This window comes from Malania oleifera, chromosome 2, assembly GCF_029873635.1.
Source record: "Malania oleifera isolate guangnan ecotype guangnan chromosome 2, ASM2987363v1, whole genome shotgun sequence".
In the NCBI taxonomy this organism is placed as follows: Eukaryota; Viridiplantae; Streptophyta; class Magnoliopsida; order Santalales; family Ximeniaceae; genus Malania; species Malania oleifera.
The window spans coordinates 54,123,206-54,195,294 of NC_080418.1; the positions used below are offsets into that span (position 1 = coordinate 54,123,206).

Below are 72,089 nucleotides of genomic sequence, written 5' to 3' on the forward strand. Positions count from 1 at the left end.
AATATTCGTGTAATCATGGTACTAAGATTCATAAAATCATGGTACTAAAATCCATAAAATCACGGTACTAAAATATTGTAAAATCAGGATACCGAAATATCGTAAAACTTATATTCGTACTATATTCATATTCAAAAGCCACATGATACTGTAATACATAATTTTCATCATTAAATAAACTATATAATATTTTAAAAATACCTAGCAAAGTATATTTCCTTTACTTGACTACTGGAAAGCCTTTATGGAATACTAGCCTAATACCTGCAGGGCCTCCTACAAAACACCCTGAAACCAACATATGCTAGAACAAAATATCAGTATTTTTCTGCCTATATAATTTCCTATAATTGTCATAAGGCCAAAAATAGGCTAAAAGGTCTTACCCTAAATTTGGGATGAAATCCAACTTCGATTCCCCAACAATCCACTCTGGCAGACTTGCAAAGAACTTCGCCAGGAGCGTCGTGGTAGCTTCAGATCTTCGATCCGGCGACCAACGAGGCCAGAAACAAAGAGAGAATGGAGAAAGTGACCAAGGGAGAGAGAGGAGAGAGAGAGGAGTGTTAAAATGTGATAAAAATCCGATTTTTATCTATTTATAGGGCCAGATTTATCGACGAGACACGTCACTTCGTCGACAAATCTTTCAGTAAATTCGTCTACGAAGCCCTATATTCGTCGACAAAATTCAGAGCAACCCAAACCGTCTCTCGGTATTTTCTCGTTAACGAAGCCTTGTATTCGTTGACGAAATTCTTCATACCTTTGTCGACGAAACCCTGTGTTCGTCGACGAAGCTTGGCAGTTTCCTTAAAATTATTTTATTCTCCAAAATGCAATGTCGTCAATGAATACTAGTCTACGGCCTCCTTCTATTTTTGTTTTATTTCTCTCCCTCTTATTATTAAAATACTTAATATTTTTAGGGTTACTACAAAGCGTGCTTGCCTTGGAGCAATATTGGGATGGGTGACCTCCTGGAAAGTTTTCTCAGCAAGTGTGTGAGTGAGGAGAAAACACATTGAAAAAGACACGTGTTGATCTATGGGGCTAGTCATTAGTACGATAAGGCCCACCCCTTGTTGTTTGGTCCAGGTGGAGGAGGAGAGATGCAATGCTCCCTAGTAGACCCAGGTTGGGGCGTTACAACTAGTGCATACTATTTCAGGGGATTCTATTGAAATGGCGAAGGCGGTTATTACCTTGAGAAGCAGAAAATAATTTTCCCGTCCTGAAATGCCCATTGATCAACAAACAGTTGCTCCAACACCTGAAGAGGCAGCTGAGATAGACGAGGGAAATGAAAAATTAGACGAAGCAAGCTTAGATTCAAAGAAGTTAGATAATAAGGAGGATGAGACTGTTAAGAAGTATCAACTTGTGGTACCCTATCCTCAGAGGTTGACATCTGGTCAGAAGAATAAGTATCACACTGAGATTCAAGAAATCTTCAAACATGTGAAGATCAACATTCCTCTTCTGGATGCCATACAACAAGTTCCTGCATATGCAGAATTTCTGTAGGATCTGTGCACAATAAAAAGGAAATTGAACGTGAAGAAGAAAGCTTTCTTGACCAAGCAAGTTAGTGTGTTGATATTGATTCAGACTCCTCAGAAGCTCAGAGATCCTAGTTCCTCCACTATTTCTATCATGATTGGTAAATCTTGTATTAGGAGAACCTTACTTGATTTGGGGAGTAGTGTGAACTTGCTCCCATTTTCAATATACAACCAGTTGGGTTTAGGTGAGCTGAAGAAAATACCCATGATGCTACAGTTGGCAGATAGATCACTAAAAGCTCCATGAGGTGTTATTGAATATGTGTTAGTACAAGATGACAAATTTTATTACCTAGTGGACTTTGTGGTTTTGGATATGCAGCAGCCTGTCTCCAACATCTACCAGGAACCTGTTATTTTTAGGCAACCATTCCTTACTACTTCTAATGCCTTGATTAATTGTCGAAGCGGAATACTTAAGCTCATGTTTGGAAATATGACATTGATGATGAACGTGTTTAATAAGACGTCGACTAGGTGTGATGATTCAGAGGTACACACAATAGATGTGGTAGATGACTTGGATATGTAAGAACATTTGTCGGCATTTGGTTCTGATGGTGCATTTGAGAATGAAGCTCCCGAGCAACCTGAGGTATTTTATGAAAAAGTTCCCTTGATTAGAGAGTTACTTTAATCAGAGGGGCAATCCACAAAGATAGATACAATACTAGTCTGTGATGCGCGATGGAGACTGAACCCAACCATGACGGAGGTGGTAAAGGAAGAAGTGCTGAAGATGTTAGATGCTGACATCATCTATCCTATCAGTGACATGTCATGCAGCCCTTGGTTTGATGATATTGTGAACTACCTTGCCACCGATCGAACGCCAGAACATGGGGTAACACAGGATAAGCGTCAATTCTTTGCAGAGATCAAGATCATACTTAAGAATACAGGTTGTCCTAATCAAAAGGCCTGGTTCGAGAAACTGGTTGATGCACTCTATCCCTACCAAACTACATTTAAGACAAACTTGGGGGTGTCTCCCTACAGGTTGGTTTATGGTAAGGCATGTCATGTACCTGTTAAGATTTATTATTCTGCGTTATAGGTTATAAAATAGATTAACTTTTCACTTGATAATGCCATAGGTTTGAGAAAGTTGCAGGTGTGTGAACTTAAAGAACCCAAGAGGAAAGTTTATGACAAGGCTTGCTTAGCGAAGAAGTGGATGGAGCTGCTGCATAAAATCAAGGATAAACAACTTTTCCCAAATCAACAAGATTTTCTTTGCAACTCTAGATTACATCTGCTTCCCAAGAAACTGAGGTCCCGATGGGGTGGCTCGTATATCGTTGAACACGATCATTCCCATGACGTAGTAGAAATTGTCGATCCAACGAATGGTAATAGATTCATGGTCAATGGATAGCAGCTCAAGCCTCTTATGACTCCCTTCGATCCAAACAAAGAGGTTTTTCTTTTGCAAGACCCTAGAGGAGTTTTCTGACCTCTCTCTCTCTCTCTCTCTCTCTCTCTCATTACTTTTCTTTTTATTTTTCTTTTATTTGTTTTCTTTATTTGCATTTCCCTTTTCTTTTTCTGTTATATTAGTTGGTAGTGATTTTATGTATTTTTTTTCTATTAGTTTGTTCACCCGTGCACAATTTTTCTATATCCCCTATGCATTCACATTGAGGACAATGTTCCACTTTAGTTGGGGGGGGTGAGAATTTGCATGTGACACTGTGCACGTCTATTTGCTGAGTTTTGTATTAATAAAAAAAAAGAAAAAAGAAAAAAGAAAGAAAGAAAGAAAGAAAGAAAGAGTATTGAAGATAGATGATTATGCCATGATTAACACTGACTTATACCCTTCACATACTTGCATATAACCTAAGAATTACACACTCGAGTCATTTATGGGTAGTTTCTCTTTATATGACTTTGTAACTCTATGAAGGTTGATTAGTAGTTCATTTGTGTTAATTTAGCTATATAAACTATTGTATTTATATGGTATCTCATGAGACTGAATAGACACATTCACATGATTTATTGCACTTAGGGTTCCTTGTGAGCACTGAGAGAAGACCTGTGACAACTATGACACCTTGTGAGGTATCCTTGAGCTATTTATCGCCATTTTGAGTGTTAACATCAAATCAAAGTTCAAGAAACTCGGTTCTCTTTTCTTCTGGATGATTCTTTGTACATTAGTCGATTGTTTTTAACTTGCTAGCTTAGAGGTGGCATCAAGTGGGGAGATAGAAACTTAGGTCTTGTAGCCTACTCAAGATGTGAAGGCTGAACCACCCCTAGAGATAGACTTATTTCATGGACTATTGTTCGAGCTTAATTCCCATTGGTGGTATGAAGACAATAAAATAAGTGTAATGATTGTCTTAATTGACAATAAAAAGGCAGAAATGGAAGAATGAGTAGAAGAAAGAATAAGAAAAATAGAAATGCAAATGAAGTGAAAGGTTAATACATGCTCCACATAAATACCACACAAAGTCAGGGACACGACACATGTTCTCCACATATGAAAACTCTTCAACCGCTTAATGCCTCAAATGTATTCACGCCCAGTTTGTGAATAAGTTGATCTAGGCTGACCTTCGTTGGATATGGCGAGTAGGTGAGAAGATGTTAGGGTGAAGGACTCGACACCTCACAAATAGGCTGGATCCTTTTTAGACTAGTCCACTCCATATATTTAGCATTTCTTCCTTACAATATGTGGGATGTTTGATTGCGACACTCCCCCTTAGATATGACGAGTGAACCCATATTTTTGAGTATTTTTTAGGGTATACCAGGTAGACCGAGTCAAAACAACCGTTCTGTAGGTGTCCACTGGTATCCTAGGTGTGACAAGTCATACACGTTACACTTACCTCAAGATTTCATTTGTTTATACTCAGATTTATATAACTACATTAACTCTGAATTGTATTGTTGATTAACTTCATGTGAGTATACTATTATTAACGGCCATATAACAATGAGACTTGCAGAGTTGTGTGCATTGTATATGATGAGCTTGTGTGAAATTTGGTTATATTCATGTACGTGAAACAGTATGAATGTGTCGCATGTGCATTCGTTTCATGTTTGTTGGAATTAGTATTTGTGGGTACCGCCCTGGAATTCATTCACGTTATTTACTAGAGACTATCAAAATGTTAGTTGGGGGGTGTGATTACGCGCCTAAATTGCATAATTAGGTGTCTTAATTCATGCATTATGAATTATAATTTTAATTAAATGCCTAATTACACTCAATATTTTAACATTGTACTTCCTTAATAATATTTGGGTTTTATTGAATAATCTACGAATTTTTGATACTTTATTGCAGGGCAATTATAGAAAGCTAAAATCGGCACTATTTCGTAATATAGGCGTAACTTTCTTGTCTGAGCTCCGATCGAGATGATTCAAAATTATAGGAAAATATGAGGAAGTCCTTTTTGGTCTCTTGCGTTGGGTAGGGCTCAACTCTCCTCTCTCCCTTTATATATTTTTTCTTCTTCTCTTCCAGTAACACTCAGCCCCCTCTCCCACCCTCTCAAACTCTCCTCTCTTCACTCTCCCTATTCTCTTCTCTCGTTATTCTCTTCTCTCGGCTTCACACTCTGGTAGCCTCTCTGAACTAACTTGTTGACCTTATTGGTCATGCCCGGTTTTGATTATGACAAATACTCATTGTATCTAATGAGCGTTTGAGGTTTTGTGCAGGAATCAAGAATGATAAGATCAAGATGTGCACAAAGCAAGAAAAGCTGGAAGACCAAATCATATTCTTTGTAATATATCTATATTGGTCTATAATAGTAATTAGGGCATTTGGTTTGTAATAAGCTCACACACATCACACATATGATTTACTACGTAAGCTCAAATCGAACCATGAATGAGAAAGGACAGTAGAAAGACCTTAGGGTGCACCTTTGGTCGACCTTCAGTCGACCGACACCGAACTTTTTCGGTGTCTTCAAATTGGACCCCAAGTGACCTTAGGACACACACATATTTCACATATGTTTATTAGGCACTTGAGTAAGACTTGTTTGGGACAATACGGGACCAAAATGCACACTTGATGCACTTTCGGTCGACCGGCCAACTTAGTTCAAAAGGTCCTGGTCGACCGAACCGCCCTAGGTCAACAGTTTGACCAAGGCCCGGTCGACCGTGCCCTTATAGTTCATTTGACCCCGGTCGACCGAACCACTTGGGAGTCAACATTTTGACCTCCCGGTCGATCGACCAAATTTGTACTCCAACAACCTGGTCGACCGAAGGGTCTCGGGAGAATTCCCAGCGGTTTGGTCGACCGAACCACACAATTCAAAAATGGCCCGATCGACCGAACCTCAGAAGCTTGAAAAATCGCCCTGCCTCGGTCGACCGACCACTCAGTTCAAAATAGCCCTGGTCGACCGAGTTATTTGAGTCCTGGTCGACCGAACCATTTCTGGTCGACTGGACCTCTCGGGTTGCCCTGATTTTTTACCGCAGTTAACAATTTTTAAACAGGGTTAAAATACCTTAAACGTCATTAAACTTTTCTAATAATACCCAAAAGGTCCCCAACGGTCATATTTCCTTCCATGACTATATATATGTGTTCATTTGCAAAGATTAAGAGAGATTAGCCACCTTGATTAGGGAAAAATTCTCTGAAAAATAAAAACCCTATACTACTCATTTTATTACTCAAACCACTCATACTTGTCTTCTATCATTGCCTACATATTTTGTAAGTTGATTGAGTGTTTTGCTTAATAGGTTTGCTCTCCTTATGCTACTTGTTTGACATAATTTTCTTGAGAGCCAAACCTAAGGATTCTTAGGAGGCTTTTGCTAATAAGCATTTCCTAAGAAAACCTTGTTAGATCTTCTAAGCTTGCACCTTCATTGCAAGATCTTGAGAAGAGTGTATTTGTTTTTATTTGCAAAAACTTTTCAAACACTTCCAAATATCTATTATACTTTTATATTGCAAAATATTTTGAAGAGATATTTGTTTGTGTGATTGTGATCTTTGTTGCAATATTCTTTCACTCATATATTATTTGCTGAATGCAAAGATTACACGTCTTTTGCAAATCAAGCATATACATTGTTTAATACTTATATGCTTGAGATATCTTAATGATTGAAATACATAAGACTTGACATCTTTGTGTGAATCTATTTGTTGAATATCTTGTGATACAAAGATTGTTTGTTTGACACTCTCACGTACGCTTTACACCGATAGAAAATACCTTTGAGAGTTGAATTATCTAGACCACATTGAGCTTACAAATTATTTCATATTTGTGGTGTATATTATTGCGTGAATTTGGGTACATATCTGCTTTACTTGAAAGCACAATCACTGTACCATTTCATTGTAATACACTTTGATTGTATTTCCAGGCACAGGCCTGAAGAGGGAGACTAGCCCTGGAATAGTCCCGGATTGGCTTAGACCCGGTTAGGAAAGCTAGGTGCGTCTTCCTATTAAGGCGTGTAGGTTGAGGTCAGCCCCTCTAATTGACCTGGTTAAGGTTGAGGTCAGCCCTGTGATAATTTGACCTGGTTGTAAACGGTGTTGCTCCGCCCTTAAGTGAGCTACTAGTGGAATCCTCAAGCTTGCGAGCTTGAGGCGGGGACGTAGGCACAGTTGGCCAAATCCTGATAACATATCGTGTGTTTGCTTACATTTCCGCACTTTACATTTACCGCACATGTATGTTATGGGTGAATGATGCGTATAACTTAATTTTCATATTATATTTATCTACGCATTTGGAAATTGTATAGACAGGCCTTAGGTTGTGCATATACTGTTGTTGAATACATTAACCTAGGAGAAAAAGTTTAAAATTCCAATTCACCCCCCCTCTTGGGAATACACAAATTCTAACATAACTTAACTCTCCCTCTCTCCCCTTATCTCTCTCCTTATCCTCTCTCTCTCTCTCTCTCTCTCTCTCTCTCTCTCTCTCTCTCTCTCTCTCTCTCTCTCTCTCTCTCTCTCTCTTTCTCTCTCTCTCTTGGCTTCTCTTCCTTTTTCCTCTTCTCTCTTCTATCTTGCTGTTACTACCATCCAAGAACCCGAGAGACTCCCTTTGTTGCTGCTGCCTCTGCTCCTTCGTGCTGCTGTGTTGCTGACGGAGCCCAACCCGAGAGACTCCCTTTGCTGCTGCTTGAGACCTCACACCATTGCCGAGATGTTGCTTCTTCTTCTTCTTCCTACTGCTATCATGAACCCGAGGTGCCTAAGCTCCCTTGCTAGCTACTGCTCTTCAACCCGAAACCACCATGACCGTTGCTACTTGCTACGGCCTGCCAGATTTTATCTCTTTTCCTCTTTCTTTCTTTTTTTCTTCAGTTTTTGTTCCTGCTATTAAATAATTGGATAATTTTTATATTTTGTTTAGCAAAATTTAAATTAAAGTTTTATTTTTTAATTCTTGTTTGGTTATTATTATATAAATCAAGTTATTTTCTTTCTCGTCTTATTTTACATTATCATTAGGATTAACGTTGCTTGGGTTATTTTTTTTTTATTGATAAAGTTAGGTTTAGTTTCTTGAGAGAAAAAAAGAATAAATTACAAAAATAAAAAAAAGTATCTTTTTTAGGATTTAAATTTGTTTTTTTTTTAATTTTAGAATAAAATTGAGTTGGGTTCTCTTTAAGTTAAGTGCAGTTTAGTTAATGTTTGAATTTTTATCGTGTTTCCAGTTATCGTTAATTGTTAGAGAGTTAATTTTCGTTCTTGGTTGTGTTAAAGGTTGTTTCTTTTTGTGTTGATCGAGGTTGTTAGAATTGCATGCTTAGGTTCTAGCTTAAAGTTATCATTTTTAATCTTTTTTCAAAGTTCAACGCGTGTTTCAATTCTTACCTAGCTATTAAACGTAGGATTTCCGTTTCTCATTGTTAAAATTAGTTTGTATTAGGATTTAGAATTTAAATTTCACGTTATTTTAATTCGTTAAAAAAATCTCAACAAACTAGAAAACCCGGATTTGAACTATTTTCAGTGACATTTTTGTTTCTTATTTTCTGATTGAAATTATGTAAAATCTGAGATTAAACTGCATTTCCTAAGGAGACGATCTAGCCCTTGGGTTAAATATTATACGATTGAACTCCTATACTTGGGATAACTTCTAAGCTACTCATTTTTCGAGTGAGTCAATGCAAATACAAGCAAGAACTACAACTGTATGCTGGTTTAGTGCTACATCTTGTTGTCTGCCAGATGACATTCTTGTTGATATGACTTCAATAATTTTTTTGGATTTGCATTTAGTGTGAAACTCAATACATTTTTCTTAGATTTTCCAAAATGGACACCAATTCTATAGTTGAATTCAGGTCCAACAAGCATCTTACGATAGTTTTTTCCATAAAAGAAAAAGAGGGCTAGCAACTTACCACAATGATGTGAGCCAATTTGCCTCCTAAGGTTCGTTATGATTGGGTCCTGTATTTAGTGTTTTAAAAATAGAAGAATATTTTAGTAGAACTAATTAGGAATAATTAGAATAATTATCCATTATCTTTTTATGAGAAAAAAAGAATAGAAATCATTAATGGATATAAACTCTACAAGATATTACCTCAACGCTTAGTGCTCCCAAAAGAAGATGCACATACGAGGAGATTCTAAATTACCACTACAACCTATGTCTTGAACTAATATTAATAACAAATAATAGTATTTTCATAAACCAATAAACATACAACAATAAAGAACTATTGAAAGTATTGCATCAAGTAAGAAGAATCCATATAAAAATAAAATAAAATAAAGTTACACTAAACTTGTGTAGCTCGATAGTTGTTTTGATTGGAGAACACCATCTTCACCTACGACCATCTCTCTCTCTCTCTCTTACCTTACTTAAATTTAATGTTTGTTTGACTTATTTCATTGTTGAGTTTAGTTTGCTTTCATTTAAAGTTATTGTTGAAATTAAATGTTTATTTAAGTTAATTAGTGTGTTTAGTTTATTTCATTGTTGAAGAATTTTTTAATAGATTTATTTTTGTTTAAGTTCTCACTCTCTCTCTCTCTCTCTCTCTCTCTCTCTCTCTCTCTCTCTAATTGATTATTATGTTTAAACTTCAATGTCATTTTAATATTTAATGGAACTCATTATTTTTGGATTGATTTTCATGTAAGCTCATTTTAATGTGGATTTAAATTGTTTAGCATTTGATTGAGTTTAAGACCTTGTTTGAGTTAGTTTATTTTTGTTTAAGATTTTATTTAAGAGTAGCTTATTTTTGTTTAGGCCTTTGTTTAAGCATAGTTTATTTTTGTTTAAGACATTGTGGAGTAGGATTATTTAATTGTTGAATGCCTTCATGAGATTAATGAAGTCTTCTTTCTTAGTTCATTATTTGAATGTTTAAAGAGTTGGTTATTTTGCTTGTTTAATTTCATATTGTTTATTTGAATGGTTGAATGAGTCGTTGAATGGATTATACCGGGTTGGCATAGTTGGTTGGTTTGTTTAATCTTATGGTAGTTATTTTATTGTTTAAACATGTTATGTCTCTAGTTTAGGACTCGCTTTGTTTTAATTTCATCACAAACTCACAAAACCCCCAAGAAATTGAATCTGAACCGTGTTCAATAAATTATTTTTTTTAAAATTTTTTTATTTTTATTTTCTCCTTGTTGTTTTAATGCAAATTTGAAGTTAATCTACATTCCTTGAGGAGACGATGTGACCTTTTGGGCTAATTATTACGCAACAGAACTTCTATACTTGGGATAGTTTTTGTACTGCTCATTTTTAGAGTGAGTCAATATTTCTCTAGAAAATGTTTTGCAAGATATATGAGAGTATTGGAAAATGATTTTCTCAAGATTGACCTTTCAAATATCAAAAGTGAGAAACCTTTTAAACAAGTATATATAAATAAATATATTGTTGGAATCTGTGTGATCCCAAGAGGAGGGTGAATTGAGTTTTAAAAACTTTTGGTTAAATTAAGCATTTATATCGATTCATCACATATCATATCTCATTCAATGTACACGCGTGTATGTAAAAATGATGAAACTATACGTTCAAATATACAGATGCGACATATCTCATTTAACTCAAATGTGTACATGCAAATAATTATAACTATAAATGAAAGTATACACATGCGAAAATTGAAGTACGGAAATCAAATAAGATAGAAAGAGAGTGACACACAGATTTGTTATCGAGGTTCGGCCAAACCAGCCTACGTCCTCGCCTTGGGCATATCCCCCAAGGATTCCACTATCTTTGCTCACTTAAAAAGGTAGAGCAGAAGCCGTTACAGCCTCTCCTTACGAGGCGAGTTAAACCACAGCTCAATTATAAGGCTGAGCCCAACTTGTCTCTCTTACGAGGCGAAAACTCCCTGGTTCAATTTTTCGGACTGAACCCAATTAGTCTCACTTACGGAGTTGAGATTTCCCAGTTCAATTTCGGGATGAACCCAACCGATACATGAAAAATATTTTTGTACATATTACATGCTTCAAACAATAAGTTTGGATGTACCCATTTAAACTCATATACAAGCACTCTCTTATGATATAATATAAGCTCAGTAAAGTAAGGGTGTTTATCTAAATAATTAATGCACAAATAAAACATATAAGATTATTAAAATGATTATCATGTTCTTTAACAAAGATTTTTGCTAATAAAAATGTTTGGAAAATTTGGGGTTTAAGCTCAAGAAAAAATATTTGTGCAATAAAGGATTTCTTCCAAAAAGATTTATTAAGAAAAAAATAATTAGAAGAAATCTTAAGGCTACTCTAAAAAATGATTTAAATAAATGAAAATGCAAATGTGAGTAAATGTAAATGAATATAAATTAAATGCCCAAAATGAATATGCTCTCCTTCAAAATAAAATTTGAAATAAATAAACGTAAAAAGAGTAGAAAAGATTTGATAAAAAAATATGCCCCAAAGAAATGATTTTATTAATAAAAATTGGTTTGGGGGAACTTTGATTAACAAAGAATTTAGAGAGAATTTGAAGTTAAACAAAGTTACTAATCTGAGTTATGGAGGGGGTATTTATAGATTTTTAGGAAAATATGACCGTGGACACGCTCGGTATTATTAGAAAAGTTTAATTAATTTTAAACGTATTTTTAACATTCAAAAATGTTGGAACTTGGGAGGTTCAATTGACCAAGGCAAGGTTCGGTTGACCGTATTAGGCAAGCTCGGTTGACCAATACGTTCGGTTGGCCGAGCTCTCACAATGATTTGAATTTTAAACAGCTCAATTGACCAATGGGAAGGCCGATCGATTGACTGAGAGGCGATTCGAAACCCTTCGTGGGTTTGGTCTACCTAGGGGTAAGAACGGTCGATCATTCAACAGGTTCAATCGACCATCGATGTTTTGAATTATGAGTTCGGTCGACCAAGTTGGTGGAAAAGTGAAATTCTCAGGGGACGATCGACCGAGGAAGGTTAGTTCAAAAGTGGATCGGTCGGTCGAGCAAGTCAAACTTTTGATTTAAAATTGGTTCGGTCAACCAAGCTGATCTGAACTAAAAAGGTTTTGTCGACCGAGACTTTTGAATTAAGCCTAAAAACCCAATGTCAGTTGACCGAAGTCTGTTTTTGCCCCAACTTTGATCCTAATTTATTTCTAAACCTTTTGTATGATTTTAGTCTTTTAGGAAAATGTTTTCTGTGAAGTGTGTTGGTCCTTAGGGTCTGTCTAAGATCATTCTGAGCATTTTATCTATATCATGCAGATGCATGCACTATTATAGACCAGAGACGTATAAAAACTAAAATGCATATACAAATTAAATCAAATGTCTTCTTTTTGTTCTTTTGCTCTTATGGTTTTTCATGGAATGCGCGCGGACAATTTTTTCTTTTAAGTCTTTCGGGCTTCCATTTATCTTTTACCTCATATGTGTGCTGAATCATAAACTTGTTCAAAAATACTAAATATACACATGAGATACGAGTGCTTTGTTGCCTTCAAAACAGGGATCAGACTCAAAAAGTCAATATATTTGCTCAAAGCTCTTTTGAATAACCCAAATGATTTTTTCCAAAAAAATATTTTCAAAAAGAAAGTAGGAGAAATTTCATTTTGATCTTTTTGAAATATTACTAGAGTAAGGAAACTTTTAAGTAATATATATGAGTGTAAATATAAGCTCAAGCCTCAAGAAACCCTTAAAAGATTTTCTCCAAAAAGTATATTCTAAAGAAGAATAGGAGAAGTATGATCTTTGATCTTCAAAAAGAGTATAAAATATAAGTAAGAATCAAAGAATATTCAAATATAATTTCAATATAGATCTCTAACCTTCTCCAAGTGAAATGAGTTGGTTTTATAACCAAATTTGAAATATGATCGTTGGGTATTATAATAATAATATATTTCAAACTTTATGGCCGTTTGGAGCTCAAAATAGCCTGAACCCGAGAAGTCTGGTCGATCGGCCAAAGGGCAATTTCCCTTTTAGTGCGGTTTGGTCGGCTAGGTTCATAATCCAATTTGTCGGATCAACCTTGTATGAGGTCCGATCAACTGAGCTTAATGATTCGGTCGACTGGCCCCTTTGTAAAAATGAGTTTTGGCTAGTTTTTTTTTTTTAAATTTCAAAACAATTTCAAACCTTTTGGTATAAGTTTAACATTTTAAATAAAAGGTTTTTATGAGAATTGGAGTTCCTAAGGTCAATCTAATGTCAGTGTTGAGCTTCAATTCAAATCAAAAGATCATGTATACACAATTGAAACGTAATTACAATACAACTGAAAAACATAAGGTCTTCAAACTTTACTCTTTACAAATCCATGGAATACGCCAGAAGATGTGTTCGATTAAGTATTTCAAGGCTTCTATTTTGCATAAGATATTTGTGCATATAGAAAAATAAACTTGTTCGTACATTTAGCGCACAAATAAGATGCTGTTATTTGTCATTATCAAAATAGGATATAACTAAAAAAGTCAATAACATGTTTCCACTTCATATGACGAGTATTTGCTTACAAGTAGTCCAAAGTAATTTATGAATACTTTCCATGAAGTACTTATTTTATTAAAAAATATTTCAAAAAATAATTTTCACCATAAGAAATTATTTGTATGCAAATTAAATATTATATCTTTACATAATTTTTATTTTAAATATTTTTGTAATAAATGTTTATTTTTTAAATAATTCCAAACGGGGTTAGTAGGAGAAATGTGTTAGGGATTATTCACTAGACCAATCTCCCGAAGTCCCAAACGGCAGAAGAGAAAAATCTTGAAGAGTGAAGGCTGACAAGTTGACCATTACAAGCAAGACACGTACACCGTTCCTCAACCACAGCCGTTCACTCTATAAGCACACCAACGTCCGCTCGCTCTTTCCTCCACGGCTGCCTCGCTCGAAGCCAAACAAAGAACGCATTGATCTGTGGCCATTGCTGCCATAATCGCTTCATTCATTTCAGGTACATCCGCTTCTTTTGATTTAATTCCCCCATTGCCGAGTTTCTATTCTGAATGGTCTTTGAATGGTAATCCGATAGTTTTTTTATTAGATTACTCGAGTCGGTTCATAGGTGATGTTGGCACTCTGATTTCAAAGTTCATTTCTTATTGATTTGGAGCTCTATCTTCAGTTGGTTGATTTAATTTCTGCTCTAACGTTGAATATTTGCTTAGAACTGTTTATATCTTAGAGAAAACCTAAAATAGTGCAGCTAGTCTTTCTGTTGCAGTTGAATTGCAATGGAATTTTAAGTCCTTTTTTGTTCAAGTCGGAGTTTTGCTCTCTCTCTCTCTCTGCCCTCCCTTCCCCCCAGTCCTCTTCTTTCAATTCTTCACGTGTTGGATTTCTATGCCATCCTCTTTACGAGCTTATGAGCAAGCTAAAAATGCTAACCATTCTTTATTGATGCTGCTCAAGACGCTCTTGAGCTTGGTAATTTTCATTGGTAAAATTTTCAAAATTGGGCTTAAGTTGAATGCCTTTGCTTTAGTTGGTACCACCTATCCTTGTTTCAGTACTGAAGTATATTACTTTTATTTTGATCAAGTTCTTTACCTTACAATTTTTGTTCTCCATTATCAGTTTTTTTTAAAAATTATATTAGTACTTATTCGATACTTTTTCTGTTCTGGGCTCTAAAGTTATTTTGTGTTTCACATTTATCAAAAGAAAATCAAATGACACTAGGAAGACAATAGGTATTTGGTTATGTTAAACAATGGTGTCTGTGGATAATTCTCATAATATATAGATACATTTACATCCTATAAAGCAGGAAACAATCCTATTCTAAGGGAATTTAAATATTCCTATATTTAATACACCAGATTGGTCAACTAACCAGATTCCTAGGATTAATCAATCTAATAATTACACCACAAATACAGCTTATGTTGACACTCATCCTCAAGTTGGAACTTAGATATCTATCATACCCAACTTGTCAATCACACTAGGGAAACCTTTCCTGAAACAACTTTTGTGAACATATTAGCTAACTAGCTTTCGAACTGGACAAATGGAAATTGTATAATCTTTTGATCGAGGTTCTCCTTGATGAAATGACGATCAACTTCAACATGTTTGATGCGGTCATGTTGTACACGATTATGTGCAATCTCAATGGCTGCCTTATTATCACCATGAAGATTCATAGGTTTTGCATAGTCAATCCCCAAATCTTTTAGTACACTCCTAGTCCACATCAATTTGCATATACCACGAGCCATAATTTGGAATTCAGCTTCTGCAATCGATCTTGCCAGGACCCCCTACTTCTTGCTTCTCCAAGTGACAAGATTACCTTCCATGAAAGTAAAATAACCAGACGTGGACCTTCTGGTTGTTTAATTACTTGCCCAATTAGAATCCGTGTATCCTTTAATGTTAGAGACACCATTTTTCTAGAACAACAATCATTTTCCCGGAGCACTCTTCAAGTATCTTAAGATTCAATATACTGCATTCATATGCTCTTCACTTGGTGCACGCATGAATTGGCTTACGATGCTCACAACATAAGCTATATCCAGCCTTGTGTGTGACAAATAGTTTTATCTCCCAACCAACCGTTGATAACAATCCTTGTCTGTTGGAACTTGATCTAGAAAAATTCCCAGCTTATGATTCATTTTTATGGGCATTTCTACTGGTTTGCAAGCAAGCATTCCAATTTCCGTTAAAAGATCTAACACATATTTCCACTGCGAAAGGAAAATCCCCTATTTTAATCTTGCTACCTCAATACCCAAAAAATATTTAAGTTGCCCCAGATTCTTCATTTCGAATTTAGTAGCCAAATATTCTTGTAACGCTTTCATTTCACATGGATCATCTCCTGTCAAGACCATATCATCAACATACACGATTAAAGTTGTTACCTTCCCTTCTTCGTGTTGTATAAGTGTCACGGTCCGACTATTTTCACACCTTTGTGAAGGGCCGTGCGGTACTAGCTAAAGCACTCTTGCTTAACTAGTCAGCCTGTCGTATACCAACATTTATCCACGAAACACTTTCATTAGTATTCATTCAAATAGCAGTGGAAACAGTAATCAATTCATGAAAGCCGTGGCAAGCAAGCAGCAAACATTGAAGCAAACATAATTCATTAACAACACCTCCGTTGACATTGTGTGCTTAGAGAGGGAGGCAAGTAGGCTAAATACGTTGACAATAGTTAGTGAGTTTTACAATGACTGATGAACACTCACCCTCCCCTAAAAAGCCTTCTAGGCCATTCCCACTCTAACACTAGGAAACATCAAAGTGACCGAGGAGTCGTACTGACTTATTTGGCATACAAAGACACTACTAGCAGAAAATAATCTTACACTAGTATTTACATGATGAAAACCCATCCCAAGCACACGAGATAAGTGGTCACAGGCAAGCATAATGCCCTGAACAAGTTTAGCTCGTGACATTCTCCCCCACTTATGGGATTAACGTCCTCGTAGACTTTGGTGGTAGGTACACGTCAAGTTTGTCCACGAACAGTTGAATATCTTCCGCATAAATCCAGCTGATTTCTTTGTCATCAAGGCATTTCCACTTCACTAGGAACTTTTGTTGCTTCTTCCTTGAGGATGTAAACTTTATGTCTGCAAGGATCTCTTCAACTTCACATTTGTCAGGTTGCACTGTCTTCAACTTTGCTTAGTTGGATTGACTTCTGCTCAGCTCATTGGTGTTGGCGTTGGCTTGAGGCAACTGACATGAAACTGTGGTCTTCTCCCCTGATTTACCCACTTTTTCATCTGCTTAGAAGCTTTCTCCAGATAGGCTTGGGCAAACTCTGCATTCTGTCTCCATTCTCTGGTAAAGATATATGCTCTGGGACTCTTTCGTCTTTACGGATCGCCCATTGTGTGAGGTAACAATGGTAGTTGGCCTGTAACAAGCTCAAAAGGGCTCTTGTTGGTTGTTGAGCTCCCTTGGGCATTGCCATAGAACGGAGCCACATCAAGTAGTTGCACGCCATTTTTCTAGTTGTCGTTGACAAAATGGCGCAAGTACTCTTTCAGTAGCTCTCTGAATCTCTTCATCTGTCCGTTTGTCTGTCGGTGATAATTCGAAGAGACGTCAATATGTGACCTGAATATCCTGAAAAATTTTGTCATGAAGTTGTCAGTGAATATTAAGTCTCGGTCACGAAAAATAACTTGGGGAATATCCCATGGTTTCACAACAGTCATAAGGAACAATTGTGTCATCTCCTTTACCGAACAGTACTTTGGTGCGGTCATGAAAGTACCATACTTCTTCCGCTCCCCTTTGTCTTGTTGGCAAGTGAGACAAGTTTTGGTATAATCAACCACATCCTCCCGTGTGTACGGCCAACGATACCTCCCCAGTAGTTTTGTCATTGGAGTCATTCTCCATGAATACCCCTCAACGAACTTTCTGCAATATATAGTAAGGCCAAGAAAGGAACGCAACTCCTTCACTGTCGTGGGGATCTTTTGTTCTTGAATCATCCTTACCTTCTCCATACCCCTCAAGATACGACATTGTTCAACCACATGACCAAGGAATTTGTTGCTCCACTGAGCAAAAGAGAACTTCCCTTTCTTCACATACAGACTGTTTCCCCTCAGCCTGTTGAACACCTTCCGCAAATGCTCTTTGTGTTTCATCTGAAATGACACCGATGCTCCCAACGGTGCTTTGGAAGGGCGAACACATCTCGCTTTCAATTCATCAAGTTGTTTCCCCAACTCTACTATTTCTGGAGGCGCAATCCGACATGGCCCTTTAGCAGGTGGTTTCACTTCTGATAACAACTCAATCTTATGCTCCACAGTCCGTCATGAAGGCAAATTGTGAGGTAGCTTTTCTGGCAACACCTCCTTATCCTCATCCAACACCACTTGGATGGTCATATGCTTCAGCTCTTGGCCTACTTCTTTGTCTACCACCACCGTGGTTAGATGTGTCTGCTCACCCTGACTCCATTCCTCATTGAGTTGTATGGCTGAAAGGGACTTCCCGTCGTCTCCTTTCATTGCAACGACTTACACCATGCACGAGTGATCTCCCATTAGACACAGGGAACCAGTCGAAGGCATCAGCACTGCCCTCGTCCCCCTAAGGAACTCTATTCCTAGAATGACTGGAAAGTCATCCAGTGGCACCGCTGTGAAATTCGCATGACCTTCCCACTGTCCAAGCTTCACACTCACTTGCTTGGCTACTCCTAGAGTAGGCTGGGCTATAGAATTAACTGCTTTCATGCGTCTTGTATCATTCTCTAAGGATAAGTTAAGTCTCCATGTTTCCAATTGCGAAACAAAATTATAAGTAGCCCCCGTATCCACCATAACACGGGTACTCTTCCCATTTATCCTCAAGTCTAAAAACATTAACCCTTTTGCTCGTGTAACTTTTGATGCTTTTGCCTGCTTTTCCAATGCCTTTACAAACAGCACTGAACCTACCCTCGGGGCATCATCCTCTTCCTCCTCGCTTTCCACCACTTTTCCTGAAGTGGAAGCTTGTAAGGCATTGAGTAATCCCTTGTGTTGACACTCACTCACTCAGTGAGATCCACCACACAAGTAGCAAGAAATTTTACTCTTCCCCTTTCCATTGGGTGTGTTGAACCCTTGAGACGATGAAGTTTCCTTTGAGGTTGATGATTTTTACTCGCCCCCCCCCCCCCCCAACTCTTGGGTTTGCCTTTCTTGAAAGACTTTCCACTGTTCCCCTCTTCGCCAAACCGTTTGGATGAAGCAGTGTCATCGCCAGTGTAGTCAATCAAGCGTTCTGCAGCAGCTTGTGCATTTAACAAGTCTTGAACCCTTTGCCTATGAAGTTCTGTTCTTGCCCACGGTTTCATCCCCTTAAGAAAATAGAACAACTTGTCCTTCTCCGACATATCCCGAATATCCAACATCAAAGCAGAAAATTGTTTCACATATTCCCTGATCGACCCCGTATGCTTGAGATCTCTCAGTTTTCTCCTAGCATTATACTCAACATTTTAAGGAAAGAATTGGGCCTTGAGCTCTCTCTTCAAGTCTGCCCAACTATTGATTACACAACTTCCATTTTCAATTTCTTTGTACTTGGTACGCCACCATAGTTTGACATCACCAACTAAGTACATGGTCGCAGTATTCACCTTTGCCCGTTTTGAGGCCATCCTCAGAGCGTAAAAGTACTACTCCACGTCAAACAAGAAGTTCTCTAACTCCTTGGCATCACGGGCACCCCCATACATCTTGGGTTCTGGTACCTTGGAAATTACATAGATTGACCCTAGGTTGTGTATATACTGTTGTTGGATAAAGCAACCTAGGAGAAAAAGTTTTAATTTCCAATTCACCCCCCCTCTTGGGAATACACCTTTTCTAACATCATATCTATAGCAAAAAATCGGGATTGGCCTCTGCAACAATTTGATGTTAAAAATGCTTTTCTCAATGGAGATTTAGAGGAAGAGGTCTACATGGAGTTGCCACCCGGAGTTAAACGTAGTTCTCTGTGTAGAAGTGAAGTTTGTAAATTGAAGAATCATTGTATGAGCTAAAACAATCACCTAAAGTTTGGTTTGGGAGGTTCTCTTCTACAATGAAAGCATTTGATTATAAGCAAAGTAATCTAGACCATGCATTGCTTATTGTCACGAGCTAAGCTTGTTCAAGGCATTATGCTTGCCTGTGACCGTTTATCTCGTACACTTGGGATGGGTTTTCATCATGTAAATACTAGTGTAGGGCTATTTTCTGCTGGTAGTGTCTTTGTATGCCAAATAAGGCAGTATAACTCCTCAGTCACTTTGATGTTTCCTAGTGCTAAAGTGGGAATGGCCTAGAAAGCTCTTTAGGGGAGGGTGAGTGTTCATCAGTCATTATAAAACTCACTAACTATTGTCAACGTGTTTAGCCTACTTGCCTCCCTCGTTAAGCACACAATGTCAACAGAGGTGTTGTTAATGAATTACGTTTGCTTCAATGTTTACTGCTTGCTTGCCACGGCTTTCATGAATTGATTACTGTTTCCGCTGCTACTTGAATGAATGCTAATGAAAGTGTTTCATAGATAAATGTTGGTAAACGATAGGCTGATTAGTTAAGCAAGAATGTTTTAGCTAGCGCCGCACGGCCCTTCACAAGGGTGTGAAAATAGTCAGACCATGACACTTGGTATCAGAGCCAAGATTGAGTTGCTACGTGAATTCAATTGCCTTCGTTGTGGGATTTGGAAAGCTTTGGTAAGTGACCATGGCACCAAACAATGCTAAGAGGATTAGCGTGCTAGAAGCACAGGATGAGGTAACAACCAATACTATGGCTGCGGAGGTGGCCCAGATGAGAGAACTTGTTGATGAAGTGATGGGATCACAAAAACATTAAGCAAGTTTGATAGGCGACATGTCAGAGGACTTTCGCCATACAATTGAAACTTTAAAGTCGCGGATGGATGATTTGGATGCAAAGGTGAATCTGATGGTTCTTGCTATGGGGAACTCCAACACAACCTAGGGTCAATCTATGTAATTTCCAAATACGCCGATAAATATAATATATGGAAATTCAAATCAAGCGCATCATTTACATAACAACATACACGTGCGATAAATATAAAGTGCAGAAATGTAAACAAACACGCGATATGTTATCGGGGTTCGGCCAATTGTGCCTATGTCCCTGCCTTTAACTCGCAAGCCAAAGGATTCCACTAAAGGCTCACTTAAGGGTGGAGCGACACCGTTTACAATCAGGTCAAATTAACACAGGGCTGACCTCAACTTACACTAGGTCAATTAGCGGGGCTGACCTCAACCTACACGCTTTAACAGGATGACGCACCTAGCTTTCCTAATCAGGTCTAAGCCAATCCAGGACTATTCCAAGGCTAGTCTCCCTCTTCAGGCCCGTGCCTGGAAATACAACCAAAGTGTATTACAATCAAATGGTACATTGATTGTGCTTTCGTGTAAAACAGATATGTACCCAGATGCGCGCAATAACATACACCACAATATGATTCAATATATAAGCTCGATGTGGTCTAAATGGTTCAACTCTCAAAGGTATTTTCGGTATGTGTAATGAGTACGTGAGAGTAGCAAACAAGCAATCTTTGTATCACACGATATTCAACAAATAAATTCACACAAAGATGTCAAGTCTCTAGTCTTTTAATCAGCAAGATAACTCAAGCATGTAAGTATTAAATGATGTATATGTTTGGTTTGTAAAGATGTGTAATCTTTGTATTCAGCAAATAATATATGAGTGAATGAATATTGCTACAAAACCACTATCAAACAAATAAATATCTCTTCAAATGTATTTATTCAATATAAAACACATTAGATATTTGAAGATGATTTTGAAAAGATTTGGCAAACAAAATACTATACGATCTTCTCAGGATATTGTGATGAAGGTGCAAGCTAGGAAGATCTAACAAAGTCTTCTTAGGATAGACTTATCAACAAAGTCCCCTAAGAATCCTTAGGTTTTGCTCTCAAATAAAATTATGTCAAGCAAATAAAACAAGGAGAGCAAACCTTACCAAACACACACTCAATCCACTTACAAATGATGTAGATGATAATAGAAGGTAAGCTTGAGTGAATGAGGCCCAAAAATGAATATAAGGTTTTTATTTTTCAGAGAATTCTTCCCTAATCAAAGTGACTAATCACCCTTAATTTTCTCAAATGAACTCATATATATAGACATGGGAGAAAATATGACCGTTGGGGACCTATTGGGTATTATTAAGAAAGTTTAATGATGTTTAAAGCATTTTAACCCTGTTTAAAAATATTAACTGCGGTAAAAAAATCAGGGCAACCCGAGAGGTCCGGTCGACCAGAAATGTTTCGGTCGACCAGGACTCAAGTAGTACGGTTGACCAGGGGTATTTTGAACTGAGTGGTCGGTCGACTGGGGCAAGGCGATTTTCCAAATTTTAGAGATTCGGTCAACTAGGCCATTTTGAACTGGCTGGTTCGGTCGACCGGACCGCTGAGAATTCTCCTGAGGACCCTCCGGTCGACCAGGTAGTTGGAGTACAAAAGTGGTCGGTCGACCGGGAGGTCAAAATGTTGACTCCCAGGTGGTTCGGTCAACCGGGGTCAAATGAACTGTAAGGGCTTGGTTGACTAGGGCCTTGGTTAACAGTTGACCCGGACCGGTTTCGGTCGACCAGGCCAAAATGAACTGGCTTGGCTGGTCGACCGAAAGTGCATTGTGTGTGCATTTCGGTCCCGTATCAAAACAAACAAGTCCTATTCAAGTGCCTAACAGATATATGTGAAAGTGTGTGTGTCCTAGGGGCCCTTGGGTTCCAATTTGAAGACACCGAAAAATTCCGGTGTCGGTCGATCGAAGGGAAAACCCTAAGGTCTTTCTATGGTCATTTTCTCATTCATGGTTTGTTTGAGCTTACGTAGTAAATCATACATGTGATGTGTGTGAGCTTATTACAAACCAAATACCTACTTACTATTACAGACTAATATAAATGTATTACAATGCTGAATTATAAATTAGTCTTCAAGCATTTCTTGCTTTGTGCACATCTTGATCTTATCATTCTTAGTTCCTGCACAAAACCTCAAACACTTATTAGATATAATGAGTATTTGTCATAATCAAAACCGTGCGTGACTAATAAGGTCAATATATGAGAATGCGAATTATATTGATCTTGACTACTGGTGCAAAAGTCTCTTGATAATGCACCCCATATTTTTGCGTATACCCCTTTGCAACTAGCTTTGCTTTATATCTATCAATACTGCCATCTGCTTTGAGTTTCGCTGTGAACACCCATCTACATCCAATCGTCTTCTTTCCTTCAGATAATGGAACAAGTTCAAAGTGGCATTCTTTTGCAGAGCCTCCATTTTTCTTTCATCGCCTTTGTCCATTTCGGATCTGTCATTTCATCTTGCACACTACTAGGAATAGATACATTGGATAGTTGATTAATAGTGAGTGCATACGATTCAAACAATCTATGGGAGGACACATAGTTGCTAATTGGGTATTTGATCTTGGCTTTAGTATCAAGTTCATATTGTTTCTTTGGGATTCCCTCATTCGATCTTTGGGGATATTTAGGAGCTATATTTTCTGCAGGAACGTGTTTCATGGGACTCATCAGACATGAGATTCGAGATTACCTGAGGAAGAACATTTTGGGTTGATTCTTTAGTTAATGGTGTAGACATAGGCAATTCTAAGGGCATCAGTGATTCTGATATGTTAGGAGCACCTGTTTCATTTTTGGGATGAACTAACAACTCACTCTCAATTTCAGGAATACTATCACAACTTCGTTGAATACTTCTCCCAAAATGTTCCTTCACTTTTTCTAACTCTATAAGATCATCTCCTCCACCACCTTCTTGTAACACATTCTCTTCACTGGAGCTCTCCCCATGAAGAGAAGGTCCAAAGACTCCCCCTAAATAATAAGGCTCTAATTCATGAAAAGAAGCATCCAAGGTCATATGTTATTTTCGAGTTTCAGGGTTATAGCACCTATATTCTTTCTAAAAATCAGAATAGCCAATACAAATGCATCGTTTTGCACATGGATCAAATTTAGTTCGTAGATTTTTGGGGATGTGAACATATACAGTACAACCAAAGACTCGTGGTTCAAGATTTGGGAGATGGGGAACTGAAAGTAAGGATTGCATCTTTTGTTGGGGGGTTTGAAAGTCTATCACTAAAGAAGGTATTCGATTAATGAGGTAAGCAACGGATTTCATAGCTTCTCCCCAATAGAACCGAGGTATGTTCATGCCAAAGAGAGATGCACGAACCACCTGCAATAGTTGTCTATTCTTCCTCTCCGCTAATCCATTTTTCTGTGGAGTATGGGTGCAAGAGGTCTAATGACGAATCCCATGTTGACTAAGAAACTTGCGAAATGATGCATCTACAAACTCAGTCCTGTTGTCAGATTGCAGAACATGAATATGCTTCTGGTACTGATTGCCCACCATATTATGAAATTCCTGCAATGCTGTACATACCTCACTCTTTTTGTGAAGTAGAGACACCCAATTCATTCTACTGCATTCATCAATAAATGTAACAAAGTAACGAGAATTAGAAATAGAAGGGATTTTTACAGGATCCCAAATATCAGAGTGAATAACCACAAAAGGTTCTGAACTTTTATTCAAACTTGGTAAATAAGAAATACGATGGCTCTTAGCTAGTTCACAAATGTCACAATGAAAATCCAAAGCATTCAAAACTGAAAAAAGATGTGGTTGTAATTTTCTAAGATAACCAAAAGAAAGACGTCCAAGTCTTCGGTGCCATAACCATATAGTTGCTCAAGCTTCGTCTTTGCTACTAGTTTGATTTGCCTGACTGAATTTTAGTTCCCCATTTTCTGTCAACTCCAAGTAGTAGAGTTTGCCTCGCCTAACACCATAACCAAGAATCTTCTGAGTTAGAATGTCCTGAAAAACACAAAATGAGGGCCAAAATATTACAGTGCAAGCAAAAGTGGAGGTAATTTGGCTAACAGACAGAAGGTTATATTCAAGGGATGGAATGACAAGGATTGTATCTAATGTGAGAGTATTAGATAAGATGACAGATCCCTCTCTAGTAATGGGAGAGGTGCTACCATTAGATGTGGAGATAATAGATTGAGGAGAAGGGAGATCATATTGTAACTGACCGGAGTCCCTAGTCATATGATCTGATGCACCTGTATCAATCATCCAAGTACTATTCTTAGAAGTTGCAGAGAATACAAATGACAATACCTAGGTGGGCAAAGTTTGTTGTAGGCTGCCTGTGATTGGTCTTCCTCTGCAGATGTAACCATTGCTTACCCTGCAATCTTCTTTCTAGGTTTCTTTGTGAAGTCCCACCACTCAGGATAGCTAATGATTTCATAACATTGCTGTTTTGAATGCCCTGTTTCATCACAATGAGTACATACCAGGCAGCTAGACTTTCTAGTTGATTGATTGTTTCAATTCTTTGACAGCCAGATGATGGTCCTTGCCGAGTTTGGTTGGCCAGCATAGCTGAGCTCTTAGCGATTGGACGAGAGCCTCCCATTGTCTGTCTTTATTGATATTCTCTCTTGACATATGCATATGTGCTCTCCAAATCAAGTTTTGGGCCTTTTCGTAAGATTTCTCCACGGACCTGATCAAAATCAGAGACAAATCCATTCAGAAAAATATGAACTCGAAGCCCAGCCATCGCAGAATGCAACTAGAGAGTGCATCTCCATGAGTTGAGACCATAATGAGAAATTGGTCTTATCCAGTGTGATACTGGTAGGAAACACAGAACTGTCTTGGTGGACAATAATTGGTAGTGTTGGGTTGTTTGGTATGGTTGGAATAATGGGATTGGGATCCACCATGTAGTTTCAAATGAGCAAGAAGAAAGGGAAAAAAATATTTGATGGTAATTTTTGGGTATGGGCTTCGGAATACGAGATTTGGTTCATGTTAGAGAGTTCTCTTAAGATTAGAACTGCTCTGATACCATGTTAAACAATGGTGTCTGGATAATTCTCATACTATATAGATACAATTGGAGGCAATATATAGATACAATTGCATCCTACAAAGCAGGAAACAATCCTATTCTAAGAGAACCGAAATATTCCTATATTTAATACACAAGATTGGTCAACTAACCAGATTCCTAGGATCAATTGCAAAATCAAGCTAATAATTACACCACACATACAGCTCATGCTGACAGGTTCTGCTGATTTTTTGTCCATGCCACTGGTGCAAACCCCCATTCAAGCATATATTTCTCTTGCTTCTTGAAGTTAGCTGTCATAGTTCTTATTCTTTTAGTCTAACATGAATCAAGAAATTTTCTGATGAAAGAGTTTGGTTTAGTCACTAGTGTCAATGAGGATTTTGATACCTAGTAGGACTATTATCACTTTTATGAGTATTATGTTAATTTGAAACCTCAAGAAGCAAATAGGATCTAGTTTGTCTTTACATTTGATTTCAATTGATGCATAAGTATCAGCATGATTGGAGTTTGATGGTTGACACTTATAAGTTGCTGGAGTGAGCATGGAGAAAATTAAGTAGGATTTTGGGGCTTTGAGGATTGGGGGAGCTGGGGAAGCAAGAATTAAGCAGGAGGGGGGAAGAAGTACTGGAGGAAGCAGAAGTAATCAGGAAAACGAGAAATGAGTTATATAATCATATGAGGAAGCAATAAAGCAAAGTTCTAAGAATGATGTCTCTCTCTTTGGAAATAATGCTTCTAAAATATGATGAATAATCTAACTAATAAAGGTGAGCTTTCTGTAACATTTATTATACAATGAGGAAATTTTGTGTATGTCAGAAAAGAAACTGCTTAGTTTTTAGTGAATGCTGGTTACTTTACATAAAAAAAATTGAATTTACTTCAAGTTTATTTACTGTGTCTGGAATTTTGTACCTGTTCTGCAGGTAATTCTGTTTTATATCATAGATGGCAGCTTCATCGGGCTGCCTTGCCGGAAATGGTATATCAACTCTTAGGACTAAACTGGGTTTGAATAAGGATTTTTATGGCAGGCATCTTTTTCCTTCATCAAGCCTTCTTTCAGTTGGTAGGTCATCTAAGGTAGTTCTCACAAAAGCCTCTTTGGACCAGGAGAAAAATGAAGGGAGAAGAGGCTTTCTAAAGTTGCTGGTTGGAAATGTGGGACTTGGTATGCCTGCTTTACTGGGCACTGGGAAAGCTTCTGCTGATGAGCAGGGGGTTTCTTCATCACGGATGTCATATTCTAGATTTTTAGAGTATTTGGACAAGGACAGGGTGAAAAAAGTAGATTTGTTTGAGAGTGGAACCATAGCTATTGTTGAGGCTGTTTCTCCTGAGTTGGGTAACCGGGTGCAGCGAGTACGCGTGCAACTGCCAGGACTCAGCCAGGAGCTTCTTCAGAAGTTCAGGGAGAAGAACATTGACTTTGCAGCACATAATGCTCAAGAGGACTCCGGTTCTTTATTATTTAACCTGATTGGGAACCTTGCTTTCCCATTGATATTAATTGGTGGTCTGTTTCTCTTATCTCGGCGCTCATCTGGAGGTATGGGTGGTCCTGGTGGGCCTGGATTCCCCCTTTCCTTTGGTCAATCCAAAGCCAAGTTCCAAATGGAACCAAACACTGGTGTGACATTTGATGATGTTGCTGGAGTAGATGAAGCAAAGCAGGACTTCATGGAGGTGGTGGAGTTTCTGAAGAAGCCAGAGAGATTCACTGCAGTTGGTGCTCGAATTCCCAAAGGCGTTCTTCTTATTGGTCCCCCAGGAACTGGGAAGACTCTTTTGGCAAAAGCAATTGCTGGTGAAGCAGGGGTTCCATTTTTTTCTATATCAGGTTCTGAGTTTGTTGAAATGTTTGTTGGTGTTGGTGCCTCTCGAGTCCGTGATCTTTTTAAGAAGGCAAAGGAGAATGCTCCTTGCATTGTATTTGTTGATGAAATTGATGCTGTTGGACGGCAAAGAGGAACTGGAATTGGAGGAGGGAATGATGAAAGGGAGCAGACTCTTAACCAGCTTTTGACCGAAATGGATGGTTTTGAGGGAAACACTGGTATCATTGTGGTTGCAGCAACTAACCGTGCGGACATTCTTGATTCTGCCTTATTGAGGCCTGGACGATTTGATAGACAGGTAATTATCTATTTTATTTATTTTTACTATATTGACTCTGACTGAGAAAAATTAAATCTGATGTATTGGTGCAGGTAACTGTTGATGTTCCAGATATACGGGGAAGAACAGAGATCTTAAAGGTTCATGGTGGCAATAAGAAATTTGATGGTGATGTATCTTTGGATGTGATAGCAATGAGAACGCCTGGTTTCAGTGGGGCAGATCTGGCAAACCTATTAAATGAGGCTGCCATATTGGCTGGTCGTCGTGGGAAGACAGCAATCTCATCAAAAGAGATTGATGATTCAATTGATAGGATTGTGGCTGGAATGGAAGGAACAGTTATGACTGATGGGAAGAGCAAAAGTCTGGTGGCATACCATGAAGTTGGCCATGCTATTTGTGGGTAAGAGAGAACATTTCTGCTGTTAATGTTTCTAGAAAATTCAGATAGTTAAACCTTTCTAATATTCTATCTACACATCCAATGCCATAATGCAAATATTATTTAATGGTAGATAATTGGGACATTATATTCCTTTAACTTGGTCCAGCCCTTTTAAAAATTTTGCTCACCTGCATAATAGTACCAGGAAGGTTTGATTTAGTTGAAGATTGCCTTTTTTTTTTTTTCTTCTTTTCTTTTCTAAAATATTTTTTTATGGTTTTTGGGAAGCCTGAAAAAAGTTGGATGACAGTCCAAAATCGAGTTTGGAGAACAAAATCAATCAATTGAAATTGGCACTCTACTTGTATTTGTGTAATAGGTAAGGATTATGCATTCTTGGCAGGGACATCTGTGTGATATTGTCAAACCTGAACTTGTTAAATGCACAAAACCTGCCCATTTTTAGAGGTTGTTTTTTTTTTTGGTTGCAAAGTACAATTTTTTTTTTAGTATTTGATGTTCTATAAAGTCTGAGCAGCAATATCAAATGCACAAAACCTACTAAGACATGTCTGCTTTTGGAGTTTTATATTATGCAAAGTGTAATTTTTTTAATATTTGATGATCTGTAAAATGTGAGGCAGCATTTGATGCTTTTGTCTAGGCATCATTTTGTCAATGCATTAAGTTCTAGCCTGTGAATACATAATCTCATTTGTTATCCAACTCATTTGCCCCAACTTGCTTCTAATGACAACTACACCCACCACACCAAAACAAAAAGGGAAAAAAAGATTTAAATACATTATTTTTAATTTTTCTTAGCTGATGCTTTATGTCTTGGTTATTGCAACAATCATCTCTCTCTCTCTCTCTCTCTGTTTCTTTTTTTTTTTTTTGGGGGGGGGGGGGTGACAGTTCATGCACAGTGCTTAGTCATTATAATTAAGTAAAGAACCTGGATTTGCTTAATTTCCAGCCATCAAATATCATAGATGCAATGATGATGATGCATATTCTTACTTGATGTATGCACAGGTGCATCTGGTGCATGTGCTTAGCATCTTTGTGCCAAATGCGAATTTTGTAAGTCAGAATGGAAAGTGAATTTAGTAATTGTGGCCATCAAGAATTTCCACTGCATTCTATCATTAATTTTCATCATTGTAGCAAGTTGTTTGATCATATTAAATTTCTGAAGTTTGATCTTTCTCCTCAAATGTAGCTTTATGATGAATAAATAAATGATTATCAATTCAATTCTATTCTCTCTTTTGTTAATTAACTGTTTTTCATATGTTGACTGTTTGTGTTTTTTTGTAGTGCATTGACATGGTATATGTTTGTCAAGATGATTTGCTTCATGAGTTAATAAAATAACTCCTGCTTCATTTTTTGCTGTTCTGCAGAACTTTGACTCCAGGACATGATGCTGTTCAAAAAGTCACCCTTATTCCCCGTGGTCAGGCACGGGGTCTAACATGGTTCATTCCTGCTGATGACCCTACCCTTATCTCCAAGCAGCAACTGTTTGCAAGAATTGTTGGTGGACTTGGTGGTAGAGCTGCTGAGGAAGTGATCTTTGGTGAACCTGAGGTGACAACAGGTGCAGCTGGTGATTTACAGCAGATCACGGCTTTGGCAAAACAGGTGAATTAGCTTTTCTATGGCCTCTTTCTACCAAGTTTATGAATATCAACCCAATGCCAACTTTGGCCCTTTACATGTTTGGAAGAGATTCAATACGAAAAACAAGTTCTGGGTTTTGTTTTTAACCCATTTTTAATTCAAAATTGACTTCTAATTCACTTAATAGAGTCAAAAGAGATATGGAGTCCGAAGGGCGGGGGGGGGTGGTGGAGTTTCTTTGGTGCTTGAGAGATGGAAAAGATTGGGCCCCACAAGTTTTTAATTTGCCGTCGAGGAATTCAAACGAAAGGGAATGAGGGCATTTCTATCTCACGAATTGGGTTTGAATCAATATTGATGCTACTTCCTATTTAGTAGATTGTGCATGGGTTTGTCATCCTCCACATTATAGTCCTAGAATAAATAGCACTTTGTCGGTATACTTCCTGTCTTTTTAGTCCTATAAATAAAGTACTATAGCTACTTGACTCTTACAGTCTTCAACTATGGAGTTCCTCTGCACTTACGTGTGTGAGTTTGCATGTATTTTTATTCTTTTATCATCTGTGGGACTCTGGCCGTACATATAGGACTTTTTGAGGGTCCAAGGTTCTAGGTTCTATTCCCACCTAGCGTTGAGGATTGTATGTATGCTAGCACCGACTGCTATTGACCCCATTTTTAAGTGGGGCTTCAATTTTCACTGAACTTACTATATGTTTGGTACGTAGAAATGAAATGAAACCAAATTATGCGTGTTTTTTATTCAATGCCATTTCTATCCCACTCCATTGAGCGAACCAAACTCGACTTTAAAGAATATGATCTTTTTGCTTGCAGATGGTTACCACATTTGGAATGTCTGAGATTGGCCCATGGTCACTAATGGACTCATCAGCTCAGAGTGGCGATGTCATCATGAGAATGATGGCGAGGAATTCAATGTCAGAAAAGCTTGCAGAAGACATCGATACTGCTGTGAAGAGGTTATCAAGCAATGCGTATGAGATAGCATTGAGCCACATACGGAACAATCGTGAAGCAATTGACAAGATTGTGGAGGTCCTTTTGGAGAAGGAAACAATGACTGGAGATGAGTTCAGGGCAATTCTCTCGGAATTTGTTGAAATACCATCTGAAAATTGGGTCCCTCCTCCAGTACCAGCTCCGGTCACCGTGTAAGCAACATTAGTGATACTATGAATGTAATTAACCTTTTGTTATACGTCTTAACTGGTTGATGTAAAGTCTAATCATTTTATATAATTTGTATGTTATATAACCAGCAATTTTTAATTCTTCAATGCCCAAAGTTTCAGAATGCGAGCATTTTTTTTCTACCGTTCAAACGCAGGCTTGGTCATAGTTGTGTGGTGTTTCTTTGGTTCCATGTAACTTGAAAGACAAGTAGTATATAGTGTCTCTATTGCAGGGTGGGAATGCAGGATAAGGTTCTGGTAGCTGTGGCTTTGTCCAAAGTCAAAAGGGGGAGGACAAGCGCAGAACTCATCCCTTCACCATGGATTTTGACCACCTCAACAAAGTATTTTTTATTTTTCAAACCTTTTATATCAAATGGATTAGAAATTGGATTGGAAAGGATTTGACTTGCTAGACAGTTGCAAGTTTTTTTCCATTTTAATATTATTTTATAATAAAATATTAAATAATACTTAGTTTAGAAAAAAATTTTCCATTTGTAGGCTTACGTGGACGTTTAAATCTCGTTTTATCAAGCTGCGAGATTTAAGCGGGCTTGTGGGGATGCGTGGCGAAGCTGGGAAGCAAATTTCATAGGTCCAAGTTGCGAGATTCGCAGAGCTGAAGCGAGCTCATCCTCCCATGGCCTTCCTCCGACCTATTCCCAAGGAAGACACCCCACTCATCGCCGCTTCTCCGCCCCTCTTCTAACCCAAGACCTTTGCCAACGTCTTCATCGCCATTGTCGGCGCCGGCGTCCTTGGCCTCCCCTACACCTTCAAGAAGACCGGATGGGTCTTCGGTGCCCTCATGCTCTTCTTCGTCGCCGCACTCACCTACGACTGCATGCTCCTCCTCCTCCTTCGGCGACCTCGGTTTTGCCGTCTGTAGCCTTGTCGGCCTCTTCGCCGTCGACGTCATGATCGTCCTTTCCCAGGCCAGCTTCTGCGTCTCCTACCTCCTCTTCATTGCCCACACCCTTGCTTATCTCTTCAATTACTCCTCACACGACCCCAATCCTAGAATTTGGGGTTTATTCAGCCCCAAATCCTCTTACATCTGGGGCCGCTTCCCCTTCCAATTAGGGTTAAATTCAATCCCTACACTAACCCATATGGCCCCTTTGAGCATCTTAGCGAATGTCGTCGACCTCAGAGCCATGGGCGTGGTTATGGTCGAGGAAGTCGGCATCTTCTTGAGGGATAGGCCGTCTCTACACGCTTTCGGAAGCTTATCCGTCTTCTTCTACGGCATCGGCGTTGCTATGTACGCCTTCGAAGGGATCAGAGTGGTTCTGCCACTGGAATCCGAAATCAAATACTAGGACAAGTTCGAGAGAATCCTGGGTCTATTGATGGCCTTCATTTCCTTGATGTACGCGGCATTTGGAGTCTTGGGCTATTTCGCATTCGGCGAAGAAACCAAAGACATAATCACGACCAATTTCGGGCGGGGGCTAGTGAGCTACGTCGTGCAACTGGGGCTGTGTGTGAACCTGTTCTTCACGTTTCCATTGATGATGAACCCAGTGTACGAGGTGGCGGAGCGGCGATTCTGCGAGGGGCGGTATAGTTTGCGGATGAGGTGGGCGGCGGTGTTGGGGGGTAAACCTGGTGGCTTTACTGGTCCCAAACTTCGCGGATTTCCTGTTGCTAGTGGGGAGCAGTGTGTGCTGCGTTATGGGGTTTGTGCTGCCGTCCGCTACAAATCTCGCAGTTTGTTCCTACGTAATTTGCTTCTCAGCTTACCACGCGTTACCTCTGTTTCATTTTCCCTACAAATCTCGCAGTGTGGTCTCACAGTGTGGTCTTGCGAGATTATGCAAGGGAAAATTTTTTTACAGATGAAGTATTATTTTAAATTTTTATTATAAAATAATATTTTAATGGGAAAAAACTCAGAGAGTTGCCCTCAGCTCATGTAATTACCATCGGATCGGTCTTCTCCTCAGCTAAAGGCTTTCGCTGCACCGTAACTTTGTACCTTGTCACTTGCTCGTTTTTTTTTGGATAACATCCGGGTATCCCCAATCGGCATCTACCAGGTTATCTTGGGATGCATCACAGCCGAGACTAATCTCCACGCCCCACGAAACCCACCCCAAGGCCCCGCAGGAGGTTTGTCACTTACTCTTTTTGCAACAGACAAGGATGGTGCAAAGTAGAATCAACATAAAAGCAGGTGATTTGAAAGGGTAAGAAGTTCTGATTTGTTGCTTGATCAAAACCCTTGAGATAATGTGACAACATAAAATTGTTAGATACTAAATTTTATTAAATTTTCTTTGTTCCATGCTTGACACAATTATGATATTTGCTGCTAACAATGAACTCTTCAAAGTTCCTAACTGGTTGCTCAAAAGGTTCTCTTTAAATGTTTATAGACCTATTAATAAAATCAAAGGTTCTTTGTACATTTGATAGATCTATTAATTAAAAAAAAAAAACAGAAAAAAAATCATAATGACCAATTCTTATAGATCTTCACTTTGTGTGGAATTTATTGACATTTTCATTATCACCTATCTACATCAATATATACTTGCAAATAGCAATGGCATCTCTAAATTTTTTTAGTTTTTATATATTTTAAAATAATATATTATTATTTTATTGTTACGTCCTTTTAGTTATTAAAAAGAGGTAATTAAAGGGTATATTATATATTGCACAGACAAGACCAAAACATAATTGCTGAAAGAGGAATCTCCTTTGTGGTAAAATAGAGATTAGCTTATGATAGCTTGAACTTATACCTTAAATATGAATTTGTATGAATTGGATTAAAGTACAATATAAAATGGTACTGAATTTCATCCATGCAAATCTAAATTCAAGGCATAAAAACCTATTCTTGCAAACACAATCTACAAGATAGCTTCAAATTTCAAACTTATTTCCCCCTAATCACCCCCAAACTCTCCCGTGCCCTTGCACCATGGTGTGTCATGGGCCAAACACTTTAGATTGTGTGAAGGATTATACGATTGTAGTTGTAGTATACCAACTTAACTAGATAAGGGAAAGTAAATCACAATATGTTTGGGTAATTTTGTGCCCTTCCTTTTAAAAGGACATAACCAGTTGGGTGACATCCCGAATGGGATGAAGGGAGTAAGGTATAAAGCTTATTCACTTAAATGAATACCATTCTAACACTTGCCAATTAACGACAAGGGTTACAAGATATGAAAGATAATTGATCGAGTCAGGAAGAAAATAAGCCTCTTCAATTGAAATATACTACAAAGATCTCTTGTACATATAAAAGAGGAACCATAACCCTAAGGAAGAGAGCTTAGAAGATGGGATAAACTTGGCCGAGCTTAAGTCTAGCCAAGGTTGTAAATGCTTGGCCTTGCTCAGCCAAAGTCATTAGATGTTGGATAAAAGGATATGAAAGTGAGAACATCTCCCTTTGATGAAGGACATACCTACACCTTTGACATTACAAAAGATGATGAGATATTTGACCATCTTCTACAAATGGACAAATAAAGTTGGCTAAGGATCACCCAAGGAAAGGTAAATCAATAATAGTGTGGAAATAGTAAGTTTAGGCCTAAGGGAAAACCAACTAGGTGTAGTTGAAGGTATATTCTTTAACTGCCCAACTGGTATAGGCAAATGGTTACCTAACATTCGATCATAGAAGGATCACTATAAAAATAAAATCCCATTTAAGGGTTCCCTAGACATTTAGCCCACTAGTGATAAAGGATTTAGATTTACACCATCATCAGTGAAGCAAGCAACAAAGAATGGTATTCCAGAGGTTATGCCTTACTAAGTTGAATGAAAAGAAGATAACCAAGCCATAGCACATTAAAACTCAGCTGCAAAGACTCTAGAGAATAAGGCAAGTTGGGAGACTGGTCTAAAGGAATGACGAGCACAAATGAATCACTTCAACAAAGCGAAGTTACTACTGGCATGAGGAGACCAAGCCTCAGTGAAAGGAGTGGAGACCTAAGATTGTTACCAATTCAACCTTGAGTGATAAACCTAAATTAGGGGGTAACATAGGCTAGCAAGACCAAATAAAGAAGTCCAAGATGACTCAAATAATGGAAAATTGACTCAAATGAGCTTGGAACCTTACCCACAATGAGCATCAACATGGGGTTAACACCCCACCAACCACATTTTGGCTGTCCTTCAGACATAAACCATTCTTGGATGGTGATATCATTGTGGTAGGAAGAGATATCCCTAGGATTGAGGGGTTGGAGGAAGAACAATGGCAATACTATGAAATTTATTTGGCCAAAATCACCCTCCAATAGCCAATAAAGTTATGACTTGAGATTTTATACCATTATTTATCATCACCCACTTTGAGGGTTGGCTAAAACATTACATACTAATTGAAAATGGGGACGTAATCAACATTATACCCATGTGTACCTTGACAAAACTGGAGAAGAAGATGTAGGATCTTCTCCCGACTCATGTCATAATGGTTGACTTTATGAGAGAGCAAACCAAGACTTTGGGCATTGCTATTATATAACGAAGTGTAGGGGAAAATATGATAAAGGAACCTTTTTTTTTAGTGTACTCAAAGTCTACCTATAGTGCTCTTTTTGGGGCTAGGGAGACTGGATTCACTTTAATTTGTGCAGACCTTCTTGTTTGCACCAATTATTAAATCTTTGGAGACAAAATGGCATCACAAAAATAGTGGTAGTGGAAGGTTGTCCCTTTGGTTGTCCCTTTGTTCTAGGAACCAACATATAGGAAGTACACCTATACAAGGATGAAATTGACTAGTAATTTGGATCTTGGTTGATGGAAAACGATAACCTAGTATGGTATTCAATTAGGAAGGCCTAGAACTTAGCAAAGTAGGCAACATATAATCAACCCAGGGAGTGTAGTATGAAGATTATATTTTATAAGAATCAACTAGAAGGAGGGATGAAGCCACCTCAAGGTGCCTTATTAGTTGAAGGACATCAACCTCGTAAATTAGGGCAAGAATCAACTTATATATATTTGCACATATCTAGGTTCCTAAGGCAAGCAAGAATGATTAAACCTTTCAAAGAGTTCAAGGATGGGTTCACTAGGAGTATGAAATGTTGGACTAGATAGGAGGCTATCAGAGCATATGTTGCTTATAAAATCATCTTTTAGGACTTATCCAGTTAGGTGAATGGCCTTGGAAATGATACTTGAGATGTACAAAAAATTAAAGAGATTTTTGCTCACAATATTCATAACAACCCCATGTATGTTGAATGGTTATCCAACATTGGCCCAATGGTTGAGAAGAATGGAAAACTTTGTATTTGCATTGACTTTTGAAATCTGAACATAGCATTTCCTAAGGATGAATACGTTATGCAAAGTGGTTGACGAGCTGGTGGATCTAATAGTAGGGAATCAAGTGTTAAGCTTTATGAATGGACACTCAGTTAATATATATATATATATATATATATATATATGTATATCACAGAAGATACATCCACTAGATAGTGTTTATATGTCTAAGGGCGATTAGGACCTTTGAGTGGGTCATCACGTCATTTGGACAAAAGAATGCAGCGACGACCTATCTAAGAGCCATGAACTAAATTTTCAAAAATATCAAAGGGAAATTCGTGAAAGTTTATATTGATAATGTATATACATTAAAACCACAGCTATGAAGGCTCATTTGGTTAACCTTTGGAACGTGTTCCAAAATAAGGGAATATTAGTTGAAATGAACCCGCTTAAGTGTGCATTTGAGATATTGTCCAGGAATTTCCTAGTCATTTTGATCCATTAGAAATGGATTGAGATGGATAAAAATCAAATAGAGGAAAAATTGTAGGCTTGACCTCTTATGAACAAAAAAGCAACTTTAACATTTCCTCGTCTAGGTTAATTTTTTGTAGAGGTTTTTATCCACTATAATAGGACAAACTAGGGAATTTCACCACTACTAAAGTCAACGAAGGAAATGGATTTCAGGTGGGAAGACAAGCACCAAGATGCCTTTGACAAGCATAAATGTACCTAGTAAACCCTCCTGTATTTGCCTCTATAACTTGGAAGACCAATGATCCTTTATGTTTATGCAGTTGAGGCCTTAATTGAGGCAATGCTCACTCAAGAAGATGATGATAGGAAACACAAGGTTGTTCACTACTTAAGTTGCCTAATGATTTACGTTGAAACTAGAGACTCAATTGTAGAAAAGTTGTATCTAGTTTTATTCTTTGCATGCTCAAAGATAAGACGTTATCTTTTGCCTATTCCAAATAATATACTTGGTCAATATAACATCTTAAAATATATGCTAACTTACCCCATCTTGGATGGTTAAGTAGGAAATTGGGCTTCTATATGGTTGAATTTGTAGTGACCCAAAAATTTGCTCTGATACCAACTATAGTGACCCGAATTTTATACAGTGGAAGACCTCGAATTCATTTATACTAGAGTACTAAAAACCTTAATTGCAACTGTAGAGACCTGAAAAATGGAAATGATAATAAAAATAGAAGAAAGTAGGAAAATGGCTTGGTGAGGAGAAAACCGATGACGGTTTTCTAAAGTGTTAAGAAAATCGTCAATGGTTATATAGTTTTACCGTTGCCGAGTAAAAGGGTAACAATGAAAACTAGGTTGGTTAAAGACAAAACTGGCGGCAGTTTTCAGGGAGCTTAAGAAAACCATCGACAGTTTTTTCCAGAGATATAATAATATAAAAGGGCTGCAAGTCATTTTTCTTATAAAAAAAATTCAAAACTCTCACTCTCTCTTTTTCAATTGCAAAAACCCTCTTTCTCTCTCTTCATTTTCTCACTCTAGACTCGCCCAATTGACGATCAGACTTCGTATCTAAGACCTAGCGGTGATCCTCATCATTTTTATTGGAGCAAAATTATGTTCTAAGGATCCCAGGCACTATCTCAAACTAAGGTGAGAAAGTTGTTTATGAGGTTTATTGGTATTTTAATTGGTTTAATGGGTGTATAGGCCTAGGAATGTGAATATGAACATAATTCTAGGGTGAACTGATAAATTGGGATCTGTAGAATACAGGGTTTTGGTGTGAATGCCACAGGCACGAGTTTAGGGTTCCTGCGGGCGTTTCCTTTGGGAATGAGGTAAGAGTAATAAGTAGTTGGTTGTGTGATGTTTCATTAATTAAATGGAGTATGTGGGTTCGGGAAAATGTGAATGTGATATTATTCGGGGGTTACATGATTTCAGGGTTTTTGAGTTTCAAACGCCACGAGTGTGAGTATAGTATTTTTAGCATGCCTCTCAATAATCAGGTAAAGGGAATAAGGTAAGCCAGTTAATTTTAGAGAATTTTATCAATTAAAGTGTTAGAATTGGTGTGTTCCTAAGAGGGGTGGTGAATTGGGTATTAAAAAATGTTCTCTTAGGTTTAACGTCCAACAACAGTATACCACAACCTAGGGTCTATATATGCAATTATAAACCCAATCATTCACAATAATAAATCACAAAAATTCAAGTGCTAAAATTTAAATTGTGGAAATTAAAAGTAGGCACAAGAAATGTTATCGGGGTTCGACCAATACTGCCTATGTCCCCGTCTCAGCTCGTAAACCCGATGATTACCACTATTGCTCACTTAACGGGTGGAGCGGCACCATTTACTGCCAGGTCAAATTACTAGGGCTAACCTTAACCTTTACAAACTCTCCTTATGAGGTAGAGAAGACCCTACCGATCCTTATGGGCTAGATCAATGCCCCCTCAGGCCACGCCTGGAATACAACAATGAATATCAAATTTTTGTGTACAATTCTAATGCTTCTAAACACAAGCATAGTTGTACCAATACACACATGCAATAACCAATGTACCTCAAGCAGATAGGAAATATAAGCTCAATGAAGATATGATAAATTACTCTCAAGCTAATGTCAATATGCAATTAGAGTGTGAGAGTGTACTACAATAATATCTTTGAAACATTATATGTAAATATTTCAACCACAAGTTGGGTTTCAAAGATTTAAAAAATATAATCAAATATCTCAAAAATATTTTGAGAAACTCAAGCACAAGAGAAGCTTGTCAAAAATATTTTCTTAAAACAAACAAGACAAGCTCAAGATTCTTGCAATAAGAATGCAAATACTTACAAGCTTAACAAGTTTCCCCAAAAATGAATTTATGAATTAAATCACTAAGGAGAACTTTCTAGGCTTACTCTCACTAAAATAAAAAATCAAACTACACAAATCAGAGTATAAGCTAGTATAAACATTATGGAGTAACTCAAGATACTCTCATTCAAACTGGTTTTTTAAGGGAATAAGAATGGGTGGAGTTTTTGGGTTTGAATGGGAGTGAAAAATACAAAGAAATTTCGGAGAGAAAATTTTCTAATCAAAACTCTAATCACATCTTAATTTTTGCAAATGAAGACACACACACACACACACACACACACACACACACACACACACACAGACAGTAACTCAAGATACTCTCATTCAAACTGGTTTTTTAAGGGAATAAGAATGGGTGGAGTTTTTGGGTTTGAATGGGAGTGAAAAATACAAAGAAATTTCGGAGAGAAATTTTTCTAATCAAAACTCTAATCACATCTTAATTTTTGCAAATGAAGACACACACACAGACACACAGACACACACAGACACAGACACAGACAGAGACACAGACAGACACACACACAGACACACACAGACACACACACACACACACACACACACACACACACACACACAGACACAGACACACACAGACACACACAGACACACACACACACACACACACACACACACACACACACACACAGAGCTTTCAACAAAAATATAACTATTAGGACACATAGGGGATTATTAAAAATGTCTAATGAATTTTTAATTCAATTTACCCTTAATTAATCCCAAATTACCTGTGGTAAAAATTGAGCAACTCGAGAGTTTCAGTCGCTCAAATAGACATATACGAAAAAGGTAAGTTTTGGGTTCGGGTGCCTGGTGGAAGGGTCGATTGGCTGAACCAAGGCAATTTTCAAACTTTGCTCGAGGTTGGGTTGCCCAGTTCTAAGTTCGGTCTGTCAAACTTGAGGATTCGATCGCTAGGGGTAAAAATGACCTTACAATTTAGGCGCCCGGGGAAGGTGAAAAAGTCAGTTCAATACGTCGGTCGACCAAGGACACTTAGTTCTTTTTAGCTCTGTCGCCCGAAGTCAAGTCAACATTTTGACTTTCCAAATGTTCCGTCGATTGAGGCGATTTCAATGCCAAGGTTCGATCGCCCAAAATCGGTCAACAATTTTGACTTTTTATACATTTGGTCGACCAAGACATTTTGAATGCACAAGTTTGGTCGCTCGAAACCCTTTCAATTTTAAAGCCTAACTCCTGTTTTGAGCTAACCAAAAACAATCTGGCGTAGGTCAACCAAAGGGTGATCCCTAAGTTCCCGTGGATTCCTATGGTCTGTTTACGATCATGTTGAACTTATATTTCTACCATGCATGCCATGTATTAATTATTACAGACCCAAATATAATAAATACATTTACAAATAAAGCACAAACAAGTCTTCTTCTTTTGCTCTTCATTTTCCCATTGAATATGTGAGGAGTATGATGTTTAAGTTCCCCAGGCCTCCATAAATCCACTCTCATGTGCATGTTATATTGTAAACTTGCTTACAAACTAGATACACACATAAGCTATTTGTGTTTCGTCAACATCAAACTAGAGATCGGACTCAAAAGGTTAACATAAAGTATAACATGTGTTTATGAGATTTGAATTTTAAATCTAATATATGCTTATGAAAATTTAGAAATTGGGGTTACAGAAAAGTTTTTACAAATGATATATATATATATATATATAAAATTTCTATATAGCTGGAAAATACAGTTTTTCTCGTATAGATTATAATAGTATAAGGATTTCATTTAAAATTGTATGGCATGAGAAATATCATATATAGCGAGATTTAATACAGAGTTTTATATAGATTTTACAAAACCATGATTATATACAACTTTTATAGAACCATGATTATATACAACTTTTACAGAACCATGATTTACAATCATTGTAGAACCATGATATACAGTTATTACAGAGCTATGAATTACATTTATTATATAGAATCATGGTAATACATTTTATATAGAATCATGGTTATTTTAGTTATACAGAATCATAGTAAAATAGTAATATACATACAAAGTATTATATAGTATCAAAACCCTGATGGACCAAAGCAGATCACAGAACACGGTACTGTAGCTATATAGTATAGATAATGCAACCACCCATCTCAGATAGAGTGTGGAATATTCAATGGATTGTGCCTAGAGAAGAGACGAAGTCTCTTTGGCAGTCAAGTCCAGGCTGAGGAGGCCAATCATACTACAGAGGTTATAGTTTGACTTAGCTTGATAGGCCAACCAGAGTTAAGTCCCGCCCATAAGCTGCACAACCCGAGCATGCGGGGTTAATTCATGCATACAATTATCCATATAGGGAAGATTTCACAATTAAATAGATAAATGTATACAGTTTTACAGAGAACATGAACTATTTATTACAGTTAAAAGTATGTTCAAATAGAAAGTTTATTGTAAAAGGCATAGGTGCGAGTTTTAATATGTTTTACATTGAAATGCTATCACAGTTATAGATGATTTAATAATTATGTTATTCAAGTAAAACTCATTTGCCACACATTAGCTGTAATTTATTACGTCTTACTAAGAGGTGTCTCACCTCAGAATTCCAAACATTTCAGATTATCTAGATAGGCGTGCGGAACTTGCTTCGAGATAGAGGAGACTTTTGTATTGCCCTAGCTGCAGGGTAAGTTTTTGAGTTGGGAGTTGTATTTTTGGGCATGCCTCTAGGGTATTGTGTTTGGTTTTGGGAGATGTATATTTGTATTTTGGGAATTACTGAAACTCTGGTATTGTAAATAAGGTTAAAATATTTTTATGTTTTCCCGCTGCATAGGTGGTAAGTTTTTATAGATAGGTATCCTTGGTACCACTTAAGCTTTGAGATGTTATAGTGGGTATTGTTATAGGTATCAGAGTAATATTATATTTTTTCAATATATATATAAGAAAAGAATGGTAATAATTTTGGGGTTGTTACAAGTTTGGTATCAGAGCCTAGGTTGCTAGGTTATGTAGACTTTAGTGTATAGCGGAAAACAATACCAGAGTATAGGATTGAATTTTGACGAGGATATGTAGAAGATGGACTGGGATTTTGGAAAAGTCAATGTGGGGAATTAATATGAGAATTTAGGGGTTGGTCTCGTAATTTGGAGATAGGAACTTTGGTATGGTTTCTGTATTTTTTCTGGGGTGACGATTTCAGGAAAGTCATGGCAAACTATCATTGGTTTTGTTTCTGAATGGTAGGACTAAACCTTAAATTAGTTGATAAGTGGTATGAGGATATCTTAGTTGGGTTAATGTAATAATTGTATTATGAAGTTAGGATTCTCAAATTATTCTCGTGTTATTGCAGGATGGCCCCTGGAAACAGCTATGCACACATCAATGGTAGTAGTGGTGCAAGGCCTTTCAGTATGGGTAGCAATGACTCTAATCAGGTGCTGTGCAATGTAGCATATCAAGTTATAGCAAAAATATCCTGAAACAGCAAAGAACAGGGCTGCCCACTAACTGATTAGGGCTGTATGATCAGCAGTTCACTGACATGAATCCTTCAGCGTTTTCAGGGGGAGCTCACCCTGCAGTTTTCAAAAACTGGATGTAGGAAATCAAGAAAATATTGATGGTGCTGCATTGCACTAATGATCATAGAGTCTTCTATGCCTCGTACAAGTTTACGGGTGAGGCTAAGAGGTGGTGGACAATTGTGAAGTTTTTAGAGGAATAGAGATCCGTACAAGTAGCCATGCCTTTGAGCCAGTTTAAGGAGGTATTCTTTGACCGATATTTCCTTGGCACTATTAGAGAAGCTAAGGTAAAGGAATTCTTGAACTTAACATAGGGGCATATGACAGTCTAGCAATACGCGGAGAAATTTATTGAACTGTCACGTTTTGCCCTATATATTGTTCCAGACAAGGCTAAGAAGGCGAGGAAGTTCGAGAGGGGTTTGAGGCAAGAGATCTATGAACAGGTGGTGGTTTTAAAGGAGTAGGACTTCTCAAAATTGGTCCTTAGAGCCGCAGTAGAAGTGGCGAGCAAGCAAAGGGGTGTTGGGATACCGAGCCAAAGAAAGAGGCCCACGCCTCCTGGGTTTCAAGTAGGTACTAGCCAAGGCCCATGGAGGGGAGACTAGTACAACGGAGGTCAGAGGCAAGTGACAATAAACCGTGGGTATCAGGGGAAGTAGACTTGTCCTATCTACCCTAGATGTAGCATGAGGCATAAGTGAGAATGTTGTGTGGGAGGAAATTTCTGCTATAAGTGTGGGAGATCAGGACACATTGCACAGGCATGTCATGGGCCGCTAATCAACGCACCAGTTTTGAGACCATTCTGTGAAAATAACTAGGTACCTCGAGGGGGCTAGCAGAGGAACACAACCTCGGTGAGGGTCTATGCAATGACCCCAGGAGACGTTGAGGTAGCGAGCGATGTAGTGATAGGTACTATTACTGTTTTATCATATAAAGCTGTTGTTTTATTTGACTCAGGAGTCACACATTCTTTTGTGTCTATGGGGTACATCAAATTATGTGGGGTAGAAACTCAGTTGTTAGACACTGAGTTATTAGTAGCTACACCGCCAAGGTCAGTAATGATGTGCTGAAGGGTGCTTAAGGGTCATCTAGTGGGTATTTAAGGAAGAGTATTACCAGTTGATCTCGTGATATTAGATATGCATGAGTTTGATATGATTTTGGGTATGGATTAGCTAGCAGCTAACTATGTCATTATTGATTGTCATAAAAAAAAGGTGATATTTAGGCCTCTTGGAGAGCAGGAATTCAGATTTGTGGGGTCTTGTGTGTGCGCCTCACCACAGTTGGTGTCAACAATTCAAGCAAGGAGAGTACTTCAGGAGGGTTGCCAGAGGTACATAGTTTGCATAAAGGAAATGCTAAAGGGAGAATTGAAACTTGTTGATATTCTAGTAGTCAGGGAATTTTCAAATTTTTTTCTAGAGGAGTTACCTGATTTACCACTGGATTATGAATTTGTTGTTGATTTATTTCTATGGTCGGTACCGATTTCTAAAGCACCCTACAAAATGGCTCCAGCCGAATTGAAAGAATTGAAAGACCAATTGCAAGAATTATTAGAAAAATGGTTTATCAGGCCTAGTGTGTTGCCCTGGGGAGTACCAGTTTTATTTGTAAAGAAGAAAGATGGGACGACGAGGATGTATATAGACTATAGAGAGATAAACAAAGTGACAGTAAAGAACAAGTATCCTCTTTCCCGTATTGATGACTTATTTGATAAGCTTTAGGGAACCCGGGTCTACTATAAGATTGATCTTTGGTTGAGATACTATCAGGTAAAAATTAAAGCAGAAGATGTTCTAAAGACAATTTTTTGAACTAGGTATAGCCACTGCAAGTTTTTGGTTATGCCCTTCGGACTGACCAATGCACCGACAACGTTTATGGATCTAATGAATAGGGTATTCCACCAGTATTTGGACCAAGTTGTGGTTATTTTCATTGATTATATTTTGTTCTATTCAAATAGTTTTAAGGAGCACGAAGGTCATCTGAAGATGGTGCTACAGGTGTTGAGAGAAAAGAAGTTGTACGCTAAGTTTAAGAAATGTGAATTCTGGTGGAGGGAAGTTATGTTCCTTTGACATGTGATCTTCGGGGATGGTATTTTGGTAGATCCGAGTAAGATAGAAGCGGTGGTGAATTAGACTATACCGAGAAATGTTTAGGAGATCTGAAGTTTCTTGGGTCTAGCGGGATGCTATAGGCAGTTTATAGAGGGTTTTTCCAGATTATCAGGTCCTTTGACTCGACTCACAAGGAAAAGTGTGAAGTTTGAGTGGACCAATGAATGTAAGCAGAGCTTTTAGGAGTTGAAGTAGCGACTTGTCACCGCGCCAGTCTTGATCATCCCATTAGGGGATGGAGATTATGTGATCTACAGTGACACGTCTCTGAGAGGACTTGGGTGTGTATTGATGCAACAAGGAAAGGTTATGGCATACACTTCTCGGAAACTCAAGAAATATTAAAAGAATTATCCAACGCATGATTTAAAGTTGGATGCAATGATGTACACCTTAAAGATTTGGAGGCATTATCTATATGGTGGGAAATGTGAGATCTTTACAGATAATAAGAGTTTGAAATATTTCTTCACATAGAAAGAGTTGAATATGAGGTAGAGGAGATGTTTGGAGTTAATTATAGATTACTACTGTACTTAGTTATTACTGAGGGAAAGCAAATGTGATAGCTGATGCTTTGAGTTGGAAATCGGGGAATGCCTCTACGTCAGCAGTGGTGATGCAGCATCAGATCAGAATGGATTTAGAAAGGCTGGGGGTATAGCTAGTAGAGGGAGATCACTAGGCATTTTATTTCTAGTCTGGTACTTTAGCCAACATTGCTGGAGAAAATTAAAATTACTTAGATGCAAGATACATAATTAGTAAAGATTAGAGATAAAGTACAAAGTGGATAGGGAGCCGATTTTACTATTTCAGATGTGGTGCTCTGAGTACTAGACTATGCATACCTGCAGATATTGAAATTAAAAGAACCATTTTGGAGGAGGCACATTGATCCTTGTATATTGTGCACCCTGGAAGCACTAAAATGTACAGGGATCTTCGGGAATCCTTGGTGGAGTAATATGAAGAAAGAGATAGCTGAGTACGTAGAACAGTGTTTAATGTGCTAGCAGGCAAAGGCTGAGCCCCAGAAATTGGGGGGACAATTACAGCCACTCCACATTCCTAAGTGGCAGTGGGAACATATCTCTATGGATTTTGTTACAGGATTGTCGCTAGCACTTCATGGTCAGGATGCTATCTGGGTAGTTGTAAACCTGTTGACAAAGACTTCTCACTTTCTTTCTATCAGGGTCAGCTACTCCATGAGTAAGTTTGCGGAGATATATATATACAGGAGATATTAAGACTGCATGGAGTTTTAGTGCCCATCATCTCTGACGGAGACCCACGATTCACATCACAGTTTTAGAAAAGTTTGCAAAAGGCCATGGGTACACAACTGACTTTCAGTACAACTTTTCATCCTCATACCAATGGACAGATGGAGAGGACGATTTAAATATTGGAAGATATGTTACGAGCCTGTGTATTAAATTTTGGTGGTAGGTGGATCTAGTATATGCTATTAGTCGAATTTGCTTATAATAGCAGTTACCAAGCTACCATTGGAATGACACCATATGAGGCGTTATATGGAAGGAGGTGCTGATCCTCACTATATTGGGATGAAACTGGTGAGAAACAGGTTTTGGGGCTTGAGATGGTACAACAAACTTCAGATAAAATCAAACTCATCAAAGATAGAATACGAATAGCTTAGAGTCGGTAGAAAAGTTATGCAGATACTCGCCGGTGAGAGTTGGAATTTGGTGGAGGAGATAGTGTATTTCTGAAAATTACACCAATGAAAGGGGTAATGAGGTTAGGGAGGAAGGGTAAGCTGAGCCCCATGTACATTAGACCATTCGAGATACTTGAAAAAGTGGGTCCGGTTGCCTATAGGTGAACTTTACCACCAGTTCTATTCAGAATTCATGATGTGTTCCATATTTCGATGTTGACGAAGTACGTCTCAGATCCCTCCCATGTGATTAGTTATGAGGCATTGGAGCTTACTGATGCCTTATCTTATAAAGAAGTGCTTGTATAGATTCTAGATCAAAAGAAACAAGAGTTACGCACAAAGAGCATTCCACTGGTAAAAGTACTATGGCGCAACCATGCAGTCGAGGATCCTTCATGGGAATTAGAGGAACAGACGCACCCGCGATATCCACACCTATTCAGTGGAGAACAGAGATGAGATATTAAGAGTAAATAACTAATAGTGTATGTATGCTTAACTTGTATAGTATAGGGTAGAATAGTTAGTATTTTTGGTTTTAGGTTATAAATAGTTTTGGGAGAGCTTTCTTTTCTTTAAATGAGTGTAATCTCCAAAAACTCTTCCTTGTAACCACAGTATTCCTTTGCCATATGTGAGGGTAATTAATAAAATTGCAATGTTTTCTTTAAGGTTGGAAATGTGAGAAAATAACAAATTTCGAGGAAGAAATTTTTATAAGCAGGGGAGAATGTAGAGACCCAGAAAATAGAAATTATAAGAAAAATAGGAAAAAAAAGGAAAATGGCTTGGTGAGGAGAAAATCGGCGACAATTTTCTGCTGAAGTGTTAAGAAAACCCTCGACAGTTATATAGTTTTATTGCAACCGGGTAAAAGGGTAACAGTGAAAACTGGGTTGGTTAAAGACAAAACTAGCGACAATTTTCTAGGAGCCTAAGAAAACCGTCAATGGTTTTTGCCAGAGACAGAATACTATAAAAGGGCTGCAAGTCATTTTTCTTATAAAAAATTCAAAACTCTCACTCTTGCTCCTGCAGCTGCGAAAACCCTCTTTCTCTCTCTTTATTTTCTCACTCTAGACTCGCTTAATCGACGATCAAAATTCGTATCTAAGACCTAGCAGTGATCCTCTTCATTTTAACAGGAGTAAAATTATGTTCTGAGGATCCCAAGAACAATCCCAAACTAAGGTGAGGAAGTTGTTTATGAGGTTGATTGACGTTTTAACTAGTTTAATGGGTGTATAGGCCTAGGAATATGAATATGAACATAATTCTAGGGTGAACTGATAAATTGGGATTTGTGGAATACAGGATTTTGGTGTGAACGCTACAGGCATAGGTTTAGGGTTCCTGTGGGCTTTTCCTTAGGGAGTGAGGTAAGAGTAATAAATAGTTGGCTGTGTGATGTTTCATTAATTAAATGGAGTATGTGGGTTTGGGAACATGTGAATGTGATATTATTCTAGGGTTACATGATTTCAGGGTTTTTGAGTTCTGAACGCTGCGAGCGTGAGTATAGTATTTTTAGAAGGCCTCTCGATAATCAAGTAAGGGGAATAAGTTAAGCTAGTTAATTTTTGAGAATTTTATCAATTAAAGTATAACTTGTGTTTATGGGATTTGAATTTTACATCTAATATATGCTTGTGAAAATTTAGAAATTTGGGTTATAGGAAAGTTTTACAAATGATATATATATGTTAGTTTTGGTGCAATCCCAAAAGGGAGGGGGGGGGGTGAATTGGTATTTTTAAAATTTATCCACAGGAAAGTAGTAAAGAGAGACAACACTAGAATTGTTATCGGGATTCAGCCAATACTGCCTACGTCTCCACCTTGGCACACCCACACAAGGATTACACAAAGCCTCACTTAATGGGTGGAGTGGCACCTAATACAACTAGGTCAATTAGCACAGGGCTGACCTCAACCTTTACACACAATCCTTCCAGGTTGGATTACCACCCCTCAGGCCAGGCCTGAAATACAATCAATGAATATGAAATTTTGCGTACAATTTTAAGTGCTTCTATACAAGCGTATATGTACTACAATACAGTCTAGATAAATATGCACTCATAGATGATATGGATTTAATGCTCAGGTGAGATCCACTATGTAATCTCTTTAAGATGTGTGAGTGTATGTATGTGTGAGAGTTCAACCTTTGATTCAAGATAAGATATTCAACACACAAATAATCAAAGGAAGCTTAACACAATCCGAATCATATATCTCAATGATATTCTAAATGTAAAGCACAATAGATTTTTTTGGATTGAAGCTGGCAAAAACAATACCAAAGATATATGCAAGCTTGTGTAAAATAATATTTTTGCAAATCAAAATCCACAAGCTTGTTGAGTCTTGCAATCAAGATGTAAAAACTCACTAGCTGTAAGGGTATTCTCGCTCAAAGATTTATTGTTTAAATTGGGGGGAAAAAACCTAGCTAAGAACTCTCAATGAAAATAGTCAATCAACAAACAAGGAGGGTTTTAGCAATGTAAAACACTCAATAACACTCTTGGGAACTTGATCTATCAAGGGAAGAGCAAAATAGAGAGTGTATGGAGGTAGTATGAGTTAAATGATATTTGAAAATTTGAGAGAGTTTTTCCTTAATGATCTTGCTAATCAATGCTTAATTTTGCAAATGAGAAGATATATATAGGCAAGGGCAAAATTATGACCGTTGGGGACATAGGGGTCATTATTAAGAATGTTTTAAAACCAATCAGGAAAATTAACCCCATTTAATTAAATTCAACCCTAGTAAAAAATAATTTATCTCAAGAGATTCGGGTGCCCGGTCTGAGGTTTGGGTGCCCGAATAAACTTAGTAAAAAATTTAATTTTTAAAGGTTCGGGTGCCCGAAGTCAGGGTCGGTTGGCTAAACAAAGGATAGAAACTTTTTGTCCTTGATTTGGGTGCCTGAAACTAGGTTCGGTTAACCAAACTAACAAGTTCGGTCGCCCAAAACCTTTTTGAACGTGAAGGTTTGGGTGCTCGACTTGGTGAAAAGCACCCCGACACAAGTTTGGTCGTCCGAGGGAGATACATTCATTTTAGGTTCAATCGCCCAAAATTAGGTCAAACCGTTGACTTTTCAGCAGTTTAGGCGCTCGAGGTGTTTTGAACACCTGGGTTCGGTCACCTGACCTCTCTCATTTTATGCCTATATGGTCCAATTCATTTTCAATTTGATCCCCTAATTAAGTAAGTTATTATGGGATTTTGGGGACTAATTTAAGTATAAGTTCAAGGACCTAGGGTCTTTTCTAAGGCCTTTTGAGTTAGTCCCAAAAACCAGGCATCGGTCGACCTTTGGTCGACCAAAGGGTGAACCCTAAGGTTAGTCTATGGTCTTGAGCATTAAACCTATCATGCATGTTATGCAGTTATTACAAACCATATTATATTACAAACTTAAATGAATTGATGCTATTACAACAATAAAAGAGTCTTTATTCCCTTTACTTCTTCAAGAGCCATATAAAGCTTGAACTTTATGGTCTGTATGGCTACCTTAAGTTCCTACCAACAGTGCATGTTTAGGATGAACTTGTTCAAGAGACTCAGTGTACAAGTGAGAAACATTGGTTTTGTCATAATCAAAATGGGATCAGACTCATAGAGTCAACAATATATATATTATTTCTATATAGCTAGAAAATACAGTTTTTCCCATACAAATTATAGTAGAAGAATTTTATTTAAAATTGTGTGGCATGAGAAATATCACATATAGTACAAAGATTTAATACAAAGTTTTATACAGTTTTTATAGAACCATGATTATATACAGCTTTTACAGAACCATGATTATTTACATCTTTTACAGAACCATGATTTACAGTCATTGCAAAACCATGATATACAGTTATTATAGAGTTATGAATTACAGTTATTATACAAAATCATGGTAATACAGTTTATACAGAATCATGGTTATTTCAGTTATACAGAATCATGGTAAAACAGTAATATACGGACAAAGTATTATATAGTATCAGAACCTTGATGGACCAGAGCAAATCATAGAGCACGGTACTATAGCTATACAGTATAGAGAGTGCAACCAAACATCTTAGATAGAGTGTGGAATATTCAATCGATTTTGCCTAAAGGAGAGACGAAGGCCGCCTAGCAGTCAGGTTCAGGTTGAGGAGGCTAATTGTACTACAGAGGTTATAGTTTGACTTAGCCTGGTAGGCCAGGTAGTGTTAAGTCCTGCCCATGGGCTACACAACCCGAGCATAGGTGGTATATTTTTGTGGATAGGTATTCTCGGTACCACTTGAGGTCCAAGATGTTATAGTGGATATTGTTATAAGTATCAGAGTAATATTATATTATCGCATGAAATATATATCTAAGAAAAAAATGGTAATAATTTTGGGGTCGTGACAACAACAATATCTCCAATATTACATTTAATACATCCTTAAAAATTCTAGAATATGCAAAAATAACAAATTTAATATTTAATCTAAACCGTGTTTTCTAACCCCCAACCACGCTTCTGTTACGCTACTCTAATTTCGGTTATGCTTCTCAAGGTATCTGAAATGTTTGATAAAAATTGGGGTGAGACACCTCTCACTAAGTAAGGAGTAGATTATTATCAATGTGTGGCTGACATGAGCTTTACAGTATAAAAATACATTTAATAAATTTTACCTTAATAAAACGCATTTGAAAAATTGTAAATCAATTGTATAAAATTAAACATACTTTCCTTCAAAACTCAATCTAGGCCTAATAAATGGCCTTGATCACATAAATATATAAATATGTGTAAAAGACTACCTTTTGGCCTATGCATGTTATATTTAACCCCCATGACCGGGTTTCGCGATCTGAAGACTGGACTTAGCTTGGCTAGCCAACCAGACTAAATCAAAGTATCATGTCTATAAGTACGATTTGCCTATCACAACTTGTCCAAAAATAGGTGTGTGCACAACCCTTCTCAGTCCAAATCGACTATCCACCGCCAACACTTCCACAACAATTTGGCTACACTAATATTCATCTGTAGATACGGTATCGAGCATCCACCACATCCAACCCATCAGGGTTCTCAAAACATATTATTTCAATTTATGCAATAAAACAATATCATAATTTCATCACTTTCTCAACAAATAGTTGGCAATAAAATTGCCTCAATATATGCCATAAATCACGAAATAAATATAATACCATAAAATTCCAAATTTGCTCAATTATGCAATAAAATAACTCATACCACACAATTTATATAATAATTAAAATTCCATAGCTTGCATGTGTTTGGTAGATTTAAATAAAAAAAAATGCTAGTAAGATCAACTCCTTATATTTAAATTTAATCCCCAATATATTTTGAAAAACCCTAAATGTGATCAAATCCCCGCAGTATAATTTAACTCAAATGTATTTAAATCTAAACTGACATAATATCCTCATAATCATATACTCTAATTTAATCAGTTAAATTTTAAAATAAAAACTGACATAATATCCCCATAATCATACACTCAAATTTAATCGGCTAAATTTTAAAATAAAAACTGAAATAATATCCCCATATTCATATACTCAAATTTATTTGGTTAGATTTTAAAATAAGAATTTGACATAATCTGGTCCACTAACCCTAACCCTGGAGTGGTGCCAATGAAGTGCAGAAGTTGAAATCTCCCTAGTCAAATCTTTGAAGAGAGGAGCTGGGACTGGGGAATGATGTCCGTTCTTCAATTTGGCCGAGAAATGGAAGAGAAATTGAGAGAGAGAGAGAGAGAGAGAGAGAGCGGAGAGAGAAGGGAAGAGAGAGCGTGAAATTGCTTAGGGGGGTTGAAATGTTTCTTGGAACATATATATATATATATATATATATATATAAAATATTATATAGTATTATTATATTATATTATATCATATTATATTAATATATTTATTATAATAATTAATTAATTAATTTTTTATTATATTTTATATTTTATTTATTTTTATTTATTTTACACTTACATGTATATTATTTTTGGGGTCGTTACAGAATTCTAACTTTAAAATGTGCTCCTAATAGGTTGTGAAAGGCCAAGTTTTTGCATAATTTTTGGTCGATCATTCATATGTATTGGATGTGTATCAGGCATGTTGACGACCATTTTGACTGAATGTCCAAAAAAGAGCTTGGCAAGCCTTTTTATATTTTCCTACTTTTTTACCTTTGTATTTTTTTCCTTTTCTATTTTTTACCATTTTTTTTTTGGATAATCCAGGATGGTTCGAAACGGAAAGATGGAGTCCAACAGTGATTTTGACATTGTGGATGCAAATGGAGACAAAACCTTTGTCACTTCGAGCTTGTTTGCATTCTTTGTGCCACATATGACTACGACAAGTGATTTAGACTTGTTCGAAATGGTAAGAAGAGGTCCGAAAGTGATTTTGATCTCAAACACAAAAATTGAGGCAAAACTCCTTTCATTTTGGGCTTTTCTGGTATCTTTTAGCTAAATTTGTCTGCACTAGGTGATTCATAGAAGTCCAAAATGGTAAGGAGAGGTTTGAAAGTGATTTTGATGCCCCAACATGCAAATCAAGGTAAAATCCCAATCGTTTCAAGCTTTTCGAGTCTTTTTCTGCCAAATTTGACCGCATCAGGTGATTCAGAGCAATTCGAAATGGTTAAAAAAAAGTCTAATAGTGATTTTGACCTCAGACATGCAAATTAAGGTAAAATTCTTGTCGTTTCTAGCTTTCTAATCTTTTTTATTGCCAATTCTGATTGCACCGTATGATTTAGAGCATTTTGAAATGATAAGGTAATGTCCCCTAATAATTTTACCCTCTAGCATGAAAATCAAGGCAAAAGCCCCTTCATTTATGACTTTTTGGTTCTCTTTTTGCTGAATTTGATTGCGCTTGATGATCTAGAGCAATTCAAAATAGTAAGGAAGGGTCAAACTATGATTTTGACATTTAATTTACATGAAAATTGAGACAAAATTTTGGTTTTTCTATAATTTTTTAGTTTCTTTGGAACTTTGGAATTTATGAACATTTTTGTATGCCCCATGTATCTTTTTTATTTAATTTAATAAATTATTTTTAATTTTTTTTAAAAAGTAAGTAAATATTATAATGTTCTAATATTGAAATATTTATTTTTTTAAAAAATAAAAATTAAATAAAAAAATAGGTGGGTGCATGTTTACACATGCTTGCATGTGGCGCTTACGCCCACGCGTGTGCCCACACATGCTTGACTCATAACCAAAGTGATGTCGTTTTTGGATTGCCTTTAAATTTTAAAAAACATAATAAGGGGGAATGATGTTGTTTCAACCGTGGGTCCTTTCCACCTTTTTTGTCTCTCTCTTCATCATTTCTCTCTCTCCCTATTCCTCCACCTGTACCCCTCTTCTGTCACCATCCGCTCTCATTGCCACCCTTGCAAGCCACCCTACAGTGCGGCTACAACAGAGCTGCAGTGCCCTTTATTATTATTATTATTATATTTTATTATTATTTTTATTTATTTTTCCTCCTCTCTCTTCTTCTCTCTTGTTAACCCATGGCCCTAGGTATGCATGTGAATGCATAAAAGCATATATGGATGATGCATGCATGTATGTAGTATGCATGGATGATATCCATGATGATGCTTGTGCATGTGTATGGATGCATGAATATTAATGTATGCATGATGATGCATATGCATTATATGCATGGGGATGTGAACATGGTATGCATGTTATGGCAGGAATGTGATACATCTGCATACTATGTATATATTATGTACATACTACTATATACTATATACCATATTATGTACCAATGCTTTATATTATATTACCTATGTATTTAATATTATATATTCATATCAATACACAAAGGTTTATTTATATATATTATATGTATTTATGTATTTGTGTAGGTATGTATAGGTGTATATGTATATATATATATATATATATACGTGTGTGTGTGTGTGTATGTGTGTGTGTGTGTGTGTGTGTGTGTTTATACATTTGCATTTGCATAGTATAGCTATTAGTATATATATGCGTATAGTGAATAGGTTTAAGTTTCAAAAAGTACAAATGACTGATGCAAAATGGAAGCCCTGAAGTACTCAAATAAAGACATCTCTTGACACATTCCATGGAAAATTGAAGAGCAAATTTTGAAGACATGTATTTTTCAGTTGTAATGTATTTAGGTTTCAATTGTGCATGCATATATCATTTGATTTGACGTGAAACTCTCATATGACCTTAGACTAACCTTAGGCACTCTATATTTCATGGAAAATCATTTTTAAGGTATGAAAAAATTGTTTCAAATTGTTGAAAATCATTCTACAAATGTGCAAAAATGATTTCAAGTGTAAAAATCATTTTTGGAATGAAAAACTGCAAAACAAGTTTTTTCAAAATCTCTTTCATATTTCTATTGTCGCATTGATGAGCGATTGTCTCAATCAATTAGTTCTCATCTTAAAATATGTTCAGCATGAAAGTTATGAGATTTTCTCTTAACTTTCTTTTGATACCAAGAATGTCCCATTTTGGAGTTTTTTAGAAAAAGTAATTCCCAAAATACCGAAAGGTGTTCGCAGTAAAAAATTCCCTTTATGTTTTTGCCGCCTTAGTGATGAGCGATTTTCTCAATCAATCACTTCTCATCTTAAAAAGTTTTCAACATGAAAGTTATGGAATTTTCTCCTATATTTCTATTGAAACCAAGAACGTCCAATTTGGAGTTGTATAGAAACAGTTATGCCCAAAAAAATGAAGGGTGTTCACAGCGAAAACCCAAAATCCAGATGACCATATCTTCACTCCGGTCAACCAAAACTCACGGATTTGACATCCGATCAACTAGATCTACACCCTAGTCAACCGAAACTCTCGAGAAAAGCGTCGTAATGGCCGAAAATGGCCAGTTTTCAAAATAAACATATATTTTAAAGCTCCAACGGTCATATAACGACTATATCTTGGTTTTGGCTATAAATACCAAGCTAAATCACTTGGAGAAGGTTATAAAAACATCTTGAGAGCATACTTGAATATTCTTTGATTCTTATTCATATTTGAAACTCATTTTGAAGATCAAATTCAAATTTCTCTTACTCTTATTTTGAAAACTCTTTTGGAGAAAATATTTTGAGTTATTCTTGAAAGCTTTGAGCATATTTTTATACTCATACTTATTACATCAATGTATTCTTAATTTTGATATTTCAAAAATCTATTTTGAGAAAATCATTTCCATACTCTATTGAGCTTCATTTTCAAATCATTTGAAAGTGCATTCTAGAAAAATTTTCATTATACTTATCAGCTCTTGAAGGGGCATTCTTTGTACACACAAAACTTTATTTCAAATCATTTCTTTGCGGTTTGGGTTTTAAACCGTGCCAAGTGAGGGTATATCACTTGGAGAGGTATCTCTGCCTATAAGGAGAGATTACGGTGTGAACAGCACTAAACGAGGGTATATCGTTTGGAGAGGCTTCTCCGTCTGTAAGGAGGGATTGTAGTGGCAGCTCTGCCCAATTTTAAAGGAGTAAGATAGTGAAAATTCTCAGGTGGTTTGCTCAAGGCAAGGACATAGGCGGGTATAGTCGAACCTTGGAAATCTTGGTGTCGTTTTCTTTATACCTTTACTCTTTAAATTTGTGCATATGTATATTGTTATGATTGTTTTACATACATGGTTGATATAGACTATGAATCGGTAAAATAGTTGGTTAAAGTTTTTAAAATTCCAATTCACCCCCTATTGGGATAACACCAATCCTCACACATATGTATGTGTGCGTGTATGTATATTCGTATTTGAATGTTATATATATATATGTGTGTGTATGTGTGTGTGTGTGGACATATCTATGAAAGTAAACGATGTGAATATGCATGTATGTATGTCTGTAGATATGTGTTGGTTTATTTTGCCTTTTATTGAAGAATTTTAGAAAAAAAAAAGTGTGAAAAATCCTAAAAATATGAATCTTGTTTGTTGGTTCTCACAGCCAGCTTCTAGCTAATGATGGGACAAAGGGAAGAATTTTACTATATAGTGCTTTCTTCCCCTTTTCCCTAGGCATAATAGAGGTTTTAACCTTTGAGAATCGTATGATTTGAGAAGGATTAAGGCTCCAACCAATAAAATTAGACTAAACAAACCACATTTTGTTTATTAAGTGTCAAAGTTTTCCTTTTTCCAAAAATCCTTTAAAAAACCTAAAAGTATGTGTTTTTCGATATTTTTTTTCTTGATTTTAAAAGACCAATGATGAAGCCTTAGAATTTCAAAAACTCATGCATTTCACCACGTATTTCAACTTAATTAAAAGTCGTTACCAAACTCACTCATTTCATTTACTCTTTTCAAATACCAATAATACAAGCTTGATCTCTTTTTCTAAAAGACTTTGGTTTTCCAGGTCGGTAATACAAGTTCAGCATTTTTCAAACCAACAATTTTCCTTTCATCTATCACCATTATCATCATCATGTTTTCTTTAAAGCCTAGGGTTTTGAAGACAATCTCTTTTAGAGCAATACTTTAGGTTTTTCGAAGCCATGTTGGAGTACTCAAATAGTGATTTCATCATTGGATGACCAAAAGTGTCTTTACTATTTTATTTTCAATTTCATTTTTTAAGGCAACACATACATAATTACGAAAACTTTTCTGGGAACCGATGTTGTTAGGGATGCTAAAAGGCTGATCATCATTAATATAATTAGCTAATCACCTTCCCTAAGCACAAATGTGTTGGCATTACTGTATTAGTGTTGGATGAATTAAAAATTATTTATTTAATAAATATTATATAGTAGTCATCGATTTTTAATGTTAATTAAATATATATTAAATTTAATATATTAATGTTGTGTTTGGTGGCTCATTTCTTGGAATGGTTAACATACACAAGGAGAATGACATAGTTAATATCAACATTCTGGGCCGTCAACGGTTTTGTTCTGGGCTGCAGGGCTGAATTCAAAATTGAATTTGAATGTTAAGTTGGTTGGATTTTAAGGGGGAAACCTCTGAAGGGAACTTTATATATACACTTGTTTGAGTGTATTGAAAAAGAAAAGATCATTGTAATACCATTGTACTGTGTACTTTGGGAATTTCATATTGAAACCTTTGTTGATTGCTTCCACGGATGTAGGCTTTGCCGAACCACGTAAATTTTTGTGTGGATTGTTATTGATTTTAGATATATTGCATATGTGTGAATTATATTGTGGTTCTTAATTGTTTGCAGCATTTATATTCTGCTGTGCAATCCCAAATTCATAGTTCTTTTCACAACAATTGGTATCAAAGACAAGTTGTCATGGCATCGAGTACTTCTTCTACAAGGTTTGATGTTGGAAAATTTAATGGAATCGTAAATTTCAGTTTGTGGCAGAGGAAAGTGAAGGATTTGCTTTTGCAGCAAGAGATGGTGAAGGCTTTATACGGTGTTCAACCGGAAGGTATGTGTGAGTTATGGTGTATTCCAAATAAGGGGGGTGAATTGGATATTTTAAAATTTCTAGGTCACTTATGCCCTATTTTCAAAACACAAACGACACAATCACAAGCTTGGGGATATATAGGTTTCAATATTACACAATCAAACTAATTTAAGCTAACGATTTCTCAAACAATCAGTATTACACAATCAATCTTAGGTGCGGTAAATATTTAAGGCATTCATAATAATCAAAATAAAACAGATATAAACATACCCAAGTGGAAATTAAAAGATATAAGGGAAATAAAAGCAAACACAAGATTTTACGAGGTTCAGTTATTCTTGCCTACGTCCTCGCCTTAAAGCAACTTGCTTGAGGATTTCCACTATTCGCTCCTTCAAACAAGGCGGAGCTACCTTATTACAATCTGCTTCTTCCCAAGGCAAAGCTACTTTTTTAAACGTTACCTCATACCTGGCTCAGTTCTATACTCGAACCGCGAATACAATGGAAATAAAAGTTTGAGTACAATGAAATGCTTCTTGAAAGCTAGTGTGTACAAATGAAAATCTTAAACACTCTCACAAGATATGATTCAAAGCTCAATAGAGTTTTAGGGTGTTTCTCAATATTATTTATGCAATAAGAGAGTAGATGATCTTTGAGTAAAAAAATATCTATATGAATGCTTCAAAGATTCAAGCTTTAATAAAAATTTTCTCCAAAGATGATTTGCAAAAATGAATGTAGGAGAAGTTAGGGTTTTGCTCTCAAAATGACTTTTGCAAAAAGAATAAGTAGGAGACTTTGATGTGAAGAAATAAAGGCTCAAATGAATGCTTCTTCAGCAAGCATAAGCCCCTTGTGATTATTAAAAATCATAAGGTGATATATATATATATATATATATATATATATATATATATACATTTTCAAAAGCAAGAATTGAACTTATATAGAATACATTTTATTTCTTACTTGTGTGCTTAAATGCTTTCATGACTTATGTCTTTTTATGTTAAAATCTTGTGTCATGAAATTTTATTTTTAAAAGGGTGTTACATAACCGGTTCATTGACTTACATGAAATGCATGTGAACTAGTTAAATCATATTTATGCTCAAACCTACATTTTATATGCCGCATGTTCTTAAATTCCAATCTTTGCGGGAACTTACATTGTGCTTAAACTAAAATGGTTTGTGTATGTTTCTAGTCTACCCATGTAATTATAATCTTTTAAATGACCAGTTAAACTGTTTTGTATGCTTAATGGCTATATCTTTAAAACAGTTTAAATTTTTATGTCCATAATCTATACTAAAAAGAGGGAGAGTTTTCTTTAAAAATTATTTTAAAAGGGGGGAGTTCTCTTTGCTAAGTGTGATTTTTAAATTATCAAACTTTTCTACTTAGCTTAGCCTTTTTTGCTGATGCCAAAAGGGGGAGAATGTTTTTGAGAAAAATGATAATGATCTAAAACGAGGAAGTTTTTGTTTAGGGCAAAAACATAAGGGCAACTATTATAGGGACAATTATCCGAGCTTGTGCTTTAATGCAAAAATTTAAATGCATGATCTTTGTAAATGTCTTCTTTTGTAATATGCTTGTACTATATTGTCTATACTTTTACATTATACATATTGTTAGGGGGAGCCTTTTTAGGTTGTACTTATTTTACTCTTATGTGTTTGTCATCATAAAAAAAGGGAGATTGTTGGATTTTTGAGTCCGATCTCCGTTTTGATGTTGACAAACACAAGCGGTTCTTATATGCTTTTAAGTGTGTGAATAGGTATAATTCAGGTCACACATAAGATCAAGAGGACATGGAAGCAATGACACGACTCAAAGCTTATATCTGGTGTATTCCATAAAGTTAGAGAGCAAAGAAGAAAGAAGAAGACATTTGTGTTTTATTTGTATTGCATTTATTTTCTTATCTCTGGTCTGTAATAATGCATGCATCTGCATGATATGGATTATATGCTTTGATGGTCGTAGTTTGACTATAGGGAACCGAATAACCTCAGCGATAACTGGTCAACCGATGTTGAATTTTTAGGATTATTTCTCAAAGGCCTTAAATTGACCTTAGGACCCTGAATATTGTATAAAAATGTCTCAAATAGTCTTAAAAATAAACATCATATAATTAGGGACATCATTTTAAAGAAAAGAACCGAAAATGCTAACATTGGCATGTTCGGTTGATCGAACTCAGTTAAACTGAGATATTCGGTTGACTGAACTCCCACTGGGTTAATAGGTTGACCTCTTGGTCGACCGACAGGATATATACAAGCAAGACCTGGTCGACCGAACCTCCTTTGGTCAACAAGTTGACCTCCCGGTCGACCGACCAGAATTATATGGGTAACGCCCTAGTTGACCGAATCCCCACGTGGGAAATGCCAACTGCCTGGTCGACCGAATTTCATAGTTCCAATTGACCTAATTGACTGAACTGCGTAGATTTGGAAAATCGCCCTTGAACCCTGCAAGTTTGGTTGACCATCCTTCTAGTTCAAATTTCTTCTGGTTGACCGAACCTAGCCACATGGTCAACTGAATTTTAAGTTCGGTCGACTGACCCTCTCGGGTTGGCGAATTTTTACCGAGGTTAAAAACGTTGTTATTTTTACTAACCTCACTTAAACCTTTTCTAAAATGACTAATATGTCCCTAACGTTCATAATTTTTAAAAAGTCTATAAATACCCCACTCATTTGCTTTGATATTCAACTTTGATTAGTTAAATTTCTCTCTTTAATCTTTTGGGCTAATTTTTATCAAAGTTCCCCCAAACTAACTTTTCATTGCAAAAAATCTTTCTTTGGGGTAAAATGTTTTTAATCTCTTATACTCTCTTTCACTCTCTATGTTTGAAAAATAATTTTTGAAAGAGAACACTTATTTTGTTTTAAAATCTCCAACTCTCTTTCCATCCATTCATTTCAAAATCATTTTGTAAGAAAGCATATTCATTTTTGGCATTTATTTTTATATATACATGCTTACACTAACACATATTATTCGTCTTTGAAAATCATTTTCTTGAGAGTATAGCTTTGGTTTTCTCCCAGATTATTTTTTTGATAAATATTTTTTTGGGAGAAAATTATTTATTGCACAAATATTTCTTTGAACATAAATTCCAAATTCTCCAAATACTTTTATTTAAAAAAATCTTTGTTGGAGAACATAATAATCATTTTTATATTCACGTATTTTATTTGTGCAAATTATTTAGATAAGGACCCTTACTCCCTAAGCACTATTTCATATCATTGGAGTGTGTATTTTTTTGAGCTTAATGTGTACATTCATGCTTGTATTTAGAAGCTTTTTCATATGTACAAAAATGTTTTTATTGTAACGGTTGGGTTCGGCCCAAAATTGAACTGGCGATTCTCAGTCCCGTAAGTGAGACCGGTTCGGTTTAGCCCGAAAATTGAGCTGGGGAGTCTCAGCCTCGTAAGTGAGACCAGTTTGGTTCAGCCCGAAAATTGAACTGGGGAGTCTCAGCCCTGTAAGTGAGACTAGTTTGGCTTAACCTAGTAATTGAGTTGGGGTTTTCCTCACCCCGTAAGAAGGGGATGTAAAAGATTTCTGCTCTGCCCGTTTAAGTGAGTAGGGCTAGTTGAATCCTTGAAGGGTATGCCCAAGGCGGGGATGTAGGTAGTATTGGCCGAACCTCATTAACAATATGTGTGTCATTCTCTTTCTATCTTATTTAAATTTCTACACTTAAATTTTAATATGTTTATGCTTGTTCATGTTTTGTTATAACCATCTTGCATGCATACAAAACTAATTTAAATGAGATATGCAGCACACGTGCATGTATGCACACACTGATAACTTAATCGTTGTACATATACGTTTTCAATATTGAATGGAATATGAACTATGGTGAATCAGCGTAAGTGTTTAAATTAGAGAAAAATGTTTTAAAATCCAATTCACCCCCCTCTTGGGATCACACCAATTCCAACACCTACTTCACCAAGAAGTACCCTACAAGCCCTACATATGATTAGCCCTGCTTACAACACTCCTTGAACAAAACCAGCGCACTCAGTCCCAATGTCTAGGTTGAGAATTTCTCTCCCGGTCTGGTTTTCTACCTCAGCCACTGCATGAAGTACACCAAGACCCTTCATGATAAAACCCACGAAATACATATGTCTATCCCCTGATGCTATCATCATCGGTTCTCAAACATCTGAATACATGTAGTCACCTATATGCTTTAACCACATATGGCACAAAATATCTAATTCATATTCAACAGTTGCAACTCCACCTACAACCGTAACATCCTGTAGTGCATAGATATTTTCTGCTACTTTTTCTCCTTTCATCACTATCATGTCCCCTTCACACACTTTCATTTCTCCACATTCAGACTTATAACAATGTCCATTACAATCTAAAGTACCCAATGAAATAACATTCTTTCTTATACTCGATTCATACTTTACATCACATATGACTTTTACAACACTATCATACATTCAAATTTTGACATTTCCAATAACAAATATTTTGCATGAAATATCATTTTCCAAATACAACCAGCATAAACTGACCTGTAGGTGTCAAACCATTTTCTAGGATAAAAGCATTCGGTATCTAAGATCCAAGAATCACCCGTGAGGTACTTTGAACCCAATGAGACACATAACATATCTCCACCACTACATTTTGAATCTTTCCCCACTACACTTGCATATTTTGACTAACCCTTAGACATATACTGACATTCTAGTTTTCACCAAACTAATGCCTGAGTATTCTCATCCATGACGTGATACAACACATCATTAGCCAAACAAATTCGAATGATTGATCTCAATTCATTCCAAGTGATTGCATCCATGTTATTCAGTTGAATTCTGTATAAAACTTTCACTATACCTTATTGCACCAAACGATCCTTCAATACAGAGGCCATTACAACTTCGATTTGATACCAATTGTTGTGAAATAGCGCCTCTTCAAACAATGCACAGCGAAACAACAATATTATTGTAAAAGAATCAAACATACACTTGCAATAATCTAAATGGTGAATACTAAATACTTCCACAGCTATAGCAATATAAAGAAAGTGATTGAGAATAACGACACCAAGAATTACATGGTTCGGCAAAGCCTACATCCACGGGAGCAATTGGGCAAGAGTTTCACTATGAAATCAAAGATACAAACTACAATGGTATACAATGATCTTCTCTCCTTCTCTCTCACCATCTATTTATCTAAAATATTTCTTGAAAGACATATTTAATGACCCCTCAGAGGTATCCCTCTGAATCCCTAACCGTCACAACATTCAAATTCAAAATTTGAATTTTTCCTCGTAGCCCAGAACACTCATCGACAAGAACAGGGCACTCGTTAATGAGAAAGAGAAGGCCACTAGTTGACTAGAGCAGGGCACTCATCGACGAGTCTTTGTATTTCTAATTTCCCATTCTCAATATCTTAGAATTTCTACATTTATCGGGCTCTCGGTATCTACTCGTTGACGAGTAAGGCACACTTGTCAACAAGTCCCTACTGCATAGCACAAAACTTCAACATATGCTTTTCTTCCTTTATTTATGAGCCCCACCAAGTATAAGAGCCACACCCAAATACAACACCCCCCTAGCATTTAGCTTCAGAAGGTGTTGGAATTGGTGTGATCCCAAGAGGGGGGTGAATTTGGTTTTAAAACATGTTGACTAAATTAAACATTTATGCCGATTCACTGCATATCGTATCCCATTCATAATACAAACGTGTATATAAAATAATTAAATTGTGAGTGCAGACATACACATGTGCAGAATATCTCATTTAATTTAAATGTGTGCATGCAAATAAATATGACAGTAAATAAATAAGAATACACATACTGAATTTAAAATGCAGTAATTAAAATAAGATAGGGAGAGAGAGAGACACAATATTTGCTATTGACGTTCGGCCGAACCAGCCTACATCCCTACCTTGGGCATACCCCCCATGGATTACACTATCTGTGCTCATTTAAACGGGCGTAGTAGAAGCTATTTACATCCTTTCCTTACGGGGTGAGGAAAAACCCAAGTTCAATTTTTAGCTGAACCGAACCAATCTTACTTACGGGGCTGAGACTCTCTAGCTCAATTTTTGGGTTGAACCGAACCGATCTCACTTACAGGGCTGAGACTCCCCAGTTCAATTCCGGGTGAACCCAACCAATACAATAAAAATATTTTTGTACATGATAAAATGCTTCTAAATACAGGCAGAGATGTACAATGTTTAAGCTCTAAACACATGCACTCTAATATGATATGAGTTAAGCTCAGTAGAGTAAAGGGTATTTATCTAAATAATTTTGCACAAATAAAAGATATATGAAAAATGAGTATTATTGTTCTCCTATAAATATTTTTACAAATAAAAAAAATTTGGAGAATCTAGAAATTTAAACTCAAGAAAATATTTGTGTTATAAATAATTTTCTTCCAAAAATATTTATCAAAGAAATAACCAGGAGAAAACCTAAGCAAATACTCTAAAAAATGTTTTTCAAAGATAAAAGCTATGTGAGAGTAAAAGCAAATAAAATGCTTTGACTAAAATACTCTCCTCAAAAATTATTTTGAAATAAATGCATGAAAGAGAGTTGGAGAGATTTGTATAAAAGATTTGGCCCCAAAAGAATGATTGTAACAATAAAAAAATGTTTTGGGGGAACTTTGATTAACAATGGATTAGAGAGGTAATTTAGGCTAATCAAAGTTGCTAATCTGGAGTTGTGAGGAAGTATTTATAATTTTTTTGAAAATTATGACCGTTGGGGATACGCTCGGTATTTTGGAAAAATTTAATTAAAAGTTAATGATGTTTTAGAGCTTTTAAAAAATTCCAACCCGAGAGTTTCGATCGACCATATTAAAGGTTCGATCGACCATATTGACAAGTTCGGTCGACCGTGGCATTTTTGAACTGAGGTTTTGGTCGACCGTATCAAGGCGATTTTGAACCCTTTGAGGTTGATCGACTAGGGCATGTTCGGTTGACCAAATTTTGATGTTTGGTCAACCAGATCAAATTTCAACGAAAAGTTTGGTTGACGAGAGTGTTGGGAATTGCCCACGTGCCAGTTCGGTCGACCGTACGGTGCAAGGTCATTTTAAAAGTGGTCGACCGAATAGTCAAATGTTGACCCTGGAAGGTTCGGTCGACCGAAAGTCTATGTAGGTTCACGTTTGGTCGATCGAGCATTTTAAAATTTTGCATTTAAGTTTATATTTTTATTCAAAGTCACCCATGTTCACATAATTATAACTTCTAAGTTATAGGGGACTTTTTATGTGATATTTAGGGACCTAAAGTCAATCTATGGTCATTTAGAGTTAACCCCAAAAATCCGACGTTGGTCGACCGATCCTTAAGGTCACTCTACGGTCCTGTGACCACCTATGGTCAATCTATTGTCATTTCTAATAAAATAATAGTATATGCAGATGCATGCATTATTACAAACAAAATAATAAAAATAAATGCAATTACAATAAGAAATAAATGTCTTCTTTGTCTTTTTGTTCTTCTGACTTCATGGAATGCGCTTGATCGTATAAGCTTTAAGTCCTGCAAGCTTCCTTATGTGTGTGTTAAATTAATGGACATGTTGATATGCTAAATATAAACATAAGAAACATGTGTTTTGTCAGGATCAAAACAGGGATCGAACTCAAAATATCAAAAATCTCTCCCTTTTTGATGATGACAAACGCATCAGAGTAAAATGGATACAGCCTAAAAAGACTCCCTTTAACAATATGCATAATGTAAAAATAAAAAATACAGTTCAAGCATATTGAATAAAGAAGATAATACAATTTAATCATGCATTTAAATTTTTGTGTTAAAGCACAAGCTTAGATATTTTACCCCTAAAAATTATCTCGTTTGGTAATAAACATTTTGCTCATAAAAATTCTCCCCCCTTTGGCATCAGCAAAAGTGGCTAAGTTAAGTAAAATAATTTTGAGTATTTAAAATAGACTTAGCAAAGAGAACTCCATTTTCTTTCTTTTTTTATTTTTATTTTTTAAAAACTCTCCCCTTTTTAGTATATATATGGGCATAAAAATTTTATAGCTGTTTGAAAAATATAACCATTAAGCACATAAAAATTTTCATAACTAGTCCTTAAGAGATTAAAAGGTACATGACAAATAAAATCAGACCAGGATTATCCGCAAACCATGGAAATTTAAACATATCATAAGACCCCGTGAAATATTTGAGTTCAATACGCACGACATATGATAGCAAATGTAAGCTTGAAAATAAAAGTGGTCTAATTAGTTCTTATGAATTTCAAGTAAGTATATATATATTCCCCTTATGATTATCAATAAATGCTGGGGATGATATAGATGCTTGCAAAAAAAGAAACTTCAAATAAAGTTCAAGCAAGCAAAGTTTTTATGGTTTAGCATTTAAGCGCAGATCATTTTAACAAATAGCCAGAAAAACAACCATAAGGATCTTAAAGATAGGCAATTTAAACGAAAGATCATATGGCAAATTTTGAAAACTTTTGTGGCCAAGTAACATATTTTAAATTAATATTTTCAATAAAATTATCTCATTTAAGCACATGCTACTCAAAACTTGTAATCTAAGCTAAAATATGGGTGAGTACAACAAGATATGATTCTAATTTCAAGGTGCTCCCTTTATCAATTTAAATTTGTGCTTAGATACTGTGGATAATACATGCACCAGAAAATTGCAAACATTAAGTTATGTGCAGTGTTCATGCGTACCAGAAACAATCCATACAAAAGATGTACAGGATATGACGTTCAAGGTACCTAAAGCAAATTAGGACTCAAAAAGTAGAAATAATGAAAATATGAGTCCATGCGTTAGGTGCTATTAATCCTTTTCGCAAGGATGGGGCTTAAACTCCTCGGTATAGTCTCAAGTGTACATAAGTGCATTTATGCTCAATGATGAATTTCATTCAAGCACATTCATCACATGTTCATCCTGCTTAATATTATTTAGCATGCAAGAGATTATTGACATTAAGTACTTATTTATTTTTATTATAAGTGGGGCTTAAGCTCCTCCTATATATTTGCGTGCACACATACTTACATTATAACCCAAGGATGATAATCTTTTAAGAACGTTCCTCATATATTGATCCTTTCTAAGGATTTCAGTATGCAGCAAATATTAATCTTTCAACACATATGCATGACATATTGCATTTCATTTTAAAAGCACAATAGCCAATCAAGACTATACTCAAAGGTAATGCAATAGGGGATTAAAAAGGATGACACAACTCAAAAATACAATAAGTGTGCACAATATGAAGCCTCCCCTTAAGTCATGCAATTGGCCTAGTTTATGGACCATCATCAGATAATGTGACGTTTAATTTTAGAGATGATGTTTTACCATTTAGGTCTCGAGTGAAAGTGCATAACCTAAAGATTTGGACCAAATGGTGTCCATGAACTAGTCCCTCCTATAACATTATAATGTGTAAATGTTTTAATTTATAGTTTTTTTTTTTTTGGATTTTACATGTACTAACCTATTTAATTAACTAGCATCATAGGAAATAAACATATAGACTATGCATGTTTTTTAGTTTAGCATATAACATTTGAAATTCAACATGCACCAGCAGATGGTTCAGCATGCACCTATGACTAAGGATGAAAAATAATATTCTTTTATGATTCACTCATTCTTTCAAAGATATTTTAGCATGCATTAAATTATTATCCTAATACATGGTTTCATTTTTGGAAAACGTTTTACCGAAATTTCGGAAGCATTCCATCTATAAATTGAACATTTTCTCATTTTTCCATGTACTTAAAACTTGATGGATTCATGCAATCAATTTATAATTCAACTCAAGTATGCGAGAACCTATATCCACTACCAGCATGCAATTCACATCACTGCATCTACCATGCAAGAGGCATTCAAGACAAACATGCATTTTAGTAGCAGATCATTTCAAACATATTATCCATCCATTAAATAAGATTATACTTTAAGCAAAGAATGGATATCCGCATTTAGCTCATACACAAGGATCTAATATAAATGAAACGATAAAACATTTAACTTAAGCGCATTACAATAAAATGCATATTGGATGGATTTTTTTTTAATTGTTGTTCCCACTTAGTTATGCAACCAAAGAATTTTATATTCAATCAATAATATTTGGCATAATTAATATTTTCTAGTATAGAGATGAGCTATGAAAGCATTTTAGCTTCATTTGGAGTTTAGAGTTATGATATAGCATTATGATGAATTCCTTAAACCACAAATATCATGATGGACGAAATATGCTATACTTAAAATTATTTATACGAAAACACATAACATTATATCACCAATTAAAAGTCATTGTCCATTAGAATGGGATTTTCAAATTTCAGCATGCAATAGCCAATATATTAATTTTGTACCCAATCAACATAATATGTAGAAGTTAAAAGAATAGATTGGATATTTTCATTTAAATTTTCATAAAGGCATGTTTTTCAAATGATTTAAAGTAAAATAATAGCGTATGCTAAAATTTAAACTTTTAAGTACAAAGCACTATTCAAGAATTTAGAAACATCATAACCCTTTTAAATATAATATATTCTAATAAAGATCTTATGAGTGTTAAAAATGTTCCTATGTAACTTCTCATAAGATGGCACACAAATATCACAAGATTCACATAATAAGAATAGACAAAAAATATATAACATGTGAATCAAGCATCAAATAAAGTAGAAGGAGGAAGATATATACCTTTCCAATTTACTCCTTCTTAAACGTTTAAGCTCGAAGTGGTGTTTTTCTCTCTTTCAGTTTTTCTATACCTCAAACGTTCCCAAATCTCCTTAGTACTAGTATTAAACATGATCCCTTAAAAAAACCATCAGTAACTAAGGCACAATATAAAATATGCATGACACTCATATGGTGAGTATGATGAGCATGATATTGTATGTTATTGAAATTGGTCTTGAAACTACATATTGTTAAAATGATGCTTATTGAAAGGGGGAGTAGAATAATGCTAGTTGTAAGGGAGAGTCTTTTTAACGCTTACTCATATTTTTGCTCTTCATTTGTCATCATCAAAAAGGGGGAGATTGTTGGCCTAATTGGGTTTTTTAATCTTGTTTTGATGATAACAAAATTAAGGATGCTTTAACATGTGTTGTTGAGTGGTTTTATTTCAGGTGTAGGTAAAAGGACACTCACGGTTGATTATGAAAATAAGCTGAAGATCAATGTCAATCTAGTGATAGCTTCTCAAAATATTAAAGCAATGAACGACAAATGAAGAGCTTAAAGGCCAAGCAAATCTTGAAGTCAAAAGTGAACCTCAATAGGTTGTAAGACTTAGTGAATAAGGAGACCATGCTTAGAAAGATATTTGCAAGTACTTCAAAGTCATTACTATATAGATATGTGAAGCTCCTTAAGATACAAATACCTAGAGACCAGCACTTCAAAAAAACTCTTGAAAATATTTTTGAAAAGTTATAATTAAGTTTTTCAAGTAAATTAGGTTTTAAAGAAATCAGAATTAGAAAATATTTGAAAAGGGAAGACTGCTCAGCCGACTGACTACGAAGAATTTTTGAATTTCAAACTTGCGGGAAAATTTTTAAAATTAATTTTTTAATTTAATATTTTTAAGTGACCCAGTTGAGTGAGTTAGTGACCCAGTCAAGTGAGTCAGCCGACTGACTCTACGAAGAATTTTTGAATTTCAAACTTGTAGGAAAATTTTAAAATTAATTTTATAATTTAATTTTTTTTGAAAAGTTACCTAAATGGAAGATTTTCAAAATTAATTTTATAATTTAATATTTTTTTTAAAAAAGTTACTTAAATGCTTCATGTTAAATGAGGAAACTTTTTCCTCAAAAAGGTCTATAAATACCTTCCTTGCTAAATGAAGAATACATTTCAAGAAATACATGATTTCTATGCTAAAACTCTCCTAAAGCTCATTCTTGATCACACCTTTGTTGGGGGAAAACTCTATGAAATTGCTGGATTGAAAAACAAGGGTTTGCTGAGTTGCATCTAGAATCCTTTTAAGAACCATTGGTGACTTCTAAACCTTAAGCTTCACATTGTCTATTTAGTTTTGGTTTTGAAGTATGATTTAGAATTTAACTTGTACAATTTGCTTTGTATTTTAAGAGTGTTTTTGTACACATATCCATATCTTTCTACTTGATCTTTGATGGTTCAAGGCGTTGTTGAATCGTTGGACCAAGCATAGGTTGTTGCTTGGAGAGGTTTCTCTTCTTGAAAAAGAGGGTAAATCTTGTAAGGTTTTTGTTCCACTCGGAAGGAACAAGGTATAGTGAATTCGTTAGGTGGTTGACCTAAGGCGAGGACGTAGGTTAGGGTAAGCCAAACCTTGTAAAAGTTGTGGTGTCACTCTCTTTCCCTTACTTTCTTTTAAATTTCAGCAAGATATAACTTGCGTGGATGTTGTAATTCTTTCAATCATAAGCTAACGCGTATTGAAAATTAAGTAAACCCAAAGCCTAATTTTTTCTTGGGCTTACGGAAACCAAATGGGAGTACGTTGGTTAATCAATCTTTTGCGGAAACTGTAAGGAAGTACGATGATTGGTTAACAACTCAAAACCTATCATGTGAAGATCTATTTAAATTCTGATCTTGAAAAAGTGTTTGGATGGTATTTAATATTCAATTCAAAACTCAACTACAGGACTTGCACATTCATATACAAGGCTGCTGAATATTGTAAATTAAGAATTGATTTCTTGTGTTTTGGTTGTTTTTCTTGAATAGTTAATTAATTAGTTGTGCTTGTGGATTGATTAGAGGAAGTAAGAGCTGTGTGGATTGTCTAATCAATAAGAACAAAAGAAGTCTTTAAAGAATTGTAAAAAGACTAAAACTTGTGAAAAGACTCTAAGAATAATTTTTAAATAACTCAATTCACCCCCCTCTTGGGACTACACTTTAGGTTTCAATTAGTATTAGAGCACGGTTATAGAAAAACCTAACAAGTAGCTATATAAAGATCAAAATGACACAAATAGGAGTAGCTCCCTTTGGTGAGGGCCAATCCTCAACTAGGCCACCCATTTTTTGTGGACTAAATTACACTTTTTGAAAGTAACGAATGAGAATCTACCTTCAAACAATGGAATGGAAGGCATGGAATGTTGTTACAAATGGAAATCTGATTCCTACTAAACTAGTAGATGGAAAAGAAGTACCTAAAGAAGGTAAAGAACTAGTTGAATCAGATTACAAAATGCTACAAATTAACTCAAGTGCAATAAACGCATTATATTGTGCACTTGATGCAAATGAATTCAATAGAGTAATGGCGTCTAAAATAGTTAAAGATATTTGGGATAAATTAGAAGTAACCTATGAAGGCACTGTGGATGTCAGGGAAAGTAGAATTGATATGTTAACTAGTGAATACAAAGCTTTTAGAATGAATTCTGAGGAATCTATAACAAGCATGTACACTAGGTTCACACATATCATAAACTCACTAAATGCCTTAGGAAAAACATATTCCACCCCTGAGATAATCAACAAAATTCTAAGTGCACTTCCACCAAAAGCTACAGCCATAACAGAATGGAGAAATCTTAAAACAACTTCCTTAGATGAACTCATAGGATCTCTTTTAACCTATGAAATGATATTGAAAGAAAGAAGCATTGAAAACAAAAACAAGAAGTCTATAGATCTAAAAGCCTTGAAAGAACATTCAAGTGAGGAAGATAACGAATCTAGTGAATTAGAAGATGAAGACTTAGCCCTCATAACTAAAAGACTTGGAAAATTCTTGAAAAGAAACAAGAAATTTGCTAGAAAATTCAATGGATCAAAAGTTGAAAGAGGTGAAAGTAATAAAAAGGAATACAAAAGAAAAAATGATCCTCCCACTTTCTATCACTGTAAAAAGGTTGGCCACATCAAGCTGGAAGGCCCATAACTCAAGAAGAAAAAGAAGAAAAAGAAGCCTGCAATGAAGGCAACTTGGGATGACACAAGTTCGAGTGAATCAAAGAGTGAGTCAAGCCATCAAGAAGTAGCAAATATGTGCTTTATGGGACATAACGAAGAGGTAAAC

At 36.3% G+C, this 72,089-nt stretch overlaps 1 protein-coding gene and 1 pseudogene across 1 annotated transcript; both read left to right on the forward strand.

Moving 5' to 3' along the window:
- The first annotated feature begins 13,774 nt into the window (after positions 1 to 13,774).
- Positions 13,775 to 31,020, forward strand: LOC131149461 (ATP-dependent zinc metalloprotease FTSH 2, chloroplastic). Its single transcript, XM_058099915.1, has 5 exons — positions 13,775 to 14,010; positions 26,491 to 27,700; positions 27,775 to 28,088; positions 29,480 to 29,720; positions 30,540 to 31,020. The coding sequence occupies exons 2-5, from the start codon at positions 26,513 to 26,515 to the stop codon at positions 30,879 to 30,881; spliced, it is 2,085 nt and encodes a 694-aa protein (XP_057955898.1). The 5' UTR covers positions 13,775 to 14,010; positions 26,491 to 26,512; the 3' UTR covers positions 30,882 to 31,020.
- A 410-nt stretch (positions 31,021 to 31,430) lies between these two features.
- Positions 31,431 to 33,189, forward strand: LOC131149463 (amino acid transporter AVT3A-like; annotated as a pseudogene).
- The last annotated feature ends 38,900 nt before the right edge of the window (positions 33,190 to 72,089 follow it).

Coding starts and splice junctions, on each gene's coding strand:
- LOC131149461 (XM_058099915.1), top strand. CDS start 26,513: ATGGCAGCTTCATCGGGCTGCCTTGCCGGAAATGGTATATCAACTCTT. Junction 27,701..27,774: donor CTGGACGATTTGATAGACAG/GTAATTATCTAT, acceptor GTATTGGTGCAG/GTAACTGTTGATGTTCCAGA. Junction 29,721..30,539: donor TCACGGCTTTGGCAAAACAG/GTGAATTAGCTT, acceptor TTTTGCTTGCAG/ATGGTTACCACATTTGGAAT.